Here is a 72,089-nt window from a genome sequence, read left to right as displayed (position 1 = left end):
GCTTGAGTATGCAAACACGAATAAAGATAAGAAATCATAAAGGGGGCAAACTCTTTCACATCATTGCTTTAAGAAAGAAGTATGGAGATAACAATGGCAAACAGGTGTAAGAAATCAGCTGAAGGGAGAGGAGCATTTTTCTAGAAAAAGTTAAACATTCACAAATAAACCCAGACTAAATTAACAGAAATATGACCTCCATGAGGTTATAATATTCCTCGTGGAGAGATTCAGATAAACCTCCTCACCCTTATTCTCAGTCGACTGTTCTGAGTAGAACGTAAACATGAACCTGAGCCAAAGGTTACCCAACCTAAGACCTCCACATTTTGACAGTCAATCTGAGGGTTGTGTTTACGTAGCCAAGTGTAACCCAGAACAACAGGGACCTGAGGTGATTAAATTTTCATAAAAAATAATTTCTCACAAGTTTACCCCCACTACAAGCCAGGCAGGTTACTGGAAACAGGAGATCTTGGGAGACAGAGTGGCTCAGCAGGGTTCTCCTCTCCTCTTCTGAGCCTGTCCTTACACCAGACAGGATCTCACTCAGTGTCCTTCTCCGCTGCAGTAGAGACAAAGGTTCAGCTAATGCTGTTGGTTCCTCTCCTCCTTGGACAAGCATGTGCATCCCAGCTGTATCAGTTAGGGATCTGGTGTTTGGGCCGGATCAGGAACAAACGCAGGTGCAGAGGGAGCGGGGCGAGGAGCAGGTCAAGGACTCACTGATATCAGAGCTCTCCGTTCTCTGCAATGTTCTGTGAGACGTTTATCTATCTGGGTGGCCAGGTCCTCCAGTTGCTTCAGGGTCTGAGGGTAGTCGTGGGTGAAAAGTTCATTCTTTATCATTTCATTAAGACCAGTAATAAAAAAGTTGATGAGAGCATCTTTATTGCAGGTATTCTCTGAAGATAACAGGTGAAAGTTGATAATATACTCAGCCACCGATCGTTCACCCTGTCTAAAAAAGTATGAGTATGGCTTCTTGGAAAATAGACCTACAGGCTCCAATCCTCAAGGTCCAGTGTCCTGCACCTTTTAGGTGTACCTGCACTTCACCTGAATCAAATGGTTGAATTAGTCCCTAGAGTGCAGCTAATTACCTGATTATTTGACTTAAGTGTGCTGAAGCAACTGCACATCTAAAAGGTGCAGTAAAACCAGATCGTGAGGAATGGAGTTGATGAACACTGCTTAAAGCAGAGGCAGAGTTCACATGTTAAACATGTAAGCTGCATGGGGAGTATAGCACATGCCAGTGATCTCTGGGCTGCTCTGGAATCCAGCTCTCCCACAGCTAAACTCTCTTCTGTTGCATTGTTTTATATAGAGCCCCCTGCTCAGGATGATAGCGTGCACATCTGCAGATTCTGAGGAGCAATTTAGACCAGAACATGTCCTGCTGCATTGGACCGAATCTAGATGGTAGCTGACACAATGGGACAGTGAAGGGCCTAATTATTGCCCCTATCATTTACATAATTACAATGTATTTTTCCAAGGCAGAGGCAGTATAGAAATTGTAAATTGTAGTGGACTCACTGTCTCTCCTTAGTGGAAGTCAGACTTAAATGGAGAGAGCCTGTAAGACTAGCTAGGCTCAGGCAAGAGGTCCCAGTCAGCCAGCCTCACAGGCTGCACATTCAATAGGATTTAAAAAGCCAACTATGTGCAGAAATAAGAGCTTTGCCCCTCAAATCATATGGAATTACAGTGCTGGATGCATATGGGGGGGAGCCAGTGGCAGGCACAAAAGCCTGCAGGAAGCAGCTATTTCTGTGTGTTTTATTAACCCAACCAAGCAATTTAATTCTTTTGTTCGGGGGAGTTCTACTTCATTGATTAACAAAAGCGGGGATATAATTTTTTCAGCCCCTTTTGAAAAGCCTGAAATGTCAAGCCTTTTAAAGGAGATTATTCTGCCTGTGTGTGATGAATAGAGCCCAGAGTAACCTTTTGTCTACAATTAAATATTCCAGCATAAATATAAAAGAAAATCAGAGATGGGGAAGATTGAGTCAGGAGAGATTGGAGAGGTAGATCCTCTGCCCGATAGTGGCAACAGCCTGGCTCTAATTAGATATGCTAGGCGGGCTGTGAGCAGTCACTCTCCACAGCACGCCGAGAGAGGAGGCAGCCTGAGAGAGGAGGACAGAGGAAAACTATCTGCTCATCTGTCTGTCCAGCGCCTTCCTCTGGGCATCCACCAGGTATTTCTGGAGACTTTGTTTTGTTTTGTTTTGCACTGTTATTTGTTTTGCCAGCATCTTAGCCAGGGGAGAGGAAGGGTTTAAAAGGCAATGCCTTCTGGGAACTGCATAAGTAGACAGAGCTGAATAAAGAAAAAAGTTGTGAGATTGTTTATGATTCTCAGGACTGATTAGGAATGACAATGGCATACTTTAGGGACAGTGATGTTTTTTTTTAATCTACTCAATAGGCAGACTGCAAGGCTGCTAGGAAGAGATGAAGAGGATGATATGAAGTTTTATTTTTTGCAGCGGTGCATTTGATTGTGTTCCTGGAGTCAGTTGGACTTGGCATTTATATAGTTCTCCTTTGAGACTGAGCTGTAGGTGGAAGTGTGGTGATCAGCATGCTTGTATGGAAAAGTGGGCATTCAGATGATATTTGTTAAAACATTTATTCGATAATATCAGAAAATAACTGCAGATGACCACAATCTCAGATATGGTTAAACTTTGTTTATTTTTTTTTTCGATAAAGTATTAGATTTTCTCATATATTATAACTGGATGTGTTAACTAATCTGCTGTCTAATATGTGCTGTGTCAGGTTTTGACCTCTGGTCAGTTAATTTTTTTCCCTAGCCAATCATTTTCCAGGATGAGTGCATTAGGGATTCATCTCTGACTGTAGCTGTGGGGCTACTTTTGGTCCTTCACATGACCTGTTCACACCCACTGAAAGTAGAAACATGGTTCATCTGTTCCTGAGAACAATTTATATAATGACTTTGTGTTTCTTTTCTGAGAGGTGGGGTTAATTCCCCATTCAGGAGCTTTCATTAGAAGTGAAAACTCTACAGAAAGAATAACTATAACTATCCATATCAATCAGCCTTATATTAGACAGTGATTTTCTTAAGAAGACAATGGATGAAAAGTTTTTTTTAATTTACATTTTTAATTTTACAACCTTGTAAACTTGTCATACATGGTAACAAAGTATTTTTAAAATCAAACTAATCAATACAAACATAAAAACAACATATTGTTTAATGCAAATATCCATTTGCTGCTTAATATGTTGTCTTTGTAGGTAAAATTAATTTTTTTATTTGCTCTTTGTGGTAACTGATGATGTAGATTTCTTTGACGAGATCATTTTTTATGAACGCAAGTGTCAGATGTTTTTTTTATTAAATAAGAGATGAAAAAAAATAGTTATTAGATATTCAACTAATCAATATATTTAGTCTTTTGTCTTATTCAGTTAAGGCATCAAAGCCAAGAACCCACCATTTTCTGCCTAAGAACAAATAGTTCATGAACAATAACATGAAGTCAAGGCATACAGGCTCTTGTGTCGACATAGAGATGGTCTTTTAATTTCTTAATTTTTCATTTGATTAAATTCAAAACAAGCATGGGTATCAAGGCTCTGCACAAGTTTCCACCTGTTCTGTTCAAGATGTGGTTAAAATTGGAGTGAGCAGGTTAGATTCCAGGGAAAACTAAAAATGGCATTTAAATCAGAAAAGTCCTCTACTTCACTGCAATTTCTCTAAAAGTTTGGACTCGTATTAGATTAAATGAGTAGTGAGTACAGATGTAATTTGTTAAAAGTTGCGCCTTTTAAAAATACATTAAAATCATAGCATCCTACTTTAGTAACTTCTAACATTTATGTTAATTTAAAAGAAAATGAAGACCAAACTACACAATTGCTTTCCTCTGATACCTGTGAACCAATGAAAGTCTGCTTCCATGTATGAGGAATTTAAAAAAATTCTTGACTTCACATTTTCATCAAGTTCCTCTAATTAAGCTTATTTAATGGTTAATCCAGTTAAGAGATTCTTAGTTGATTTTGCAAAATATGAAGTCACTCTTTTTTTACATTTTGAAGATAAATCAGTGACAACAGGCTGCCTTCTTACCAAGAAAAGGCACAACTGAAAATGATTGTACTGGAACTGTTGAAAATGTTATCTCTAACGTTTCCCATAGACGAGGTTCTTCTGAATGTAATCTCTAGACACTTTTAAAAATAGTTCTAAATTCAACTGTGTTGTTTTTTCAGCCTTTGTTGCAATTTTTTTTGAAGAATAGCTTTTATTTCTTATAAAGTCTTGCAATCCTTCTCTCTTTAAAGCAATTGTATTTTAAGATGTTAACAGTTCATCTTTAGATTCAGTTGAAACAGTGGGAAATCTATTTCAAACACACCTCTTTTAAGATGTCCAGTTATTTTTTCATATGATTGTATGTTCATATTGTTTAATGACTGTTGTAGTTTCGAATAGTAATTATATTTATTATCATAAGCATAGAGCATACTCTTTCAATGTGACCTTTTTGCAAACCAAAATATACTTATCAGAAGTTAGTAATAGAGCATGCAAACAGTAGTAAGTAAAACATCAAAAATATTACATAAAATAATCAATGAAATAATTGTTTTGCAGTTTAAATCTTCATTAACCATACCAAATCCACACTGCCTTTCAGTTTAATTAAAATATAAGTTTTAAAGACAATGAAGTTGACTAAAATGCTGTAAAGGTTTAGTTAATGTAATAAAACAAAAACAGTGGATGCAACAATGTGAGCCTGATCTACTAAACACAAAACATAGAACACATGATGGCAGTAAAAAATTGATTTCTCCTTAGTTCCTGTTTTACTTTGGAAAGTCCCGTTTCTTTTGCTGTGTGTTCTCTGTACTTCCTGTGTCCTCTTCCCTCTCTTTATAAGCTTTTCAGCCTCCTGTTTTGTATTTAGGCCCCATGTGTTTTCAATTTACAACATATCATCTCAAGCACTTTACAGAGACGACTAACCAAATCATACTGTACACACTGCATGAAAAGTGGGATTTTCGTCAATATACGGCACTGTAGATTGTCGTGGAACTTCAGGTTAGCGGCAGTTTACGGCAATTTGCAGGCTTCGACGAAAACTCCCGTAAATTGTCAGAAATTGACGTGGAATTTCTTAGGCAGTGTTCCCCCCATGCCTCCCCCCCATGGAATTCTAGGGGAGGCTTTAACATGTAAATGAACATGCTGTGAGCTATACAAATGCAAACCAGGGTTGCAGGGGGGGTTTTACCCCCCCTGCAACCCTGGGTAAGAAAATCTCTGATACAAAGAGATCAGGTATAGCCTCTTACATTTTAGCTTGAATTGATTTATTTAATTAAAGTATAGAGACCAAAACAGATCTTTAGCTGACAGAGCAATACATTTAGAGCAGTAATTATTTTTTTTTAAATTTGCATTTAAGATAAAAAATAAAATGTTGTCTGTCAATATGCTCAATTCACAATTACTTAAGTGGAAAAGTTTCAAGAAATGATTCTGAGATGATTCACTTTATAACATGGCGCATTATCCTGTTGGAAGTAGCCATCAGAAGATTGGTACACTGTGGTCATAAGGACATAGGTCAGCATGCTAAATTGGTATTAAGTGGCCCAAAGTGTGGCAATAAATATCCCCCAAATAGATGGTAGAAATAGATCAGGCTCAGTATAGCCTAATTATAGACTCTTACATTTTAGCTTGAATTGATTTATTTAATTAAAGTACGCTAGATTACTGTGTATGCAAATGTTATGTAAAAAAAAAATACACAAAATAATTTACTTCAAAAATTAGTTTTAATCAGAATCAGTTGGCTGTAATGGTTAATTTTTTTTTTTAGATTTCCACTTTTTTTTTTTTTTGTTATTGAATATATAAGAAAACAATAACAATCTCAAATAACAAGTCAATAACAAATATTTCAATACAAGAAGAATATCACAACTCCTGCTTTTGAAAAATAAAATTAAATGCACAGGCTGGAAAAAAGTATAAAATAAAATAAAATAAAATAAATAAAAATAAATAAAATAATAATAGTAGTTAAAGTAAATTAATCAGTGGGGACTACCAACTGAAATTCTTCAATTAACTCAAACAATTTAATTGCATTTAAATTCTGCATCTTTCTCAGACATCTTTTGAAAAGGGAAAGTTCATTTTTGAGAGCAGAGATTGAGAGGGAGCATTTTGCATAGCGACATTTATGGATATAATACTTTGTTACAATTATTAGAATATTAATTAAAAATTCCAAATTTTTTTTCTTTAATGGATAAACCGAATTAAATGTTTTGCCAGGAAATAAAATCTAAATTTATTGTTTTAGAAGACAGAAAGGTTCGAAGTTGATCCCATAAGTTTAATACTTCTTTACATTCATAAAAAAGATGTTTAGTTGTTTCCAATTGAGTTGTACAAAAGCCACAATTCTCAACATTAAACTTAAATCTCTCTCTTAAAAACTCATTTGAAGGATATATGTTATTTATTATTTTAAATTGTAATTCTTTATATTTAGGAGGAATTGGGAATTTCAAATAATTTGTCCTAATTTTGACTATCATAGATTTCTTAAAATTTTGTAAGAGAGCTGTGCTTTTTGTTCTTCCTGGGTACATATTATTTATAGAATATTGATTCAAAAACTTGTTGTTGCATTTATTATCTCTAATGTCCACCTGCTCAAATTCAATCTTATGGAGACAAACAATTGCAATTGCAAACAATTTATAGGTGCATTACCGCCACCTTCCAGAATGGAGCGACGCGAGCTCTTCTCGCGAGTCCTTCCGTATAACAATGACGTCGTATGTGATTGGAGGAGCCTGATGAGCCTTCGGCCCCATCGTCCAATCACGTGTGAGCTTTTGTGCACTACGACTTCTCGCGAGACCAGCATATTAGCAGACATGTTTGTGTTACTATACTCAGAAGAGCTTCATCTCCAGTTACCGTGTTTGTATTTTGTTGTTACGTGAACAATGGCTGCACGACGTCTCGCGTTCAACTCGCCTCCAACTGCTCTTAGTCCACAACTTTCGGCCAGCCCGCAGACTGACGAGAAGAAACTGCTGATTGCTATCAGCGGACTGTCTCGTCAGCTTGCCCAACATACTGCCGACATGAATGAGCGCCTCACTCAGCTGGAGAATTCGATGCACTCCAGGTTGTAGTCCATAGAGGACAAGATGGCGGCTCTGCAGTTAGGGTGGCCATTTCTATAGCACCAAAAAGGAGGACATTGTGCGGCATATCAATAAATTACTAAGGTGTACATAAGAATCGGGTAAAGTCACATTTATAGCACAATTCTTAGTAGTTTAAAGAGGATGCTTGTGTAGCTGAATAGAACAAAATATTAAAGAAATGTAAAAAAGAATTGGTTCCCAGCATTTGTATTTATTTAATACATTGTGGTGTTTAAAAAGTGACCATTTTTTTAACACAATTAATTTGCGCAGAACTGCTGCAATTGATCATAAAGCAGTTGTTTGGAAAAGAAGCTCGAGAAAGAGCTAGAGAATAGGACGATGCAAACTGCAAAAAGTGGCTGGAAAAGAGGAATTCATGACATGGCTGCAGCCTGTCGAGAGTAAAGATGATTTCACCATGTTCTCTATCTATCCATATCTATCTATATATCTATCTATCCATATCTATCTATCTATCTATCTATCTATCTATCTATCTATCTATCTATCTATCTATCTATCTATCTATCTATCTATCTATCTATCTATCTATCTATCTATCTATCTATCTATCTATCTATCTATCTATCTATCTATCTATCTATCTATATATATATATATATATATATATATATATATATATATATATATATATATATATATATATATATATATATATATATATATATATATATATATATAAACTTGAGTCATGGAACTGTGCTTACAGCTCCTTATTTCATGTAAACTAATAACTTGTGTACATGATACTTGTTGATGGCATTAAAATTATTTCTAATAGCATTAAAAGAGCATTAAATTAGAGCTCCTCATTCCTGTATAAAACCTGTGAACGCTTAATTTAATCTGACATATTAAAAAAATCCCCATCATCATCCAGCAGATGTTCAGTTTCTGCCCAAATATTTTCTTTCTGTTGCCGATTTTTGTAACAGGGATAACTAGGATCATACATAGTTTGTATGAACTCTGTTTATTCTCTGCTTCCAAACTCATCATCTCTTCATCCATTCCTGCAATAAGAATTTTCTTTTAAAGTTGTGAGATTCACTCTAGAATCTCACAACTTCTTCCTGGTCTGTTGAAGCACCAATAGTCTGCATCCAATTATTTAATTAATTGCTCTTAGTTTTTGGGAATATATACAAACTATGCTCTAATTTCTAGATACCGATCTGTTTTTACTATAATTTAATTTGACAAACCGGGTCTTCTCTACATTCTTTTTTCTGTTTGGTGCGATTGCAATAGCGGGTCTTGATCTGGACGGACCGGAGGGGAGCAAAAAATAGCTCAGCTCCGTATTTTGACGGTGAAGGACGGAGAAGACGTACGTGGGCGGTGACGAGCGGAGGATGTGGAACAGCTCTCATTGATTTACATGACAGACAAGTACTCCGTACGTGAGCGGGGCGGAGCGCTGACGGAGTATGTGGAATCTGGGGGTAAAGGAGGACAAATACATGTCCGGCTGGGTGCAGCGCCGGACGCCGGACAGTGCAATGAAAATCCGGACTGTCCGCCCTAAAGCCGGACATCTGGCCACCCTATCTGCAGTCGAGCAACTTTGCGGGATATACGAACTCGAGGAAGAGAAGACGGGTGCACAACGCCACGCTAGCGGTAAATATATGTTCGATTACTGGTAGCTATGCTAAAAGCAGCCTAGCTTAGCTAGGCAAGCTAAAGACAACCTAGCCTAGCTAGGTAAGCTAAAAGCAGCCTAGCCTAAAGCTTTATTAAAGTGTATTTTTTGTGATTCACAGGAAGCATTATGCCGTCTTAACAACTCGGAGACTAATTGCAGGCGCTATGAACCGGGGCAGGGGTAAGGTTTAAAGAATATGCTTTCATTCAGCGGTAAAAGGACATGGATACGGATGGATACCGACCATAGCTGTACTTTTTTTTTTTTTTCACAGACTACAGTCGCCTCACAATGAGGCGGTGACCTCCTATTTGCTCGGATTTGCACGATGTTGATAAAGACGACATTGTGTGTAAGTGACTTGTTTTAATGTTTTCTCCTTCCTTGTTACTGTGACTTGCGTTTGATTTTTTTTTTTTATTCATACCACTCTCATTTAATTGTTTTCCAGCTGCCTGTAAGACGTATTATGAGACGGTATGCAGGAGCTTCAGATACACGCTGCTAGCCAGCACGCTGCGTGCGGAGGCCGCCAGGCTATCTGCTCGGAGTCGGGCCAGAAGAAAGAGGGTAAGACTTTATTTGGTGACTATTTTTCAGGTGCATTGATAGATGTGTTGTGTCCATATGCAGTGCGCTGATTCATTGTTTTTTTTTCAGCTGCTGAAGGCGAGGCAGAGTGTGCTATCAGATGAGGAAGTGGAACTCTGTAAGTCCGCCACCGTCGACCTCATGTCCGACGAAGAAGATGGCGTCGTCGGCGGTGTCTCTGGATGGATTGTACGGTCGCCGCCATTTCGTAGGCCGGATCTCACTGAACTCTGTGTTAAGCTGCAGTCCCGGTTAGAAGCGATGCCGAAGTACAGGGCCACGCACAGTATGCGTCTGCACATCGGACCTGCCTCGGAGGGAATGCTGCCTGTTACCTCCAACCCCGAGGAAGCAAACGGACCGTTCACGGAGTTGTAATTTTTAGATACGCATGTGTTTGGATATGCGTTGTATATAGTTGTGTGTGTGTTTTAATAAAGCTCTTTCTTTGCATAAACAGCTTCCTGGCAAATCTTCATTTCCTGTATAAATTAATTCATGTCCTTGATGGTAACATAATAATTGTGTAGTAGTGTAGGATAACATAAATACACAGCATATGAATGAATAAATATATGAATGAATAAATATATGAATATATATATATGAATATATATATATATGAATGAATAAATATATATATATATATATATGAATAAATATATATATGTAAATATATATATGCCAACCAATCACGAGCGACTTTACTTGTTTAAAAAGAAGTGGTTCCGTCCAATACTCAGTAAGAAAATTAAAGCCTGGCGTGGCCACGTGTGGTTTTGCTGCCAATCACGAGCGATTTCATTTGTTTGAGAATAGTGGTTTCAGCCAATATTGAGTAGGTTATTCAAGCCAGACCTGGCCAGCCGCGCGGGTTTGCTGCATTCATATGCTAATTAGGGCCATTAGTACAGCTGATCGCTCTCCACATACGTCAGAGTCCGTTTCCGACAATTTGTGGCACGACAAACGCGGACAAGCACGGGTTGCAAATTGTCGGAAACTGACGAAAATCAGGCAGATCTGCGGGAGTTTACGGGGGTTTACGGGGACGAAAATCTCACTTTTCATGCAGTGACAGTCAGATTGATTCAAAGTTTTCTATCTAAAGAAAACCAGTTGATTAATTACATTGACTCGTTGATTTGAAGGCAATCCCTCACACCAAGCATGCTTGTAGCGACAGCGGAGAGGAAAAACTCCCTTTTAACAGGATGAAACCTCCAGCAGAACCAGGCTCAGTGTGAGCGGACATCTGCTGAGACCGAATGGGGTTTAAGGAGACGCTTGGTCTCTTTTTTCACTGATGAACTCTCAACAGTATCTATTACTTTCTGTTTCTCTGCACAGGAAACTGCAATCACCTTGTTGCAAAGAAAAAGAAAAATCAAGAATGTCACTCAGACCAATACCAGCTGATCTTAAGTGCCGTCCACTTTGTGACAGTACTTTGCGTTTATTTGCATATAACCCAGACAGCTCTAATCCGATCACTCAGGACAGATTTCGGGGCTATAGTGAAAGATCGTTGTTGATTAGTTTTGTAATTCCTGCCTGTGACCTTTTTTGAGCACCAGTGTGTTTCTGGATTAACGGTTACATTTTCTGGATTTGTTGATTTGAGATTTTGGACTCACTTCTATGTAGGCATTGGTTTGCTTTAGAAAATTATTTTCTACAATTTAAATCTTTACTTTCACCCCCTCTATGTTTGCACATCCCCCCCCCCCCTGCCTCATTATTGATTTATATTATCAATAATGTTAACTATTTAAGCTGCATAATCCAAAAATAATTTGAAAGAAAGACTCCTAATGCTATTGACTCCTCATTTAAAAAGATTTGTTTCATTTTTTTTAAATAATTTTTTGTTATATACTTTTGACAAGGACATTGGCTGTGACACTTTTAACTTCTCTACTTTTCACATTCAAGTTTAATGTTTTTTTTTCTCGGCTCAAATTCTTTCAGCTATTAGTTTTTTGCCATTTGAAAACAAACAAACACAAAACTTCACAAAAAAAGAATCACAAATATTTCTGCTGAAAAAAAGTACTTATCATTTTTCTTCTGATAACTGTATGTATTTCTCTGCCCTTATGAGTAATAAAACATGTCAAGGGCATGCATGGACTGTCACAGCTCAAACACATATACATAAATCTTATGTCGCCTCCATCCCAGCAGCCTGTTTCATCCCAGAGGGCTTTATCAGAGCAATGTGGAGGACTGATTGGAGGCGACAGCAGTAATGAGTGCAGGTCAGGAGGTCGCAGCCCTGTTATGATAAGTAAACTGTGAGGTCACACGTTAAACGGTAGGCGCCTCTGATGGCTGATGATACCTGATAAGAGCAGCTGAATAATGTTTTGTTATTTTAGAAGCTGGAATAAAAATTCATTCAAAAATGGAATATGATTTTTTGGAACGTTCTTCAGATGTTGAACTCTGGATGACCACAGACCACTACTTTATTTAATTTATTTAGGTAATTCTTATTATTTGTAATGCAGCATAATTCTTGAATGACAATTAATCTTGTTTCTTTTTTACTTTAGAAGTAGCCAGAATTTAAGCTGAAGATCACTTGAGGTCTTGCTTGTTTTAAACTGGTCCTTCATTCTGGTGTTTTCTAAAGCTTTTTACATGCATTTTAACTTAAAACTTGAAATTTTAACTTTAACTTGTAACCTGGTTATTTGACACACACATACACCATGAAAAAATACTCAGAAATCATTATCTTATATTCTTGTTGTTTCAAAATAACTCTCAGTGATAACGAGAAAGTCTAGCAGATTGCAAGTTATTATTCAGGCAGCATTTTAAAGATTAAACGTTTTCACATTTTGCTGCTTTAAAACCAAAACATGTTGTGTTTTATCAAGACCTTTGTTTGTAAGGAACCAATATGGCAAAGTGCCCATTGGTTAAGTTGAAATTAAAATGTTCACATCAGTCCACAAAAGTTTACCACAAACATAACTTTTGCTGCAGTTATAGTTGTACATGTTTGTAAATCTATTGGAGTATGTACCTGCCGCTTATTTTTTTTTCTAATTTTTCTTTGGATGAGAACTCCAGCATTGTTAGACCTGTTGGGGAAGTGGTGGCCTAGTGGTTAGGGCATAGAGCATGGAATCCTGAGGTTCTGAGTTTAAGCCCCACTCCCACAGACTGCCACTCTGGCTCTCTGAGCGAAACCCTTAACCCCACATTCCCTGGGCACTGCACAATGGCAGCCCACTGCTCCCCAAGGGGATGGGTTAAATGCAGAGATAAATTTCTCCAATGTGAGATCAATAAAGTTTAATTATAATAAATGTATTTATTATTCCATGAAAAGCATCAATGACGTTACATTTTAAGTCTGCTAAAAGCCCTCTGGTAAGCTTAATTAGATTCAGGTCCAGAATTTTCTCTTCAGACACATGAATGTAAATCACCTCACTGTAGCTCTGGCTGCATCAAAAGATTTTTGTCCTATTGGAAAATATCTCTACCTCCAGCCTGTTAAGGTAAAGCATTCCTACAGCATGATGTGGACACCACTGTGTTTCACTGTGGAGAGCGTTTGTTCTACAGTGCACAGTTCGAGTACAGTGCACACTCACTTTGCATCTAAGTAAGAGGTTGTTTTTTTTAACATCTGACCAGAACACCTTCTTTTACAGTATTGCTGAGTCCCCTACACAGCTGGAGTTTTATTAAATACCTTTAATTTCCTTTTTTCCAAATGGCTTTATGCTGCTGCTCTTCCATTAAAATTAGATTTGAGCAAATTAAGAACAATTGTCCTGCCAACATATCTTTGCACCTGAAATGCATTTTATTTTGAGAAATAAGAAATTTGAATATCAATGTGGTTTTAAGTTTTGTTATTCTTAAAAAATTGAAAATCTAAATGGTACATTTAATATACAGTTTGTTATCTTTATAAATAGATCGTACATTTTTTAGCTATGTCAAGAAATTGACCAACATTGCATTAAAGATTTGTGTTGACATGACAAAGGAAAAAAAAAACTTCAAGAATTTTCATGGTAAATACTTTTGCAAGTCAATAAATGAGCATTTCCCATTCATAAAAAAAAAAAACTATGTTATGTTTAACTGTTTCTGAAAAGTTAAAGAAACACAAGAAAGCTGTTCTTCACCTCCAAAGATTTGCAAGCAGTTGTGTGGAAAAGCAGCTGGTCACACAGCAGTAGATGGACAGAAATCTACAGAGACATAGAGCACATTTACAAATCTGGCATAATGCTGATTTCTACTTTTCCTAAAGAAGACTGCTTGGTTGGCAGAAAGGAAACAAGAATTATTCAATCAGCTCTCCCACCACATCCAGATTTGACTGCAGCCACATAAAGCTGACCACCTAATCCTTTTATCAAACCCTCCGATGGAGTACTCGTGTTGGAAATGCCTGCAGAGAGAAATAATATTAAGGTCATTTCTATCTGTGGTTTACTTTATCCTTTAAAAATAACCCTTGCTTTCCATTTTTTTATCTTGAGACAATAATTACTTCAAGATTGGGGATGGGAAACTGACTGCTTATTATAAATGCTTCCTGCCAACTGAGGAGAATCTCTGCCCTTATCTAAAACAACTATAATAAATGAAATAAGACATATATTAAAATACAGCATTTGTAGAAAGATTGTGTGCCTTGTTCAAACAGGTGAGAGGCAGAGTACGATGTGGGGAATGTGGTGATGACAGGTCCCAATAAAATTAAATGATAGGGTGCTTAGGGAGCTGCTTGGATTGCTTTACAGCTTTCTGTCTCAAGCTGCCTAGTTCTTGAAGAGAGCATTTCTATATCATCTATACCCTGTGTTGAATAAAATGTATTTCATCAATGTTAAATGTTTACTCTTTATTTCTAACTGGTGAGTTTGGAAATATGCTAAAGAAAAAAAAACTATTATTTTTACTAATCCTTTAGGACAGGGTTTGGGTTTGGACAAAACATTTATTTTACTAACGGCCGTTATGCCTCTTTTGCTCTAATTAGGGGTGCAAGTCATTTAGTTTCCGTCTGTAACATGGTAATTTAATACTTGACTTGTTCTCCAAGATGATAATGATTCACCATGTGTCAACTTGACCCTATTTTACACATAAGGTTTTAGACACATTTTCTATAAAGTTATTATAATCCACTGTTTTAACCTTTATTGTGAATACAGTAAATATTATCTACCACCAAGAGGTTGCCTATTTTACTGAATCTCAAGAAATGCTAATTTCAATTAAAAATTAAATGGAAATAGAAACATGTACCCCCTTTTATAGGTCAGTTTAAAAAGTAAAACACATATACAGTTTTGATATACACAGAATATTATACATGTTGATATTTATATTCTGTTGATTATTGTGTAAAGCTAAAGGAAACAAAAAATATTATTTCCCAGATATTTAGACTATCACATAAGATCTTTTTTTTTTTTATCCTGTTATTTTTGGCTCAACAATGGGTCAGACTGCTGACCTGACAGTTTTGGAGTAAGCTTGGGGTTTATTATGTATTAAAATAAATTGATGTAAAATTGAAAGGAGGGGGAAAAAAGTGCTTAAAAATGTGACTTACACAAAACTTCCCTGAAAATAATGCTACCATGGAAAGCATGTTGGCATTAAATATTATTAATGAACAGTTATTTTCCAGGCTCAAATTTTAATTGAACTTTAATGCGTCAAATTGAAGAAAAAAACTTTGAACAATACTTTTTTGTTAAATATTTGGCACACTTTAAAGCTATTAGGATTTTTGTGATCAGGGTTTAAACCAAAGCAGTTAGAAAAAGAAACCTGTTCTCTTAACCTGGAATATCATTGTTCTATAAAAACATGGTCTTTAAAGGCCTGCTTTTGTTGCTGTAAGGAGCCAATTAGATTGTGCATCCAACAAATCAAGATCTGCACCTAGTGCTAAAGACTAATGCCATGGGAAATGATTTGATATTCCAAACTGAATACACTACTATGCAGTTTTTGTATTTGTATTAGTCAAAACATAGAAAGGATATCAAGGACTTTTTTTTTTAAGGAAATCCACAAATGGCAGATACAAGCCCCATCAATTTTATTGTTCTGTATTGGGCTCCTGCACAATGATGAAAGATGGTGTTAGTAGCATCATATCGTGAGGAATTTTTCTGAGCATGGATGGAGAATCTGTTTTGTTTATGGAAAGACAATCCTAGGAAAGCAGGTCGAAAGCTTCAAAAAGTTAAGAGTGGGAAAGCTGGATAACAGCCTGAAAAATACAACCAGTGCTGCAATGGAAGGGTTTAGGATCATGTATATTCACACCTCACCCTCAGGACTCACTCTTCCTGCATGGTTTGAGCTGTTTCCCTGCCTCTACACAGAGGACATAAATAAAGGGGTTATTAAAAGCCCTCTTCAGCTCTTAAGAGCAGCTGAAGAGGGATTACTATCATTTAATTTAGTTGTGCTGTGCAAAGGCACAACCAAAACATGCAGGGCAGTAAAACCTAAAAAGCAGGACTGAAAACCCCTGGTTTAGGTAAAGGGCTAAATGGCCCAGTCAAAGTCCAGACTTTATTCCATTTTGAAATCTCTGGAGAAACATTCAAGTTTATATTCACACTCTCCATTTGGTCTGATGGATTTTGAGGCATTTTGTAAAAAAATAGGTTCAATAGGACTATGATTCCGTAGGAACAGTACTGCCACGTGTTAATTTGCCACTGGGCAATTTAACCATTAATCTGCATTCTGATGTGTAAATGTGTATGATTTGTGTGTTCATGTGAATGTGGCTTTAGTTTTAAGTGGTTTTAAGATTCAGTCGATTTATAAACGGAAAAAAAAGAACGCATCTGTAGTTTAATCAAAATGTAAAAGTATAGAATCATAAGAAATTGACTGCAAATGTTCAGAATTTTTATTTTTGAAAGAGTTTATTTGTGTATTATTATTTTTGTTTGTAAGTATATATCACTTTCATTTGTTGCCTTTGTGTCTCATATAAAACCCAAATAGATTACATCAAAGTTCTCTGTAAGGTGGCAAAATGTTGAAAGCATTAGGGAGTATGAAAACTTTTTAAAGGTAACGCGGGGGATGTTTGTCCTTAAAGTCGCTGTGTTGCTGCATTTACTGTCAAATGGGACATCACTTAATATCCCTGGAATCTGCAGCAGTTAGAAAAATCTTCTTGGGTTCAAAGATCATCATACTTGGTGAACAAAATCAATGAAAGAAACAAACAAAAAACAAAAAAGGGCATCTCAGCAGGTGTATATGTATAATGTTTAAACTAATTTTTTATTATCTTACTATTGTTGTTTATTGTTTATCATACCATGATGCTCTTCTAAATTTTTATTTTTTTATTCTGCATTATTATTTTCTTATGTTTGCTTGTCCATGTGCAGCACTCTCCTCCTATGTGTAAAAACATTTCTTGGCAATGAAACATTTCTGATGACCCTCATTAGAGAGTATGGTTGTGTAACAATAAGTTGTGCTTTGCATGAATCAAAATTTGCTCTAGAAATAAAGAACAAAGGGTGTTTTGAATTAACCTTAGGAGGCACTTTGACAGAAAAACAGTTTTCCTTCTGCCCAAACCTCAGATATGGCTTCTGATTCCACTGCGCTGATGGAGTAGCTCATCTTTTGACTTCGACGCAGAAGTGCAGTTAGTGGACGCAGAATTTAACTTCCCTTTTCCCATTAGACTTTCAGCCAGAGTGACCACACAGGGACCCAGACCATTTCTCCATTTCTGTACACTGTCAGGTAGAATGATGTGATAATGGGATAACAAGTCATAGTTCGCGCTGCACTCCGATGTGCGTGTGTGGGCGCATTTTTATCTGGCAGCCTGTAATCCTCCTCCTGAGGAAAATAAGTGCAGAGTGAGTGTAGGATGGAGAGTCCCAGCTCATATAGTATGTCCTGAACGCTATCAGGGTAATATGAATAGGAGGAGTGAGTGTGTGTGTTTCTTACTTAATAGTGTGAATAGTTCATCTTATCCTAATATTTTATCAGGTGTTTGATTGTTGGATCAAATCAGGTGAATATTGAAATGACAAAACATTTGTGTGATGAAGGCAGAGAGCTCTCAGCATCAGATACATTACAGATACACTATAGTTTGTTTCAATCAAGGTGAGCAACCTAGAGGAGATGTAAGGTAGCAAGACAAGTACAGTGAAAGAAAGGGCTGGATAAAGGAAGCAGGCTCTTCTTTCAGAGTTCTCCATGTCAGCCGTGTAAGAAAGCCGCCAAACCAATAATTTTGTCAAGTTCTTTTTTTAGCCAAGCGGCTGAAGCGTCTTTGGATTGCAACATGTATAAAGGCAGCCCATATAAAGCCATTCACAGCAGTGAATGAGCACGCCATCTGTGAAGCTTTCTTATTTCCTCTTCTCTTTTCTTCTCCTCCTTTTTCAAGCCTTGTAATCAAATTTGAGCAAAATCAAATGGCGGGAGGATAGAAGGAGAGCTGTGGGGAGGGAGGGTTCAATGAAAGTACCTTTTGTTGGTCTGAAACGAGCAAGTAATTTACAAAATGCCCTCCCTTTGTGCAGGGGGCTAAAGGAAGAAAGAAATCAGTAGCTTTTAGAAGCTAGGCCTTGCGCTGCGACGGGCAAGATAATGAAAGCCGCCTTGTGTTTGTGGGCTAGAGAGCATCTCAAAGGCAGACCGGGCCCCGGCTCAGGGTTAGCTCGACTGCTAGAAAAAAAAAAAAAAAACACAAAACAAAACCAAAAGGAAGGAAAAAAAGTGATTCTCAGTATGTGTGTGAGTTTGTGTGTTTTGTAAAGAGCAGCCAAACAAGACTACTCTTAGCAGACACTCTGAGGAACAGACAGAGTTGTGGATGCTGAGGAGAGAAGAGTAGCAGATCATCCTTTGCTGCCAGCAACACTTTTGATTCCCTCTTACCTGTTGTCCTGCTGCAGATGCAATTGCAGTGCAACCCCTGTGCTGAGGAGTCTAAAGCTGAGATGAAGATGAGGAGGAGGCGGAGGAGAAAGCATTCACAAGGGATCATTGTGCTGCAAGGATTACAAAGTACACAGGATTCAAACTGACTGGTTGTGGGATGACGAGCATCCTTTTCTTGCATGGATTTGCTTAAAGCATTATTTTAGAACATCAGGATGGATTGCTCTCATCCATGATTTCAGGTTAGTAGCAAGTATTTTTTAAAGCACATGAAATCTGTTACTATTTATTAAATATCAACTTCAACTTGCTAAATGATGAAGAGGTGGTTGATAATGCTTCAAAAGCTGTGAGTGTAAAGTGTCCTTATGTGTGGCCTGCAGATTAGTTCCTGATTTCCAGCGATTGGACTCATACCTGAAGTGTTGCCCTGTTGTAAAGAAACACTGGTAAGTTCTGACAGAACAGGTTCTCTGCTTGTCTCACACATTGTCAAACTGCCCTGTAGCAGCTGCAGCTGAAGTATCTCTACCTCTCCTACCTTTCTCACTCTACCATGGGTTTGCATGCAAATTTCTGTAAAACCTGTGTGAGATTTTTAACATTCTGTTATATCCTGGTTTAATTGATTGTACATTCATGTAACTTGCTTATAAAAAAAAAAGAAAAAAGAAAAATATTTTTATTTAAAGTGGCTTTAAAAATTGCCATTAGAGGCACTTACCATTAAAGTTAAATAACTTTTAGTCATGCAAACATCTGCAGCGTGATTTTTAGAAATGTAATAATTAACAATGCTCTAAATAAAAGCGCTAGAAGCTACATTACTTATCCCTACTGTAGTTAATCATCTCAGCCATATAATTTAACTTAGTTTTGAAGAACCTAGTAAAACTTTAAATGTGAGGGTGTATTATAAGCTTCCAATATTTGGAGTTATTTTCATTTCCTTTTGGACTGTCACTGCTATCAACTTACTACTTAACAAGCTTTGTGTGGAACAGTTGGGTGTGATCCTGACATGGGCTCTGTTGCCTCTTCTTGGTTCTGCTTTAAACATAAGCAGATTAAACAATAAAAAGTTATTCAAAGTCTGTCACAGAACATGGAATCCATACATTTCCACAGGGGTTCATCTGACCTTGCATAAGGTATAAAATATAACTGCAATATAAATTTCGTCATTCTTTCCCGGATGAGTGGAAAAATATGTTGGGATCAGTGGAAAGCAGCGTAGTTACATATGTCTGAGACATGGTGAAACTTTGGTTTTAAAACCGTAAAAACAGGTAAAGCTCTTAAATGTGTCTGCATGTGGTTTTTAGTTGCACTCTAAACTTTGATGTGACAGGATATTGTGTCCTATAGCTCTTTATCACTGAAGCAGCAAAAGTTATCTTTGCAAATGGTAATTGTTTTAGCTGAAAACTGCAAATGAATAAACAGGCTGCATTACAAAACCTCCTGGTTTATAATGTTAGCACAACAAAACAAAACATGAGGAGTTTTCTGTCCATTGTTATAAAAAACAATTGTCAAATGTTTTTATTTCAACATTTAATTTCTACATTTTTAATCAATGTAGAAATGGTCAGATTAAATTTGTCGATACCCATTCTTAATTAACAAATACAGGATGCAAATTTTAGAACTTTGCATTTTGTAGAATTTCAAGCCTTTTTGGGAAACCCTGCATGGTTTTAGGGCACAAAGTTCCCATCCACCTCAGGCTGGATTGAAGAGAACATTTTGAGGAAAGAATTGGGGGTGATGAAACAAAATCTCTCTTCATTCTTTATTATTTTGACACACAGTTAACCTATATGTGTCTCTGTGATGTTTGGACAAAAATGTATTGAATTAACGAATTTCAAAAACCTTTTGTTTTTAACCTACTGTTAAAGATTTCCAACAGTAATTTAATTAATATACTAATATAATTAGATTTTTGCTTAGCCGAGTTTCAAATTTTCGCTCTTACTTTACTTTTGAATGAAATAAACAAACAAGCAAGCAACATCCAAATAAGCAGATCTCTCTGTTGGCACATTAGAATGTCAAAATTTGCACTAGAACAATAACACGGCTTAAAAGTAATTGAAAACAGAATGAGTAAATAAGCTATCTCCTTCCTGCAACGCTTTAGCAGACAGTCCCAGTCTGTCGAAAGGGTCACAGTCACTTAGTCACATGACATGCATCATTGCTTTGATTGTTGCCAACAAATCACTGAATTCCAGACTCAGGAAATTAAAGCATTGAAGATAAGATTTAAATGCTTTAGCTCTTTATTAATAATTCCAGCAGACTAAATTCAAATTTAACATAACATTTTTTTAACCTTTCTTTGGTCTTTAGGCATCAAAACATTAATAATTCTCCAGTATTTCGAAGATACTTTTAAATCCTACCTAAAAGGCATACATTTAAAAACCACTTTCTGCTTGCTGTAGCGGTTCTTGCATAAACTACACCTCAGTCAAGCTCATACTTCTCTCCCAACCAATCAAAATGTGCAGGAAGACATCAAAGATTACTGGGACGGATAAAATGCTGTTTAGTCCCACACAGTGAGTATAACCTTTTTCTTTATTCTAAAAAAGAAACAGAAAGTTTCTGCTTGACAACAGGCATTTAAACATTAACTCTACAAAAGCTGAACACTTGCTTAAAAAAAGTTTTATATATTTTTTAAAAATCTATTGCATGTGGACCTCCTTTCTAATACTCCATCAGGCCGCTGCACATATAGTCCTTATCAAAAAAACATTCCTTGCTTTATTTGGGGGCCTATTTGGCCTTTTACTTCAGGTTTGAGCTAGATTGATATGAATTATTCCTTCCTGTTCATTAGTTTTAAGTTTTGTTTTCATTGAAAGAGTACTGATTGAGCTTCATGATAATCACAGTATGACAACATGGAGTGAAAACACAATTTTTTGATATAGCAGTAATGAACAGAACAGATAAAACTCCTGCAAAGGCTGAGGTTTTGATGAATATTAAAGTGTAAAAAAAGATCTTTGTTCAGCAATGACTGCAGTCCCAGTGGGCAGGATGCTGAGTTATACATAGCACCTAAACCTGTCTGTACAGAACATTATCAGATAGAAACCCTGTGTTTTTTTTTCCAATTTGATATTTAAAAAATACTGAGGGGTATAACTGAGGGGAATGATCCCCTTTTTGTTGTCTAAAATAAAATATTGCTTACTAATTACATTATTGCTTACAAGTCATAAAATATTCCTCCTTAAAGTCAATGGTGCTTTTTAAAATCTATAAACCAAAAGAATCATGAATTATTTTTACATCCATCTGCTTCATTTCCTTCCCTCCTTCCATAGATAATGTCATTTTAAAGACCACTGGAGAAGCCTCTCTATTAAACTTCATGGGTTATTACTCACAGCTAGGTTAGCCATGTGTTGTGACCCGTACAGCTCCCTGAGGACCCCCTCTAATAACTTCTAATGGGCTGTTAAAGTAGTGGGCGGAGCATGAGCTGCTTAGAACTGGATGGTCTGGTTCCACCATCCAATTATAGCTCATTGAGCAGGAGTGGCTGACGGTTGAGTTCGTCTGTAATCTGTGAGCACAATGTAGCCGCACCTGTGTGTGCGTCTGTGTGTGTCTTGCTCCTCTTCCTTCCAGCCAGCTGTGTGTCGACAGTCATTAGCCGCAGCAGCTAGTCATTAAGCCTGTCATTTTCTCTGTCTGTTAGTTGACCCCTCTGATTTGGACAGTGTCTGTACTTAACCTGTGAACTCGATTTTTCTGCCTGGCTCCTCATGAGGAGGCTGTGTTTGTGGAAAAGGCTGTGCTGGAACAGCTGTGCTGCTCAGACTGTTTTTGTCAAATACAGCTTACAGGCTTCACTGCTCTATGTGAGCTTATAAATGTAAATAGATTTGACAAAAATGTTTGACCAAAGAAACATAAAAGAAATGTTGATACTTTTTATGTAAGTGTAAATATATATTTTTAAGCTTACTTAAATAAACAGCCATTATGATGTTGAGAAATGTTCAGCTTGGTTTCGATGTGAGGTAGTGGAGGCAAATTTTCAATGCTGAGTCCTTGCCTTTGTATTGTGCAACGTGATGGCGTAAAAGGATGAAGCAGCCCCTCCAGGGAGATAGTGAACCTGGAAAAGCTCTCTTTTATTTTAATTCCTGATTGTTTTATGCACAACAGGTTTATAACATCAAGCTTGATTTGATTTGCTGAGCATGAGAAAAGTCACAAATGCTATCTGCTTCTCATTGTCAACACTTCTGCATGAAGGAAGGCATGATCCTACCATGTGCTTGGTGGTGTTTTTTTCCACTTCTACTTTACTGCTCATCCTATAGCAGAGGTGGGTAGTAACTAGATACATTTATTCTGTTATATTTAATTAAATAACATTGAAAAGAATTTAACTTTTAGGAGTTTTTTTGCTGTACCGTACTTTCTTAATTTTACCTGTAAAGTATCACTACTGCTTGAGTAAAGTTTCTCTCTATTCTGCCCACTGTGAGTAATTTGAGCTCTACTTACAGTAAACTAAATATTTTCTGTCCTAAAATATATACATTACTAATTATAAGGATCAGTTACTTAAGTTTTATGTAAAAAAAAAAAAAAAAAAAAAAAAAAAAACTCGGAAAGGTGTTTCGTCTGCATGAATTTCTTTCTTTGTAATCTTGTTATTATTTATTAGTATTTTTTATTCTTTGAAGTCTTTTAAATAACAGAACTGGAGAATAGCATTTATCTGACAATGTCAATAATAAAAATTATAATAGAACTCTATTAATCTCACACTGGAGAAATGTACCTCTACATTTAACCCATCCGCTTGGGAAGCAGTGGACTGCCATTGTGTGTTGCCTGGTGAGCAATGTGGGGTTAAGGGTCTTGCTCAGGGACCCAGAGTGCAGGCTGTGGGGATCGAACCGGGTACTTGAAACCGCACTGCTCTAACCACTGGACAAAGAAGTCTGCACAACTAAGCAGAAAGACACTGCTGGGAGTTGAACCCAGAATCTGTCGAGACAGGCACTTTGACCAACTAGGCCACAGCGCCCCCTACAATTATCATCCACAATCTGGTAGTTTCCTGGACATTTTCACATGTTCAGACTTGAGCTCTGATAGCTGGATTCAGAGTCCAGAGTGATAATCCATTACACCATAGAACCCCTTTTCTAAACATGAAATAGAATGTTGTGATCCTACATTTACTCAGTGGGTAGCCATTTTATGCAATACTGTTTCACTTACTTGAGTTGTTCCTTGGATGACAACTTTTGCTTTTATTTGAGGGAAGAATTATAAGGTAAAGGGGGGGTTTAGGTACTCTACCTGCCTTTGTCCTGTAGATTTAATAAATATTCCACCACAGCATCACATCTTCCAAAGGAGATTTTCTCAGTTATTTGCTTATGGTGTAATGCTTAGGAAATATTAAGCAGCAGCTTACAACAACAAACAATAACTTCCAACTTCCTTTGGTGTTCAATATCTAGTTTATTATACAACAGTAGATTAGAAGTCCTGCTCACACTACTTCAATGCGACGAGTTTGGGCTTACTGTTTCTGTTTGGCATGGAGATCATAGATTGCTTGCGTCAGCTGATTTTTGGGATTGTTTTCCTTGTACCTTTAGAAGTGATGCAGTCAGCTAACAGCACTGGTGCCAAAAGCTTTACCATACAGCAGCCATGTGTGACCATAATAGTTAGGTCTGTTAGGGCTCTCATTACATTGGGAAAGACCTGAGAAAAAGTCTTTCTTCTCATTGCTTTTTAAACAGGACAAACAGTTAAATCTGCTTATCCTCTTCTGAGTTCTTACCTTTTTGATATCCTTACTTTGAAAACCTGCTACTCTTTGAAATTTTACCAGGTGTATACCTTTCCTCTCATTTAAACACCCTTCTGACTCCTCAAGTAGTGGGATTAACCTTCCACTACTTTGTCTTAGCTGCAGCTCCGTTGGAGCCCTCCTGAAACCCTGCGAGCAGCAATACAAGCTGAAATTAGGCTGCTTTCTGTCCCAAAGCTGGCACATTAATACAGCCCTCACCTTGGCCTGCAGGAGCTCTGTTAGACGTTCAGCTAATCCAAAACCCAGCAGAGTCAGTCAGACCTCTTCTTTCCTTTGTCTTCTTCTGATAAGCTAATAGGGATATATAGAGGTTAGGTGAAGTTTGGGTTTCCATGGACTTGAGCCTCAGACACATACAGTGGTGACCAATGAATATCTCAGTAAATACAGTCTGGCTAAAGAAACAGATTCACAGGGGTATTGTCTTAAGAGGATGAAGTAATGAGAGGCTTACAGAGTTGTATCAGTGGACAAAGATGGGACGTCTCAAATGGTAATACCTGTTATCTTGATGTGACACATCAGCTTGGCCCTTGAGCACATGAGGCAGAGCTAATATTCTCTTTTGTCTTGTCCTGATAAGCTAATGAGTGTTACAGTGAAGGGTCATGGGAGTTTAAGAGCTGCATTAGTGGACAAACCATTAAATCTCCTAGTTAGGTTAGGGCAGCTTTAGCTTCAGGTGTTGAAACCAGGGGTTGTTTCATGATGATAAGAAGATGAGTTGAGAAGAGAGGCTGAGGTTAAAATCAGACCTCTTATATAGAAGCATTTATACCCACAGGTCTTTGTTATACCTGCCAAAGTTATTATGATCCAATCCAAATCCCAAGGTTTTTTTTTTTTTTTAAATACAGGTAGTTTGAACAGAGGCGCATTGAGGCACATTCTTTGAACTTTCTAAATCAGAAATTACTTCAGATCTGTTCTTTTTGCTTTTTGCTCCTATACTATTTACATTTCATACACAAAGTTGGATCAATCCATTTATTTGTTAATAGTGCTGATTTGCAGGGATTGGTGAACTAGAGGTTTGGCATTGTCACAGTCCATCACAGGGCGTATATTATTAATATTTAGCATTTTGTTAATATCCTCAGTCTTTCTACGTAGTTTTTAATTATGGTGTATTACCCCACTCTAACCCAAATAATTTAAATGTACAACATTATGTTTAATTTTATTATAGGAATTTGGCCTCTCTCTGCTTCTTATGTCTATCTTTGATGTAATCTTCTCCACACTCTGCTTGATGTTGCTTAAAATTTAAATATTCTATGATCTAATTTTAGACTTTATCTCTTCTTGAGGAACTTGCATTATAAGAGAACCTATAATAGTATTACTTTTAAAAATGAGAAAATGTAAATTATATTATAAGATTCAGTTATCAGACATACAGTTTTCATGTGTAAAGTTCTATTTTTGGCTTTGCTGTAATCACCGGATACACACATGTCAGACCGCACTTTTGCAACATTTCTTTGAAGTTGTAATCCTGCCAGCAAGATCAAGACGTCCATGCACATGTCCTCATCAATGCAGCCTTAGGAGAAAGGCAGGCAAGGAAGTTTGGATATCTTGCTTTTATACCACCATGACATCTCAGGAATTATGTTGTGGTGGGACTCCTCCTTTACTTGAAGGTTTCATGAAAATAAATAATTGCTGTGCATTCTCTGAACTTTTTATATTCTCTGTTGCAAGTCCTTTTTGTCTCCCCCTATGGCAGGACCCAACAGTTGGATTTTTCTCGAGTGAGTGAATTTTACCAGTAATGCAAAGTTTTTCAAGATTCTGTAGTTATAATTTTGGAAAAACCTAATTAGTTGCTAGAAAGTATACCAATGTTTGTGTGTGTATTTATGCACAGCTCTGTACATCCTGTTGAGGCAATTTATCTGTCCTACAGTACATCTAAGTATCTGCCAGCAGAACAGTACCATACAGAGAGGTTTCACTGCACCTTGATTTGCAATACCAATGGCATATTACTAGCCTGGCCAGCCTGACTGAATTACACAGAGCAGGATTCAGTATGGTACACTGCTGCTGACTCTGGCCAGATCTGCCCGGAGCAATCCTAGTGACTGAGGTGAGATTTTAAGAACATACTCGGGTTTTTTAGGCAAAGCTTTCAGTTTTTGCATCACATCCGTATTTATCTGATTGGTTCTAACCTGATGAGGCTGACTCTCTACATTACCACCATGAAATTAACCTGTACCAGCCTTTTACCAGACTAATATACCATGCATATTACCAGACCAATATACTGTGTATATAAATCTGGTAAAAAGCAGACAGACATCCTCTACCACTGATGGTAAATGGCCTGTACTTATATAGCGCCTTTTCAAGGCAGGAGACTTGACCAAAGCGATTTACACTACATTCAGTCATTCACCCATTCTCGCGCACACTGATGGTGACTACATTGTAGCCACAGCTGCTCTGGGGCTCATTGACCGAAGCGAGGCTGCCATACACTGGTGCCACCGGGCTCTCTAACCACCATCAGTAGACAATGCAGGTGAGGTGTCTTGCCCAAGGACACAATGACACTGAAGGCTAGACACGGGGTTTAGGCCATCAACCCATCGATTTCAGGGCAAACTCCTGCACCTGACGCCACTGCAGTTGTTAAAAAGGTTCAGTAAGCCCCAAAATGACATTAGATTTTTCATCTATTCAAAAATACTTTTTAATTGTTTAACATATAATCACTGCCTGCTTTAGATAACCTGACTATGAGTGAAAAGAAAAAGAAGAACAATCAATATTCGCGAAACATGGCTTCATGACTTTGTTTTGTTTACAAATGATACCACACTTGTGAAGTATTTAATCCCTAATAGAGACCAAAAGTGATCCCATTGTTTCATACTATGATAAAACATGAGTTTGCTTTTTTGGAAAACTTTGTTTCAATTATCCAGCAACATTTAATAACAGACAAGATACATGGATTACAAAAAAATAAAACAATTTTTAAATTAGAAATTAATCAGTTATGAATTCAGCCTGGATTTATGGATAACAAAAGTGATAAATGTTTTTGCTTTAGTGACATTAAGCATATATGATAGCTGCCAATTTTACTTTTCAAAGTAGATACATTATTGTCCAACTCTTTTCGCCATGTTAGAAGACCTGTGTCCATAAGTAGACTTTTGCAACAGCAACAGATTTAACTTTTCTCCAGTCACTCCATCAGATTTATCTTTTTTTTTGTTTTTGTTTTTTTTTCTTAGCTGTTTCTTTTCTGCATACTTTGGGTTACTATATAGCTACCTTACCTTAACTCAATGCCATCTAAAACAGAGCCAGACTTTTCTATTGGGGAAGAGAAATTATGATTCCAAGTTGCCCAGTTACCCAGAACATTATGATAAAGATATTAATTGACTGTAAGAGATATCCTTTAATGAAATGATATGGTGTCTTCACTTACATATAAGAAGGGTGCAGACCTTCCCAGTTGTTCTACTTTTGTATTATTAGATTTATTAAGATGTTTTTTCAGATATACGGTATATGAGATGGGCTTTTGTCTTCCTTTTGGTCAGTAGTGGTTTTTATCTTGCAACTCTACCTTAATGGCATCCTGCCCAGGTTGAACATTGACTTTAACTGAGGCCTTTATCTAAATTATCTAAGAAAAGCTCATTCCGTAGGTCATAAAAGAACCCAGGACCATATCTAGTTTGTTCAGTTCTCTGAAGACTCATTATGTTTCTATGTTGTTTCAGTTTTCAAATAATATGAATTTTAATGCTGGAGTCAATGGTTTACAATGGCTCTAACTTTTTTCACTGTTCAATGTCAATATTTTTTTTTTAATTGATCAATGCATAATGTGTTACTTTTGAGATTTTTAGTTAATTTAGCACAATTAGATAATAGATTATAGACTATATTTAAAGGATTTCTTGCTTCCAAGTCTTGCAGCAAATGGATGTAGAAGAGAAATCTGAATGAAAAAATACTTCTTCAAAGCACTGTACATTCAGTAGAGAAGTAAACAGAAATATTACCAAAAACAGAGTTTAAGAGGATGACCTGCCAAAATGGCAAAAAAAAAAAAAACCTTTTTCTTCATGGATTTTTAAAGATTATTTTTCAGCATGGCTTCTTCATGCAACCACCATTAAAGAGATACATTAAAAAAAAAACATACGTGTTGGCCTTTTAGGATTTTTTTTCTCTCCAAGAAATTGTGTTCCTAATGACATACCAGCTGAGGGGCTGAAAAGACCCATACCTACTATTGATTGGAAGGTGTGTGTGAGTGTAAGGGTACAACTCACTTGAATTGATGTTAGTATGTGTCCCTCTGTGTGTATGTGTATATAAATGGCTCTTCTGGCTTCAAGGCCTTGCAGCTATGTTACACACGAACATGGACATGCACACACATGCAGAGTCACACACACTGACTAGCATCCTGTTCCGCTTTTAGAGCCATTACTGTCAAACAGCTGTTAGCATGTCAGGAGTACAAGTGTTGATGGAACACAGCAAAAGAGGACGAGCCGCTCTGGGATAAACGGTCAGGGCCAATAAATAGATAGATGGATAGATAATTGGATGTAGAGGACAGTGGGAGGGGGATGAGCAGTGGGTGGATGAATGGCACCACGGGAGGAGGGAAAAAGGATGGGTGAAGGCCTAGGTTAGAGGCCTCTCTAAGTGAAGACAGATTGGTGCGGGTGTCGAAGAGGAACAGCCGTTTATTTGGCAGTCAATTATCAGATAGACCCGGTGGCCTTGCAGTCCAACAGCTGCTGCACTCACACTGTATGTATCTTAGTTTAAACCGCTGGATCGGTATCAAAAGATGGAAAACTGGAAATACTGGGTAAGACTTTGGAGAAAAGTAGCTTGCACAGAATTTCAGTTTTTCAGTTTGTGTGACAGTGCTCACAAATATTCTTTGTGCTGGTTTTTTTGCTAAAAAAAAAGAAAAAAGCAGTGGCTTCAGTTTTTTTTTTTTTTTTTTGGACAATGGTAAGAAAAGTTTTTATTGTCTTTGCCAAAGTCATCTTTAATAGGAAAATCTAATTTTTCCTATTTTGATGAATTACTAAAAGAAAATAGAAAGGCATTGATTACTAGTTTTGCATTTTCTTAACACAACAAAAAGATAAACCAGTAAAACGTTAATCTCACTTACAACCCTAACTTTGTGGAGATGTTAAGATCATTATACATTTGTATTTCACCCAAAGGAATACATTTGATCACATTAAGGGGGGGAATTTAGGAAACTATGAGAAATCACTCTGAGATTATTCACTTGCAATGAAAGATTTATTATTGTTAAGGCTCTTTTACTGCTGGTGCTATTAAATCCGAACAAAATCTGCTTGGTCTTCAAAGACATTTGGAGAAGAATTGCTTTGTTGCAGGAAAAAGAACAGTAGAATAAAGAAAGCACAATTTTAGCAGCCGAAGAAACCTTGATCAACCAATTATGCACAACATAATAGAGAAATTACCATAAACATTGATCTATCTCTTTGACCACAGTGGACTGCATGTTCTGTAAGTTCCCCTGCTTCAGTGCTTTTGATTGAAATCACTAAATTACTTCCTTAGTAGATGACCATGGTCTGCAGAATGTTGATAAATATTGTTTCAAAGTAGTGTTAAAAGCAGAGTGATATCCAAATCAGTGTAGGACAGTAGACTTGACCCTCTCAAGAACTTTGTAGTGTGTGTGTTTGTGTGTATATATATATATATATATATATATATATATTTTTTATTTTTTTTTTTTTTCCTCACAAGTCAATAAAAAGGAAATGTAGCCACAACAGTGAATGCATAAGTACTGTAAAAGGGAATTTAAAAATTTTCAGATTGTCTGGCTATTTGATAATGCATAATTAGCAGAGCAAAAGGTAGCAAAAGCACCACGTATGTGTTTTAAGGAACAGCTTGCAGTCTCATTAACCATTGTTCTTTTTTCCTATGGCTGTATTATTTTCTTTTAGGTATCTGGTTTTACAATTCCAGAGAAATTTAACAAATCAAAGTCAAGTCTAACATCAGGAAACCTGTCAATCAATGTCTGAAATTGCAATTATTCTACTGTGTCTTCACCATGGGAACATAAGCAACCTGGCTGGTTTCTATTGAAACCTGACTCTATGGCATCATGTTTTCAATGCAAAAAATACCCCTCCCTGTGCAGTTAATTATTACAGCTAGAAATTGACAAGGAGTAGCTACATGGTGAGTTGCACCTCATTCTGTTATTAATTCTAGCTTTTAACTAATCTTATTTTTAACTTCATCTTTTTATGGACTCTGTAATAATTTAATAATCATAATTCCAATCCTAACTTCTGTGGAAAACCAGGGTGCTTTAAAATCCACCCTGTTACATTGTGTCATAAAGTGTCCACAGATGACGTGAGCTAAACTGAACTGAATCAAATGGTCCCGTTAGAGTCCAAATAGTGTCCAGTTCATATGGCGAAGTGTGAATAGGCAGTCAAACTCTGGTGCAGATCAAAGAAGCATACTCTGATCTACCTAAAAACATTGGTTACAGTTTATGCCACGGTGAACTTAATGCAGCAACTGCACAACACAGGACATTTTGAGAAAACAACATGCATGCATGAGGAGCTGATGGGAAAAGACTCATGGTCACAAGTTGACAATGAGTTAAAAACTCTGATAGAAATATAACATATGGAAGCTTTTTACAAGAACAATCAAGAGTTGGAGCTTATTAGTGGAAATGTCTGAGACTGTGGAATTCAGTCCTACTGTTTAGCAGTACCCCACAGTGGCACTTTCCACTGAGACATAGTGAACCTAAAATGACTTTTAAATCCAATCAAATTCAATTCAAACATTAAAATAATATACCATACATATTTTTAATATGGCAATAATTCAAGATGAATAGTAAATTATGTACGTATAACAAACATCAGAGGTTTCGATAGGGTTGGAAATAAAAGTAGTTTTTTTTTGAGTTCTCTAATTGCTTTACATCTTTTAAACATATAGAGAGGTTGGTATAAGAGCTGCAAAAGAAATATAGGGGCATCTCTGTATGAAGTGTTGCAAACTTGAACATTTCCTGATAAAATAGTTCAGCAATTGTTTTGGGAATTTTATCATCACAAGTTTAAACGTATTACTGTTTTTATGAGTTGTTTTCATCACTTACAAGGATATGATGGAATCAAATTTCCCTTGTAATTAAAGCCAAATAATGTTTCCGTATACCTGCTCCTGATGGGGAATTTTTTGAACAGATGTCAGTGAGTGAAGCGGCCTTGCAGACAATGTCGGAGGAGTTGGGTTTTCATTGGCTGCTGTGGGACTCGATGATGAAGCCTCATGTGTGCTATTCAACATTTAGCCTTGAGCTGAGAAACTACACAAAAATGGAGTTTAAAAAAACACCCCAACACACACATAAACAGAAACACACACAAATTGACATGATTGCTCCCGACTGGAAGAGATACATGAATAGATGTGTTGTCCAAACCTTTAATTTCTCCATCAGTGACAGCCGGGATGAATCCAATTTAAGCAAAAAACGGCATTGAGTTCTGAGAAACTGGTAGTAAAAACATTGACGACAGAGTGACATTTAGACACATTCAGACAAATAAAAATCATATGTGGCTCAAATGGAACATAAACATTAAGAGATATGGCATAATGTCAACTTAAAATGTTTGGAACAATGAGACCTACCAGAGTGTTATAGAAGGGACTGTCTGACACATCACAGCAAAACCCTCTAAAAGAAAACTTCTGGTCTTATAAATGCTGTGTGTGAGCCATATATAAAAACTTGTCACTGTCAAAAAAGGAAGAAAAATATTCATATTATCCAACATATATTTAGGAAACTTATTTATTGCCAAAGTAGTAATTATTATTTCACATAGTGATTTGGAACACAATGCACACAAAAACAGGAAATTGTGGGACACTGTTCGCATTATTTGCTGGATACTTTAGAAATGTGTATAAGAAATTTTCACATTGAGCTGGAAATTAGGGAGAAACCCATAAAAAAAAACCAGGTAGACTCTGTCCATGGTGCTGAAAACAAGGCATCTCAAACCAGAACATATTTTTTGAAGCTCAATGTATGTTAGAGATATAAACTCAGTGAAAAAACACAAAAACCAAATATATTTTTATTTATCATTTATTTATTTAAAATTAATAAAAAATAGAAAAGAATAACTCATCAACATCCACATCTAACTTGTCATTGTGTTGCCATAGTAGCAAAGAGGGACAACATTGTTATTACTATTATTCTGGATAATATTATCGTTGCCTGACTGTGAGACCACCATTTTGAAAAACTGGGTAGAAAGAATATCTTAATTTAAAAAAAAATGTTTGTGGAAATTTTTAAAACAAACATTGAACCCTCAAATTTATCAGTATCAAATAATGAAAATTGAAAGAAAATAGAAAAAAACATTCCAAGAAAAAACTGTTTATTATTTAGTTAAGCAAAGACCAATAACATGCAAATTTAATAATACTGTTCATTCATATGAGCCCTAAGTGGCCTCATGCTGATTAAACATGCTAGTCTTTCAGCCATTCTTTGGCCTTTAAAGATTCATTTCTAAAATCCTAATGAAAGTTTTTTTCCAAAAAGAGCACAATCAAAATGTTTTCAATATTAACTCTCTTTATACAACATCAGTTAGCTGCACAGAACATAATTATTAATACAATAGTAATTCATACATACTCGTCAGAGTGTAATACCAGGAAGACAAAGGCTGGTATTTTACACTTTTAGGCTGACAGGTAAAATCATCTAAGTCTAAACACGTTAAACTACATAGCATTTAAAAGATCCTCTTTGTTCTGTATAAAGTAAATGAGTCAAGCTCTTATTAAAAAAAACATTATAGAAAATATCTATTTCATTATTTTGGTCACATCCGCTTTGTCTGTATCTTATTTCAATTCACTAAATCCTCTGAAATACTCAGAGCCTGCCTTGGTATGGGAGTATATTTGCTTTCTAGTGGTATTGTGAGTAACTGTGTGTTTGTTAGGGGCTGCACTGTCAGTGCCCTCTGCAGTAAAACCAAAGGGATTTAGGAAATGAGTGAGCCATACCAGAGGAAAAACCTAGAGTGGAAGAGCGGGAGAACAAGAGGATCAGTTTCAATATCTTCAGCACACAGAGGGACTTATCACACTCTCACAACAGAGAAGTATTATAGTAAGAAACCACAGAGGATACTATACAAACATGGTAATGTTTTATTATGGGGGAATGAACTTTTCTTTTGAAGCTGTTTTTAATTTTCTATCTTAAAAGGTGCATGATATTAGAGAAAACATAAATGAGCAGCACCTTGATATCCATTTCCATTGTTAAAAAGAAATACATCAAAGACAGTTTTTAGTCCTGAAAGCTAACAGGATTAGCATGGGAAAGTCTTTTAACCATTTAGTTTAACCATCAATTCTAAACATTTTGCTTTTTGCACAGGGCTTGTTTTTTATGTGCATAAAAAAAAACAAAAAAAAAAACAAAAATTAAAATAGTGTTAAATCATTATGTATAAATTTTCATATAATAGCTTTTCAAAATATGTAAAACCATACAACTAAATTGCTTTTTCTGCTGCTGCTGCTTGTTCCTAAAATGTGTAGTTGGTTAATTCACATTGATTCTGCACAGTTCACCTTTGGTGGAGGAAAATCTTTGGTGTATTTTAATTTTGCTAAGACTGAGAGCAGCAAAAAGCTGCAGTTCTCTGCAGTAGAAGCTTTTTCGTTGGTTGAATTGTCTGATAATCTGGTAATTCTTTAAAATATTCAAAGTCTTAGGTAATTTTAGTAAAAGATGCACAAACAGTGGTAGAAAACCATATAACTGAAATGTTTTTAGTGTATTTTAGTTTAATATTTTGTTTTTCCACTTGTTTCTGTTAGAAATTCTCTTCTTAACAGCTTCATCCAACAGTTTAAACCTCTGTTGCTGTATTTAACTATCAATACACATGAAGCAAAATAAAACAAAAAACCAAATGTATACAATAATATAGAGCATTATGTGAAATAATGACAGATTTAGAATTCATGAATATTTCCATGTGAGTTAATTATTTTAATTATTCATCTAAATGTAATCTAAAATAAATCAAAAAATATTTTCTTATAATTCATTTTATTTCATGTATGAGTTTGGCTCTTCTTCTGTTCACTTGCAGCAGTTTGGCTTTGGGCTTCTTAGGTTAGTCGTGTTATGGAGGTAGCCAGAGCTCCAATAGATGGCATCACAACACTAGGCTTGAGTCGTTTTTCTCTCCGCTCTGCTCTCTGCTGCTTTAAGGTGGTGGAATACAGCTCACAGACCATGAACCGAGCTGGAATATCCAACATATTTATGGAACAAACACAACCAGCATGTAAATAAAAATAAAATTAGAAAATTAGATTTAGGTGTAAATAAATATGCAAAATATGACTCATATTTATCTATTTTAAATTGAGAGAGAAAACAAATTTCCAGGCTTACAACACAGAAACTAAAAAGATAAAAAAAAAAAAATCTACTTATACAGGGTTTTCTACATAAAAATATAAAGCATCCATAACACATTTTATACCATATTTGTTAACAAAATTATCTATTCAATATTTTCATCAATGTGCTTATTTTATTGTTTTATTTGGACTTGGACTCTTGATGTTGGTTTGTACACACTTTAGTTTTCTTGGTGAAGAAATCAGTGTCACTTGACAAATAACATTTTAAAACAACCACAATGCAATGTTTTATCAGGAATTGTTTGATAATGATACAATAGAAATTAGCACCTTCTTGAGCTCAGGTAAAAAAGTGTTTGAAGGGGAAAAAGAAGTAGACATGAGAGCAGCCACCTTTAAATCTGTGGCTCTTCACTAAAGAAATGTGTGTTTCAGCTGGCTGTAATATGTTTCTGTGTGTGTGAATCCCCCGCTGCTCTGTTTCATGCAGACACTTCACACAGGAGAAAAGATAGTCAGCTTGGGTAATGGATCGTTTTTCGACAGCAAAATGTCTAAGAAAAGGGGCTCCTGAAATGACAAATGATTGTGGTCTAAAACATGTGGAGACACATGCGGAGAAGAAATGTATTCATTAGAAATTATGCCTAGATGGCGGGGAGAGCTGTTCTGGCTCGAAGTGCAGTTGAGGATTTGTGAGGAGAATTTGTATTATGAGTTTACAGAAATATAGACTTGTATTTTTACAGATATCTCACTCCTTATTCCACTATGTTCTGTTTTATCCACTATCCAATTTCATCCCTAACATTCTTACTAAAATAGATAAAATAATAACATTTTGGGCGGAAAAACTTCCTAAAAGATGGGGACATACTGTATCACATTTAGCTTTATTGCCCAACATTAGTAGTGGAAATGTACCAAAATACCCTTGAGATGTATTCTCTTTTAAATAATTTGTCTGTGTGATGTTGGTATCACATAGCTGCACTGTAGTATTTAAAAGGTGAAAGGCTCCCTGCAGGATTTAGTCTTTTTTCTCAGATAGAGGTATCATATCAGAATGACAGGCACTCCATTAAATGTCCTTTAATGTCATTTAAATCTCCAACTGTTGTGTGCAGGCTGATAATCTCCCTCTTTGTGATCTGTGGACTAATGAGACCTCTCTGCTGCTGCCTCTCTGTGCTAAAGTCTCCATTCTAATTTCTTAGGGTTGAAACACAAAGAATTGGCTGCAATGTGGCCTCAGTGGAGATCCACGCTGACCGTGATTTGATTGAATAAAGAAAGAAAGAAAGAGAGTGGTGTTGGGTGGGGGATAGTAGCAAAAAAAAAATAGAAGCAGATTGAGAAATAGCTGCGGTACGAAGTATTTTCAAGGCAGTATTGATGAAAGGCTGTCATTTTAGGCAATTAAATAGATGGAGGAAAGGACAGAGGCTTAATTTTCCACTAACAGGTCACACCTTTGCATACATGTAAAGAAAAAATAATAATATGCCAATATTCGCTCTGCTCTACACCTCCACAGCAGTGTCATATCTGTGATTAGAAGAGAAAGGGAAATCTGAAATAATGCATGATGCTAGATGAGAGGAGGCAGACCTTTAGAGTAGAACGGTGACATCCGCTATCTACCAAACATCGCTGCTCATCCCAAAGGTTAAAGCACTGCTTCGGCTTCGAGGGACAGATACAAAGATGAATATACAGAGCATGTTGAAGCGTTCTCCCTTTGGAGATAAAACAAAAACAATTCTACTCTCCAAATTTATTCAAAGTAGAGAACAGGACAGCTTGGGTTGTTCTGTTCGTCTGAATTTGGATCCTTAAATGGAAGTGGGTGAATAAGTAAACCTTATTAGTTTCAATGTATGTTTATTTGAAACCCTAACAAAAAGTAATAAGAAATAAATAAATACAGGATTTCTTAAATACTAATAATAATTTTTTACAGAGATCACTGTCAGCAATCAGCTGTGTAATAATAGAAAAAGTTACGAATTGGAAAAGCAATTAGTCCTCATATTAGGGACATTATATCAAAATGTGGAGGTTCTTTTCTAATACTATAATCACAGGACTCTATAATTAAAATTATTTGAAACATGCAGCAGAGCTTATAATCATCAAACACATGAGTATGGTTTTAAAACAGGAGTCGTCTATGGAAACCAGAGTAACAATCTACTTTTTTATGACAGTTAATTTACTTTTATATAGAATAAAAATGTTTGTTGCAGGTATTCTTGTTTATGAAGAAAAAAAATGTTTTTATAACCACTACAGAGGCCTATATTTGTGCATTGGCCACACAATATTTTATAATTTTCTTATTAAATTGCACAGAAATAGAGTCACTGCTTCTAGATTTACCAACTGTTTCAGAATACAAAGCTTCATTCCAACTTTCATTTGGATTCAGAACTAACTATACATTACAAATTGTTTCTCTGGGGTTGTTTTAAACCATGAAACTGAGTAATGTGTTCCTTCAGTTATCCTTATGCCATTTTACTTATTAAATTGGAGTCCACAGAAAATACTACATATAAAATAATTTAGTTTATTTTAATTTGATAGACTAAAGCTCCCATACACTAATTATTACTTTACCATAGCATTTGCAGGTGAATCTTTAATGTAGGTAGAAAGAGGATTCTTTGAAACATTTCTCATTTCTTTTAATAGTTGTCTTATTTTTTTAATTTTTATTTATTTATTTTTTTAACATATTTTGTTATATTACCTTTTACCTATTACCATGCTTTTTCTGTAGCTGCTCCAAAGATGTTGAGCCGGCATTACAAGTTAGACGGCTTGGCGCTCTGAGAGTTTAAAAAACTGTTCAAAACAGCCACTTTTGTTAAAGTTTTTTATGCTTCAAGAGTGATTGGCTTTTTATTTTTTAATTCACTTTTATCTCTTCTATTTATTTTTTTCATTTATCTCAGTTTTGTAGGATGTATTTTAAAGTTTTTTTGTTTTAACCTTTCTGTCCTCTATAAGTTTTAGACTTAGATTTAGGCTTTCTGACAGTGAATAAGGAGCAGCTTAACAGTAAAATGAACATTTCATTTCCATAAAGTGCAGCAGTGATCAAAATGTAAACAGTGTTGGAGACACATGGTGAAAGAGGCGTTTTATTTGTAATATCTAGAGCATTTTGAAATTTGATTCTTCTTAATGTGATTCATAAATAAAGACGGCATGATGTGGTAAATAGAACATGTCTTTGGGGATTAAGAATGTGAAAATCAATATTCTGTTTCCACTATTGCTATGTGTTTATTTATTTTAATTTAGTGGTTAACTGATATGCTGCTAAATAAATGTATGTGCTTTATTTGTACTCCCTGGAATATATTGAGAAAATATTGTTATATAGTTACACTTTCTCATCCCATCATCCAACATGCTTAGTTGAGAGAATTTTTTTTTTTAGTACAGACAGCATTAGGTAGAGGAAGTTTCATGATATCATAATTAAAGGTAGACCAACGTAAGAGCTGGATGATATTTTAAACCAAAATTAGCATTTTTTTTCCTATATTGGCTGATATGTTTAGGCTGAGATTAAACAAAGTACACGCATTGCAGCTTTCTCCATTTAGTATCCATTGCTAATATGTCTTGCAGACTTGATGAAAAACAAATGATCCGTAACAACAATGGCATTGAAAACACTTGTATTGGTCGATCTCTAGTTGTAACTCTGACACTAACAATATTTGAGTCATGTGTGCTCATATGTGCGGGATACAAAGCGTTTGAGATATACTTTGCTCGTGCAACAGAATCAGTTGTTATATGCCCCAAAAATCTGCCTTGCTTATCAGGTGATTAAGTGTGAACTACCCTATGCAAAGGAAAGGGATTTCAGAGGAGTAGTGTTTATGGCATTGTGTATTTCTTCACCACTAAAACGAAAGGCAGATATATAGCAGTGCCACTGTGGTATACCTGATTTGTTTCATTGTAGATTGCCACTATCATTTTCATCATTTACATAACAGGTGTCACAGCTTAATTTCTTTAATAGATAAAAAGCAGTTTGCTTAATGATTTTATGACGTTATGGAATTAAATGAGGTGGAATCAGATTTGTATTTTTTGGTGTTAAATGGTTTCTTATTTCCATCTGTTCGATCAGGATGTACAAGAAAACCCCCTATGAAGTCTGTTCTGTAAAAGCACAGAATAACTCACAGCTTTACAGACTACAGAAGAGTGCACTCATACACATTTAATGTATTACTCACAGATCAAATGCAGGCTTTTCCCACTTTGTTGCTTCCCTAGAGAATGTGAGTTTATGTGTCATTAACCCCACCACCGCTGTTGCTTGTCTGCTGGCATTAACCCCATTATCCTCTCTTCTCTCCCTCCTGTTTCTCTTCTCCTCTCCTCTCCTCCCTCATTCCAGCTGTGGTAACAAAGTTCAATGGGAGCAGTTTTCGTCTCTCTCATGTGCTTATTTTTCTCTCATTTACCGTCTCCCTCCATCTCACTACAGTCGGCAGTGGCAGAGGTTAGAAAAGCTTACTCTGTCTCTCCCTCCAGCCCCTCCTCCCTCCTTCCCTCACCAGGTCCCAGAGGTGCTTTCTGCTTAACAAGGCTGGATATCTGTTTCCTAAAATCAATCGTCTGCCTTAAACGAACATCCCTGACCATCTGCTTCAGGGCCTTATGCACACACACATTTCACTGCTATACTGCCCTAGAGTTATAATCTCAAAATTTGTCAAGAGCCCCCAAGTGCCAATCCTAGGGTTCTCCTGAGGCCCCTCAGGCTGCCTGGCCAGGGCCCTAGTCATTGGCCCTGTTCCCTCCCCGCTGTCTTCTCCTTCTACTCCCCTCTCTGTTGCTTCTCTATTTGATTAATCTCTAAATCTGTGTGACACATGGACGGGGCTCTGAGACTCTACCAGGGAGCCGTTTATGTGTGTGTGTGAATATTTGTAAGGAAAGTGAAATGCGCAGCTAATCTCTTTAGCAAGCTGTTAGCGGTTGCATTGTGTTTGGCTGGTAACAGCAAACTGAACTGTGATGATCTCACATCTCTGAAAATGGGTTCTCTCTCACCTGGGTTGACCTTTTGACCTCCCAGGTCAGCTATGATCAACTTTGACTGCATTTTTTATTCAGTACAAAACTTGATCTGATATTTGTACTTCTGTGAGACAGTTTTATTTTCATTAGTAACTTTTAATTCAGAGAAATAGCAACTGAATTTTCAAAAGAAACAGTCAATAAATCCTAACAGTGATTTTCTTTAAAGACCACCAGAATGCACCCCTCTTAGTTAGTGAGATCTTTCTTATGTAAATGGATTTTCTTTGTTAAAGGAAAATCTGAAAATCTCTTCTTTGGATTTTATGAAAACAAATGTCAGCCTGGTGCCTATCTTGACAGCTGGAGATAGGAAACAACCGTCCTCAACAATTCTGACAAGGAATGGGAGGGAAAAGAAAAGGATGAATGAATGGGATTGTGTGCCGTGGATCATTATGAAATTACAAACTCAAAATCCTGCCCAGAGATCCTGGTCCATAGGAGATTAAGTCAAACTACATTCAGAATCTCTCTAATTGTCACAGATCTATCAGCCTTATCTTTTTCGTCTTCTTCTGCCGGACTGCCATGCAGTCTCTGATTTATCACTGTTTCTTAATGAACTTTTAAGGGATACCTCTAAAATAAAATAACTACAGTTCCAAAATATCACGTTATGATAACAGAAAAATTAAAAAACTTCTCCAAAAAGGTTTGTACTTTTATCAACCGTAGCACCATATCAGCAACTGCAAAACTCCATATCTCTATATTGTTATATTATTTCTGTACCTCCACTCCGTAACCCCCCATAACTACAACCCCCCCACCCATCCCGCGCCGGCAAAACACAGCCCCACACCCACATCAATTCTCGTTCAGCAATTGTAATCAAAGTCACAAGACAATCCTGTCAATCAAACACAGCACTCAATGGGATTTGCTCTGAGATCTCTGCCTGTCAGTCAGCGCTGATATGAAACGGTACTGTCAGAACAGTGCTCTGTTTTTCTTTAGTGTTTTACAAATTTCTGCATTATATTAAACATGTATAGTACTTTTTTTCAGATATGTATCGCCTGAACTTAAGAAGTCAAGGTTATGTGGAAATTATCAAACAGAGATAATTTAAAATTGAATGTGTGATAGTAAATTAAAAGTTTCCTCATTTTTTTTTAAAACATCCACACAAGTCCTTGATTTAAACTTTCCATTTAACCAATTTAATTCCCTCAGGAGTTCTCAAGCCCCTTTCACAAAACACTTCTCCTAATTGTTAATAATTCTGGTGATATGTTTATGTAAGGCCGTACATGCTCATTTTAACTTAGCGGTGGTGAGTCTGACATAGTGGAAAAATTGCAAATTTTCTTTTGGAAAGTAAGCATGTATGAGCAATGCAAACAGCAACTTTTAAACAGAGAGTACACAAGGAGAAATGGCCTCATGCATGCTCTCGCATGTTAGCGGTTAAATAGGCATTCCCTCCTGGGAGTGGGTAGAGAGTTGTGCATGTGCATTTCTTTTTTTAAAGTGGAGAGAGCGGGTATTTTAAAACATGTGTGAAAATCCTCCACTATACCTATAAGACATCACTTTGCCATCTCCATGGGGTGATTGCTGCCATGACTTCCTTTTGTTTTTACCAAGCCTTTCCTAACAAGGTAAGCCACAGCTCTACGTCAGGTAACTCTTAGAGGTGAAAGCTGGCTTCTTAGTTTGAGGGAGTGAATTGATGATCTTTCATTGCTTGTGATACCATGAAATGCCATAAAATTCTTGTAGCTTGAAGCATGACAATCACACAGTTTTTTTTTTTTTTGCATTGTACTTAAGAAATTTGAAGTGGGTACGATGCATGAGGGGAGACACATGTAGACTTCCTGGAAATGTTGCACTTTCTACTTATAAAATATGAAATTTTCTTCATAGCAGAAACTTTGTTTTTACAGACAAAAAAGGAAAGAAAACAAAAAAAATTATTCTGTTCTTGCAAGGTTTTATGCAGTGCCATTAAAAAAAGGCCCTGAAGTAATTTCTAACAGAAGGCATAAAAACATAAGAAACATAGCCGAGATAAAGTATTAGCTCAACCAACAACAGGGTACCGTAAGTCTGTGCTTATTAATTCAAGAGACACTGAATTGGGAAATGTATAACAGATTTTGTTTTTTATCAGAGTTAATGCTGAATGAAATCTTCTGTAAAAGACATATCAAAACTCTGTTTTTCTGCACAGCCGTTTGTAGGTAGTTTATTATTATTAGTTCATTAATAGATATTGGACGGTTGCTATTACTGTATACCCCATGGCTCTGAACAAAAAGAGGGAGAATTTAGATCAACAAAAAAAATGTTAACAAGAGGATACAGTAGTATAAAACAAAATATATAGAGAAGGAAATATTGAAAATTGTTTTTTTTAGACTGAGGAGGTTGGGACAGAAGGTAATCTGCTAGATCTAAAAGAAAAAAAAATCCCATTTAGAAAGACAGAGGGGATCTGGTGGACTGTCTATGAAGATAGAACAATTATCTACCTTTATTAAGAGCTCAGTAAAAGATTTAAAAGAATTGCTTATATAGATATCAATCAATTTCTTCCCTCCTGCTACTAAATTACAAGGGAGCGAAAAACCTGGGATACTGAAAAGAGTTAAATTTTCTGATAAACCAATCAATGTAAACATCTTTATGGGGTTTAATGTTATTGGCCAGACTAAGAGATCTGGAAATACTAAATAAAATTTTAATCAAAATATTAAGCCAAAGTTTTGATTAAAACATGTATTTCTGGATTTCACATTTATTAAACCTTTGATTAAAATTACATGTAGCTAAATTTAGAAATAAATGTAAATTATCTGAATGGCCGATATTCAATGCTACCCATAACACTGTCTTCGTAAATGGTCAATGTCCTATACTTGTATAGCTCTTTTTCAAGTCAGGAGACTTGACCAAATTGTTTTACACTCCATTCAGTCATTCACCCATTCACACACACACTGATGGTGGCAAACTACATTGTAGCCACAGCTGCCCTGGGGCTCACTGACAGTTTTAGTTTGAGCATCAATTAATCCAGTTAGATTAGATTATTACCATATTTTTATCAATGCATTCCAAATAAATTTTAGCATTATCGTAGCTCAGTTTTTAAAGACAGGATGATTTATAGGACAAAACTATGTTATTTTTGAGGGGCTTCTTCTGCATTTGACTTTTTTATTGCGGGCCTATTTGACAACCAAAGACATCAGTTTATTTCATTTGTGCTCATAAAAATCTTTCGAATCTGTTAATTAATTATTTATTTCTTGACCAGAAAATTGGTTGGAGTGATTTTCGAAGCTATCAAAAAGTAAAAATCTGTTATTACAATATGTTTCTCCTCTTTAAAGTGCATTAGGACTTCCGGTTTGATTGCAGGGGGATGCTTTATATAAATCAGCCAAAGAGGGCACAAACAAACGTGCACCCCCCCCACGCACAGACACAGTAACATTTTAGAGAGTGGATATGAGGTCTAATAGGGTTAATTGTGATGTGAAACCATCACTGCAGTCAACTTCACAGCCAATCACTTAAAACCTCTCTGTGCCACACACACACATGTAGACACCCATATATTTACACAGGCCCCCGTGGGATCTGGCCTTGCCCAGATGGCTTTTTTCCCAGTGGCTGTGTGCTTTAGTCTGTGTGTGTTTCAGTGTGAAGCATGAGGATCGAACCCTGGCGGGCCACAAGGGTCTTTGTGGTGAACACGGCACATCTTCTCCGTCTAATTAATTTACTATTATATAGCACCTGTTTCTGGCTTGATAGAGATGAGGGCACACACACCCACACACACACACACACACCCACACACACAATTTTAGCATACAGAGAGGTGGATGGGGAGGTAGGGCTTAGATGCAGGGATGGACGGAGTGTAGAGAATAAATGCGACAGAAACAGAGAAGGCGTGAAGGAAGGAAACAGGGTGAAGAAAGGGATGGAGGGAGGCAGGAGGAGTAGTGAGTGGTGATGAAGAGGAGGTGGAGGAAGGGAAACAGTAATAAATGGGTTTTAAACTGATTATATTAAGCCCATCCTTTGATCATATTTAAGGCCTTAAAATGGAAACATGTTTTCTGTCTGGAGAGGGATTGTAGCAGCGAAGGGGGTAGCTCATTAAATTTTATTCTTAGAAAAGAAATTACATAACGTGGTAATTTGCATCGCGGTGACACTATCAATGTAAATATCCTCTCATATGATGTTTCAGTTTGTACATGAATTTTCTTTAGTTAATAAACTTTAACTCATTGAATGCTGTGTAACCACATCGTAATTGAAGTGTAAGCCCAATTATTTTGCAGTCCTGAAAGACTCATCCAGGTTCCAAATCCTTGTAACAATCAGTACAGTGCTTTACATGACCTCCCTCTCTCTGAATCACACTGGTGATATGATTTCTTAGTAAGGACGTGCTGGGTTAGGGCGAGCCACTAATGTCTGCTGTTCCTTAAGTATCTATCGGGGACAAAATGTCCAAGCAAACCATTTCTGACCCACCTGGGGTCAAGCGCGTTCACGAGTCTACGGAAACCGCGGCAGACCAAACCAGATGAAAGTGCGCATTCAGCTTGGCAAAGAACTCATGCTCTTCCTCAACACTGAAGTCCTCAGACATTTTTCTTTCGTTGTTTCTTTCTTTGCACAGGTAAACAGCACATTTCTTCTTCTACGCTTGCATTATCGGCAGAGCAGACGCTGAATGCGCGCTTTCATCTGGTTTGGTCTCGTGAACGCGCTTTTAGGAAATCCTATACACTACTGTTTATGCTCTAAAAACATTCTAAATGGCTTCGTTTTCGAGTAAATTATGGATACTACCCTCTCAGGACACTTGGAATACATTGGACGAGCAGTATGGAGAAATATTGACACGTTTTTTGTGGACTTTTATGGACCTTTCTGCCTCGGGCGCTATGGACCTCCATTATTTGAATGTCAGCAGACGGCAAGAAGCCTCCCAGATCTCCAGATGCATTTGACATATCAAAAAAGTACTCCAGAGTGTTGTTCAGCATGGGGGTGAGTAGAAAATGAAGGCTGATCATGTTTTGGGTGTACTATTCCTTTAAGGTTGGTCTTAACATAAATGGCTTCCTTTACACCGCTTTCAAACCACCTGTCTTCTTTGTCCAAAATGTGAACATTCTGCTCCTCAAAAGAATGTCCTTTGTCCATGAGGTGTAGATGGACAGCCGAGTCTTGTCTGGAGGAGGTAGCCCATCTGTGTTGGGCCATGTGTCTGTGGAGAGGTTGTTTGGTTTCTCCAATATAAAGATAAGAGCATTCCTCACTGCATGCACTGTATGCAGTTCAATGCCATCTCTTCATCCAATGCCGTGCATCATTGGATGAAGAGATCCAATAAAGACTGTTTGGGACTCCTTTTCTGTGTGCTTTTGAGTTAGTGGAGCTTTAAATCTGATATTCACAGAGTGAAACTTACACAGAACCAAAAAGTACAGAGTGGCAGATCATGACCTAAATGTCAAACTAAAAACCAAATGTCCTTCTTTTAGATATAGTGGAGTTTGCTCTTTTGCTGGGTGGATCATCAAAATAAGTGGTCGTCCATTGTCAATCATTCTGGTGATATATTTAAGTTAGGTCGTCCTACATCCTCATCCCCATTTTCACTTACTGGTAGTGAGTCTGATGTAGTGGAAAAATTGCAAATCTTCTTTTGCCCACTATCTGCCACTATCTATCTGTCCATCAAACATCTCAATTTTGGGGTATCCATGCATAAGAAATATGAAAACATTAAGAATATGTTTAAAAGTTCCCTTTTCATCCATATTTCAATCCATTTTCTCATCTGTGTGCGAAAGGGGAGGTAATTCTCAGCAGGAAGGTATTTCTCGGCATAACATTGTGGTTAGTCTGACGTAAGGATAAAATTGCGAATCTTCTTTGGGAAAGTAAGCTTGTATGAGTTATACAAACAGTAACTTTTAAAAAGAGCGTGAACAAGGAAAAATTGGATTGCGCATGCTCTTGCACGTGTTTAATAGGCGTTCCCTGTCAGGAGCGGGTACAGGGTTGTGCATTTGCACTTTTTTAAAAAAAAAGGTGGAGAGGGTGGGTCTTTTAAAAAATTTGTAAAACTCCTCCACTATACCTTTAACATTTTCATTTGGTCACCGTTTGACTACCCCACTAAAAGCCTGACTGATATTACTGCTCTCTATGTGTTAATGTGTCACTCAGGCATTGTAATTGTAAAATAATGGTAATTTGCAGAGTGGATATTTGCTCACCAGTAAATATTACAATTTTGTTTCCATTCACTGTAAACTGCACTCTTCTCTTGTTGAATGAGTCATAAGCGTTACGTTTATTTTGTGCTTTCTTCATTGTTCTGCTAAAACAGTTTTCTTGCAAATAGAATATTAGCTTCCCTAATGTATGAGAGCACCGACCCATTCGTTCACAAGGTATGGCTCTTTATAATGTTGTATGCAAGGTTATTTGACAAAAGGACCTGTTTTCCACTGTCCAAACAAAATATGAAGAAGTTGTAGACAGAAAAAATTTCTTATTTAAAAAGAAACTGAGATCACTGTTTTTTCATACAAGCCAGTATTTTTTATTTTTTTTTTACCATTCAAGTGTTGTGCAACTTTAACTTGTAGACTCAACTGAAATAAGTGACTACAGTATGTACACAAAGAAGGAAAACATGGTTGAAAACCACAGTCAATGAGACGATGTAATGATATACTTAAGCATTGATTTTGTCTTTGAGAGCAAAGTTTATGTTGAAGAATTTGGAATGTGATCAAATTAGCTTTTAACTGATTTAGAGAAATTGGAATGTTTTTAAACCAATGCACTATGCAATTCCAAGAGGTGAATAAAACACTATTTGGCAAATAATGTTTAATAACCATTTGCCTTTTCAGAAATTAATAATCTTTGTTTAATTGATTCCTTTGAGTGAGCTAGCAGCTTGCAGACATGAGAATAAATTAATTTTGGTCTTAATTTGTTAATCAAAATGTAATGCGCATATGAGAAAACACATAAATGTTGTATGAGTATTTAAACCCTTAGTGAAATAAAGTTGTAGTCTAGTTATATAAACAACAGCTCAGATATGTAAGCATAGCCTTCCATGCGGTCCATCTTGTTAACTTTTTCTTTATTCAACGGTAAACACATGAAAATATCAAAAATCATCAAAAAGACATACTGTTTATCTGGAAAATCTGTCCCTAAGTCTGCCCAACCTATGAACATCTACTGATTTACACACAAAAGGCTTGAGTTTCCTTCAGTATTTAGTGTTAGTAGCTTAGCATTACAGGCCCACGGTAAGGGAGATCGTTTTTTCCAGCCATGTACACATCAGGGTAGCTCTTCCTTTGTTCTTCAGGCTCCCACCTCAAGTCAGCATCTGAAAGTTGCATCTAAACGATTGCAAACGATAAGTAATTGAAAGTGAGGGATTGAAAATCCGCACTTCTATGAAACTATTATGAAGTGATTGTATAGTACTGTAAATACATTTTTCTGACTCCAAACTACAGGTACAGCTGATGGAATTTTAAATAGTACTTATAAACTTTACAGTAAACTTTACAATATTTCCATGATTTTTAATTTGCTGAACTAGCCTACTCATAACAAAGTCTTGACCAGGGAATCAAACTCCCCCCATTATGCTGGGCATACACTGTACTATATTTTCAATCATTGTACTTAGCCACAGCTTTGACTGTATGATGAAACCACGGAGTTTAAAAGTTCACAGCTCACGATGTATATTCTTAGACTATATGGCTCGATGCTCTAATGCAAACTAATTGCTCACATTCTTTGTCCAAAAAAAACCACGTCTGACTCAGCGCTGAGGGATGCCGCTTGTCAGATTCATCAATTTGGAAGAAAGAGAAGAACTCCCTTGTTTTCAAATGCACAGTGCACAAGATTATGGTAAATCGCTTGCAAGTACCTGGTTCAATCCCCACAGCCTGCACTCTGGGTCCCCTTAGCAAGACCCTTAACCCCACACTGCTCCCTGGGCACCGGACAGTGGAAACCCACTGCTCCCCAAGGGATGGGTCAAATGCAGTGGAGAATTTCTCCAGTGTGAGATTATTATTATTAGATTTCAAATGTTGGATTTTCCCTCGACCTTATGATTCCTGATCCGGAGGTGGTCAAGAGAGGCTAATCGCCCCTCGTTACCCCCTGTATACTACACAATGCAGGATGCATGATGAGGCTGAAAGTCGGCCCGATATAAAACATTCTTGCACAAATGGAGAATCGACCCAAAAATGGCAAGAACTCATGCAATGTATGCCCACCTTACTTAAAACCTTAAAGCACACATGTTCTCTTTGATGCTGATATTTTACTAAAGATGCACAATGCTGTTGCCAAGCATGTTGTTCTAGCTAAAAAAAAATCAACATTTTATTATTAATTTTACAATTAGGTTGCCATATTTGACTATTTGTATCATGTTTATGGGAATATTTTGTGTGTTAATGACCATATAACCATGTGGGGCTGAACCTTTAGAACTTCATATATAATTCAGGATTGTGGCCAAGTGATCAAATTATTATCTAAGTTAGTCAGAAAATAAATGCAGCTCCCTACCTTTTCACCCATGTAGGTATCTTGCAGGTAAGACTTTATCGACTGATAATCAGTGCAGAAAGAGTTCCTGCTTTGTGTGACAAATAAACAAATAACATTTATAGGTAACAGGTGCATCACTTTATTGCTCTCTGTACTATTTCAAAGTAGTGACATGCATATATGCATAGAAAGTGACTCTTATGCCATTATTTAAATTGACATGTGCAAAAGTGGTTGTGACCTGGAGTAGTTGGAGTTGAACTGAGATGGTTTGGTACATAATTACTTTAGATGCATAGAAAGGAAATAGATTGAGTATCAGTTACTCAGTACATGCAAGATATACTATGAAAACTAGGATAAAAAGTTTAGTGGGTTTAAACAAGATTCCCAACCCTTAGCTACATAATCACGCCTGGATATAGTCTCGACTTGTTTTTTTTTTTCCTCGCTTGGGCTCGGTCTTGAATGCCTCCATCTTGGTCTTTATCCCTGGCCTTTACATATTAAATTAAGGCTGTTGCAAGACTTTGGAGTTTTGTAAAAAAAAAAACTGAAACATAAGGATACTAAACATAACTCACTTTTATCTTGACCTGAAGATGCACATCGTACTGCATGTGAATTAAAACCATCAGTAATCAGCACTGCTGGATCCCACAATCTCAGACACCATTATTACTCATGATGACTGTAAAATCTTAGTGTGAGAGTAATTACAGTACCATGCATTTCGTTGTTTACTGCCACTTTTGAACCATTGCTTTAAAAAGCACACATTCACCTGCTGTCTTGCTTTCACTGAGAAAGAGAAAACCTGCTGCAATTTTCAAAACATGTCCATGGTTTTGAAAACTATTAAATTTGATTTTCAAAAGTATGAAAAGTTTAATGAAAAGGGAGAAAAATTTATACTCCATGAGCTATTTGTCCACCTCCAAGATTCATTGGGTCGACCTATTTTTTTTACTATACATTTCATCACAGACACAAAAATAAAGTAACTGCCTAATTTACTTCAACCTTTGGGCAAATGTGACAATGTGCTGTTGACTATTAAGAGTTGAATTACTTATTTCACCAAGTTGGAGGGATTCAGCACATCAGTCAACAAACTGAATCAAAGCAAATACACCACACCCAATTTAAACAGTCAATAGAAAAAAAATATTAAAAAACAAAAAAACGAAAAATTAAATTAAAAGCCAAACACCAACTGAACACTCCAATTCTATCAGTATCATTGGCAGTTTCTGATATGGATCACATGTGCGATCCCGTACCCAACTTGCCCGTAGTATTCTGGTTTACTCTGAAGGGTGTTTGTGGTACAGACCAAGCTCTACAGTATTACCGCCCTTCATGCAAAACATAGTGAACCAACTGATTAAGGGGAATGAGGATCATTTAATGAAGCCTACAACATATATTCAGTTTTACCTTCATTATTTTAAGGTTGTAATCTCCCGAAAATATAATATCTCTACATGGCTCCTGTAATCCAGTGTCCCAGTGTCATAGTTATAAATGTGACTACAGTCTGTTCAGCCTTTTCCGTACCCTACTGGCCATTGGATTTTTAGAAACAGACATGGGTTCTATTGGCTGTGACAGTTAGATGGACGTATCCATCATTTATAAATATTTTGAGCAGACTGAGAAATAATCCACATCATTTGATCTAATTGGAAAATCTTTCTTAATCAATACCAATTAAAAAATCAACTGATGCACCCAAGATGTGTATTTTTAGAAGCAGTAAACTTTGTGGTTTCCATGGTTATGAGGACAAAAAATATATTTTTATAAATAGGCAAACATGTTTCAGTTGTGCTTTAATTTATGTCGTAGCAAAAAAATCACTTTGTGGGGCGGAAGGCATTGGAATAAACAGGTTTGCTTTTTGTATAGCGGGCTCTAAATCAGATATTATTCATTTATATAAGGAGTAATTACTTATTTCAGGGTTGGTAATCATGTAAAAATATATAAGAACTACTTCTTATAAAAAGATTTTTTAACAAACTCTTTCACATGAAAATTATATTTTTCAATATTACCAAGATCTATTACACTTGTTTTCTAAAATTCATTGTATAATTTTTGCACAATAGCTACGTTTACATGGACACAAGCAATTGGATTGAAGGCCAAATAAGATCAAAAAAGTTTCCTGTTAACAAGTCAAACTGAAAATTGTAAAATAAATTTCTAAAGAAATTTCATTTCCTTCCAGTATAATGAGACGTTGGTCTATAGTCGAAAAAAACATTAACAGACATGACTGAAGAACAAAAGAAAAAGAAATGTGAGGGGCATTTATTTATTAATTTTAACATTAATTTATTCTAACAATTTTTTGTGTAATAGTAAGAATTAATTCTGGTAGTTGTGAAAAATTCACAAATATATAGACAGCATGTGTATGTTCATTGTGCATTCCAAAACAGCTCTAAAAATGTATTACACATTATTAATAGGTTTAACTGTTGCAACTGTCTGTCTGTCTGTCTGTGCATGTATGTAAATATATGTTTCATTGTCTCACTTTTTCTACTTCCAATTTTATGATCAATGGGTGTCTACGAGTTGGTGTATATGAGTGTGTGCCTGTGATTACAGTCACACACTCTTACCTTGGTGTGAACAATAAAAAGCCATGAATAGAAGCTGCTCACGTGGTTTACTATAATAGTCTTACAGAACCAGACACCTTCCATGACCGTATTTCAGAGACTGACTGTGTGTGAATGTGTGTATGTTCAAGACATATAGGAACAATGAATGTGTCTGGTTGTTGTATAATTATAGACATAATCTTACTATCCTGATGGTTTAATTTACCATATCTGGAGGCAGGATATAATGACATAAAAAGTATAGGTTCTAAAATATTAAGCATAGTATATGCTTACATTGGTCGGTGCAGTTCTAATGTCACTTATCTCACATAAGAATGTTTGAAACGTGCCATTACAGTGTATTGTAATAGCGAACAATATGATATTTTGGCATCAGAATGAATCTCAAGAAATATCAAAGATGGTATCAATATATCATCTCACTCCATCCTTTAAAGGTGACACACAAAATAAACTATGGTTCTATATAAAAAAGAATCAGAACATGTGTCTCTTTCAAAGCAGCATTTCACAAGTATATAACGTTTTTTTCCTTTCCTTTCCTTTCCTTTCCTTTCCTTTTTTCCTTTTTCCTTTCCCATTTAACTATTAGTTAAATGCTTAACTAATAGTTATTTGCCTGTTAACTCATTGGGACTAACAGCCCATTAACTGTTGGCAGTGAACACCAATTTTTCATCATAGGTAAATTGTTTGTTTGTAGTTAGTAACGATTTTTTTTTTCCTACCAATATCAAATACTTTTTTACTTATAAAAATTTGCCATTTGGAAGATTAACTTTATACCTACTGTATCACCAATTTTTGTGATATAAAGGAATATTTTAAGGAGGGTTGGTCAATAGCAAACTACTGGTTAGTGTTTTTATCAATATTAGAACCAAAATTACTACCAAGAATACTGAAGGCTTAAGTTTAGTTAAATCTTCCTGGTTCTAAAAAGGATATAACTTTTTATTTAGTTTATATATAATTTAGAGGTGGGAAATTCTTTAAGATAAATAGATTGCAATATCATTTTACTCAATAATGGTGATATGACTTTTCCAATATATACTCCTGAAGTAGCAAGCAGGTATCATGAAGCCAAGCTTGGCATTGCCAGGGCTGTTGCAGGGGCAAAAATTTCAGACTGTCGCTGACCGCAAACCGATTCTGGCAAACTGTCTAGCGCCCCAGGAGGGGCAAGCAGTGCTTTGCTAACACTGTTTTCAGTTGGAGGGGGGAGCTGCTGACCTTGAAAGATGATATTGTTGGATGGTGGAAGAAATACTTTGAGGATCTCGAACCTCGGCTTCAGGAGGAGCAGTATGGATCTGTTCTGGCAATAAAACTGTGGGCTAGCTCTACACCAGGCATCCCCAAACTCGGTCCTCGAGGGCCGCTGTCCTGCAGGCTTTAGAGGTTTCCCTGCTTTAAAACAGCTGATTATAATGATTGCAGTAGAGCAAAAGCCTGTTAATTAGCTTTCAATTAAAATCAGCTGTGCTGGAGCAAGAAAACCTCTAAAACCTGCAGGACAGCGGCCCTCGAGGACCGAGTTTGGGGATGCCTGCTCTACACTCTCTGCAGGGTTCATGAGGGTCCTTGGGAGTTTGCCCAACCAGTCCACATGTGTTTTATGGACCTGGAGAAGGCATGCAACCATGTCCCTCGTGGGGATTTCTAGATGCAGCCAAGGGCCAGAGGGGATCTGGTCTGGAGACCAGCGGATTTCGTTCTTGCTTTTGGAGGATGACTTGGTTCTGCTGGCCCCCTCCTGCCAAGACCTACAGCATGTACAGCATGCCGTGAGACGGATTGCTGCTGAGTGTGCATCCTGGATGAGAATCAGCTCCTCCATGACTGAGGCCATGTTTCTTGAGTGGAAAAAGTTGGCCTTTCCCCTTTAGGTTGGAAGAGATTTTCTGCCTCAAGTGGAGTTTATGTATCCTGGGGTCCTGTCCACGAGTGAGGGGAGAATAAAGTGGGAGATGGATAGACGGATCGGTGTGGCTGCTGCTGTAATATATGTGCAGACACTGCTTCAGTCTGTTGTTGTCGTTTTACCAGTCGGTCTACGTGCCTACTCTGACCAATGGTCATAAAATCTGGAGCATGCCTGAAAGAGCGAGATTCCAGATAGAAGCGGCTGAAATTAGCTTTCTCTGCAGTGTGCCTTGCCAATTCCTTAGACCAGGGGTGCCCAACCAGTCGATCGTGATCTACCAGTCGATCGCGGGCGGAGTTTCAGTCAATCGCGAGAAGTTTTACAATGTAGACCTATTTATGGCTATGACAAAAAAAAAAAAGTAAAAAAAAAAATACCAATCAAATCATTGATCACAAGAGGCCAACATCTATTTTCATAATACTAAAATAAAAAGTAAAAAGTATGCAGGGAACCTTTTTTTATGCATGCTGATTGCTGGGCATGGTTTGCCACGGTTGCTAGGTTGTTACCAGGGACTCTAAAGTGCGAAGAGGAATTTGCAGAGATAATAAGATAATGACATCTATCAAAACTGATGGGTCTCCAGCTATGGTTGGGCGCACTGCTGGATTCGTTGCTCTGTTCAAGCTGACTGAAACTTTCCTGGATTTTTTGGATCAACCACTGAATCATTTAGCAACAGCTGTGCGGCAGTATTTTAAATCTGAAGCATGTCATGGATGTTGCGATGAAGATCGCTTGCTCTGTTCAGGCCGGGAGTTTTTAGAGGCATTTATTCCCTGCCCAGCTCGAGGAGGCAGGTGAAGACCACACTGATCTGCTGCTGCACACCGACGTCAGGTGGCTAAAGCCTTGGCAGATTCTTCGAAAGATTTTTGGAACTGTGTTGTTCTTCGATTCTATATAGAACAGAAGAGGCGCGTAAACTTGTTCTGTATATTTATTTCCAAACTTCCACAGAACCTTTCAGTAGCAAGCTACATTCAGAACTGCCCTCTCGCACTAGCCTCCAACCCATGACGCCACGCGCCCCATTGCATGCTGGGTATTGGAGTTCAAGAGCTTTCCGGCTCATAACATCACAGGAACTTTTGCCCGAAATTAAAGAAACAGTCAACAACCCATTCTGCTGTATGTTACATCTTCACATCCACATAGTTTGTACTTAGTATTTTCCTATTTTTATCTGTTTTCCTGTTGAATTTTAATCCATCTGCCAGTTTCTCTGCCAATGCCAATGCCCAGTGAAGTTTATCATTCTGAAATAGTGGCCTTCCCTTCTCCTTCCTGCTTTGAAGTGATCTTAGACTTACACAGATTTTATTTGTCATTTTGTTTACACAAGTGTAAAACAAAAAGGAAATTTAGTTTTGAACAGCTCTCTGGACAATTCAGCCTTGAAAAGTAGTAAAAAAAAAAAAAGCAAGAAATATATATATATATCTATCTATATATATATAGATAGATATATATAGATAGAGAGATAGATAGATATATCTATATAGATAGATAGATATATCTATATAGATATAAAAACAGTGATATAAACATATGACTGTAAATTTACAGTTCTAACGTTTTTTGGGTTTCTCTCTACTGGACTGTGTGTGTGTGTATCAATTGGTGTATTTAGATTTTTTGACTGCACAGCATTTGTCTGGAGATCTTGACTGCTCTTTTCTATAGTTTTGGTGAGTGTGAGTGACTGAGTGAGTAACTGATATGGTGTGAAGTTCTTACGAGATCGTTAAGTTCTGTTTTTGCAACCTATTTTTTGACACAATTGATCATTTCCCCATTTTTTTAACTTACTATTTATTCTCCACCTGTGCAAATTAAAAACAAATACTGCCCATCCCTTGTGTTTGGCTTGGTAGATCTCAGCATGCCATCAACTTCCAAAGTAGATCTTGGTTTAAAAAAGGTTGGGCACCCCTGCCTTAGAGATTGGGTCAGAAGTTCGGTTTTTCGGGGAAAAGGTCACACTAGTCATTTCTCCTCTATATCAATAGAAGTAAGCTGAGGGGGCTCATACAAATTTTCGGATGCCTTCCTTGGGAGGTGTTCAAGAAATGTCTCACTAGGAGGAGGCCCAGGGGATGACCAAGGATACCCTGAAGGGATCATGTCTCCCGGCTGGCCTACAAGTACCTCAGTCTTCCCCCAGCAGAGCTGGAGGAGCTGTCTAAGGAGAGGGAGTCTGGGAGTCTCTGCTGAGACTGTTGCCCCCACAAACCGGTCTCAGATGATAGGGAAGACCACTGTTACTGTAAAATACAGACATAACAATATGATTACAGTCTGTGATTACAGCATTTATTACTTACAGACATTCCAGCTTTTATATTATTTTATGTATTTATTTTTTTTTAGATCAAACATTTTGTTGGTATTCTTGGTATTTACTGTTAGGCTTTTATTTTGTTAATATATATAAAATATATTGGGTCAACAAAATTTAGAAATGTATTGTAAGTTTTTGCTATATCATCCATCCCTAATATTATTGTGATAATGATATATATGCTGTCTTTTAAACAAGTATCCTTTATCAGTTAAGATAAGTGTGCCACTAAAAGTGTGAGAGATAAAACCCACCCTTCCAAAATACTTTATTCTTCAGATATCTGCAGCTCTTTCTTCCTTGGTTTGCATCTCTTCACTCGCTTCCTCATTGTCTGGAAGGGATTACAAAGGGGAATAAGGGAATAAGTGGAAGATGCAAGAGGGAGGGGGGGGGGTTGTTATATTTCAGCCAAGTATTTAACAGACAGTTAATGTACAGAGGGATAATACCACATGTCCACAGACAGCCTCTTTATGTCCACTGTGTTCTTACCAGCTTGTCTGCAGCTTGGCAATGTTTACACACTCTAATAACAAGTGGCGTCTTTCAGGGACTTTCGGTTTATTTACCATTGAAGCACCATTCCAGCTTTAGCCTAATCCCCTCCTCCACCACAGCTTTCCATCCCCATACAAAACATAAGATTTCAATTTTTCCACTGTAATTGCTTGGTGTTTAATTCCATGGATCCCATCAAGCCAAGATTGGAGTTCTGGCCAGATTTTTGGAGAGGGGAGACCATCCAGGGACCGTTGGGCAGTTAAGATTCTGGGGCATTTAAGATGCAGATTTTGGAGGCTTGGATATGAAACTGGCCTGAAGTAAAGTACTTTTGAAGTGGTCTGCGTGGCTATGATAAAAAGTAAAAAATTAAAATGTCTCAGCTTTTGAACCACTGTGGATGAAGCCAGGACATCATCCGTTGTGGCTGCTCAGATTGCAGGCATAATCTTTTGTAAGGCATGGTGGGGCCATGATAGAGATTTGTGAGAAGCAGAAATTGAAAAATATTCAGATTGATGCTACTTTAATTGCTGGGCTGTTGTGTGGCCATGTGGTCGCAAACTAAATTTAATTAGTACTATGGATGCTTTATTTTAATTCCATTTTTTATGAGCTATAGTTAAATGGCCAGACATTAGTTTTACATATGAGAACTGTACAGTATTTTTCTTCTGTTGCATGCTTTCCTCTACTGAATACTCATACCCATTATAGAAAAATAAAGTTAAATTCTATTCTATTCTATTTCATTTACCGTCCAATGGAAACAGACTCATTCTACAAACCATACTACATGATGGAGCAACACTTTTGCTATATAATATCAATGCTATATTATAAAAATAATATACTAAAGCAAAGCAGAGTAAAGCAAATTATGCAATGATGACATAATGTAGTTGCACCGTGGCCATGGTGCAGTGCAGGTGCAGATCTTTCCTGAGGCTGTCTGGCTCAACAAAATTCTTCTGCAAGAAGGAGGTTTGTTGCAGCTAATTAGTTAATTCCAATCTAATACAATTTTATTTCTTAAGCACTTTAAGCAACCACAGCTGACCAAAGTGCTGTAAAAAATGAAAATAAATAAATAAACAAATAAAACATAAAACAGTAAAGATAAAAAACAACTAAAACATTGGTAAAAAATGAGATTCACACAATCAAATCAATAAAGTAAAGTCAAGTAAAGTAAAACATAAAAGGAATAAAAGACAAAAAAGATAAAAAAAAAAGACAAAATTAAATAAAGCTCACTGTCTTTCTAGGTATTAAAAGCTAAAGAGAAAAAGTGGGTTTTGACAAGAGATTTAATAACAGTCAGAGAAGAGGCCTGTCTGATGTGCTGAGGTAGGTCATCCCAAAGCTTTGAAGCTGCAACTGTGTTCAAGTTATTGAATAATGATACATTAATTGAATAATTGAATTATATTAATTTAATGTATTAATATTTGATTAATACTCAAACCAAACAGGAAAAGTCAGGCACATACAATACAAAGTTCTGGAGAATTTTAGAATAGAATAGACCTACCTACCCACGGTAACTTGAACAGTGTTGGTAAAATTACAGAGGGGATATTGGAGGATGAAAAAGGATATTTATGGGCAAAGATAACAAGTTTTACCCAAGAATTCCCAGACTGTGAACCCATGTGAATTTATTCTCTCCCTAGCTTTGCAGCTAGGGCTGAAGCTGGGCCAGGCTGGCCAAAGCCTTTAATTTAGCGTGAGTGACACCCCACAGCTCGACTGAACCTCATTAGGTTTACATAGTTGCTGTCACATATACACATGTGGACAAAACTGTTGGTAGAATGTTTTTTAATGAAAGAAATACCACTAGTCACAGAAATAACTTGGAACGGAAATAAATATTCTATGAAAATGAACAAATCAAAGTCAGGCATGGTTTTCAACCATGCTTTAACAGCATGATTTGAAACAATAAACTGATGAAACAGGCCTGGACAAAATTATGGTACCCTTAACCATTTTTTTTTTTTTTTTTTTTGCACAACCTTTGGAGGTAATCACTGCAATCAAGCCAAATATTAAAATTAAAGATTCCTAGACTTTCAATTAGACTTCTGCGCCTCTCAGCTGATATTTTGGCCCATTCCTAATTTGCAAACTGTTCCATTTGTCTCAGGTTTGAAGGATGCCTTTTCCATACAGCAGGTTATAGTTCCTTCTAAGGATGCTCAATTGGATTTAGGTCAGGGCTCATAGAAGGCCACTTCAGAATAATCCAAGATTTTCCTCTTAGCCATTCTTGGGTGTTCTTAGCTGTGTGTTTTGGGTCATCATCATGTTGTAAGACAAAAGACCTGCCACTGAGACCAAGCGTTCTGACACTGGAAAGCAAATTTCTGTCTAGAATCCCTTAATAGTCTTGAGAATTCCTCGTACCCTGCAGAAATCTAAGACTAGATGAAGCAAAGCCGGCCTAGAACATAGCAAAGCGTCCTCCATGTAGGCAGTTTTCTTTCTTTATTTAATTTTTCTATCTGTGAAAATAGAGCTGATGTGCCTCGTCCAAAAGTTTAGTTTTTGCATCGCCTGGCTTAATGGCTTGTGAACATGTAGTTGGTAAATTCTAGTCTGACTGTCTTAATGATTCTTGATTGGACACTGATGGTTGTTAAGCTTGAAATTCATTTTGAATCTTATAGAAGTCTTTCTGGGCTATATTTTTTCCATTTAAATTATCTTTCTCTTTGATTTGTTTCTTTTTCTTTTTTCTTTTTAATATTTTGAGACTGTTATGGTTCTCCCCTTTTGGGACTGAGTTTTTAGTTTTCAGTTATTAGTTAATCTGTTTTGTTGATCTGTTGTTTATTTTCCATTCTGCATGTGCTTGTTTCCTTTCCCCTTGGCTTCGTTCTAGTTATTTCCACTCACACCTGCTCTGTATTCAGCTCATTAACCCATTCTTTGTTCTCTTCCCCTTATATACTCCTCCTCTGCAGTCACTCAGTGCTGGTTTCTTGTTGTTAGTTGCTTCCTCGTCTCTGGCTTCCCACGTGAGTTTTTCCTGATGTTTTCTGTTTCATTTTTTTGGTTCTTTGTATTTTGCATTTTTGGATGCCTGCTTCAGTTTTTTTTTATTAAATTAACAAGAACTCATCTCTGCTTCACTGATCTCTCTGCATTTGGGTCCTCAAGCAACCTCACCCCCATTGTTGACAGGGACAAGCCTTTATTTACGTTTCTCTGGTCTATGTTGAGTGTGGTACATATCATATCACAAAACCGACGATTTTCGGTTTTATTATATCCCAGTAACGTCTTCCTTTTGACAACGAGTTGAACGCACAAACTGAACTGTTCATAATGTATTCTTTATGGTACGCCAGCATTCATAACATGTAGGTGAATCACTGTCCCCCAGACATCCGCGGTTATAATTTTTATATTATATTTTTTAAAAACAAAGCGGAGTGTGTATGACGTCATCCGTCTGTCGGACTGGTGTTGTGACAGGCAGCACTGGCCTCAGGTGGCTACGCTCTACCCCTTCTATTCATTCAGCTAGCTAATCTGAATCGTTTAATTCCATTTTGAGAGCGAGATCATCTGTGGTAGTAGCACTAGACATCTTCCAGGCATGTAAGCAGCAGTTCAGCGGACAGGATGAATGAATGGTAGCTGGCCCGTGCGGATGACGTTACACACACTCCGCTTTGTTTAAAAAAAATAAAATATATAACCGCGGATGTCTGCGGGACAGTGATTCACCTACATGTTATGAATGCCGGCATTACATAAAGAACAAATTATGAACAGTTTAGTTTGTGCCTTCAACTCGTTGCCCAAAAGAAGACCTTACTTGGATATAACAAAACCGAATGACAAATGACGCAAAACTCACATGGGTGAGTAAAACATGATGTAATAACGTAAAATCAAGGGGTCATTGTAAAAAACAACAAAAAAAACGGTGTTCCCCTTTAAAACTAACAGAGCTCGGGGTTTGGGGGTGGATGCTCGGGTGCCTACTGGCTTATTCCTGGCGGCTTCTCCAAGGGGCCTGGCCAGCCAGGGCCTGGCTTTGCTTCCCGCCGGGGGGTAGGGCGCCCCTGGGGCCTCGGATCCCTGGGGCCCATGGCCAGATTAACTTTGGGGTTGCTGGCTGCCGGCGGAGCCCGCGGACCATATCGGGGCTGTCTCTCCTCCTCCCTAGGTGGGGGTCAGAATTCCTGGGTTGACCCCTCCTTGGCACCTTCGCTCTTGGGGTCCCTTTGGGTGTCTAGGGCTTTGCGTCTCCCGGCGCTGGACTAGTTGCTCTGGGGGGACTCCTCTTCGGCCCTTCACAACCAATACTGAGCATTTTTTCTTTGGATAAACTTTACATGCACAAGTGCACTTTCACAGACAACTACAGGTGCTTGGTTCCAGGTACTTAGAGATTCACTTTCATACAGAAAACCCATATTCTTACCTTCAGGTAACACAGAATACATGTCAGATTAAATAATACAACGTATACTTCAGCGATAGTATCTAGGTGTTACTTTATTGTATGTCTCATACCATATCCGTTGGATGTGCTGTAGACAGGACACTGTTTAAAAAAACTAACAGCGCTAGCTATTTAGTGATTAGTAAATTATATTAATTGTTCTGCAACAGCAAAAAAATATCAATATCATTATTTTACTGTAAAATTACCTCTGTCTTTGTCCTGTTTTTCTTCTTCGTTTTTCCTCCCCTGGGCACCAGACACTTTTTGACGCTTTGACACGGTGAGATTATAGATGCAACAAAGAATGAAAACGAAGTGGTAGATAAAGGAATTCAGAGTTCTTATTTTATGAAGGTACAGGCAAATGCAAAAGGCACCCCCTGGTGGTTTGCCCCCTTAGCATTTGCCTATACTGCCTAAGCCACAAGCAGACCCTGTCACCAACTGACTGCAACCTTGATGGAATAAGAGGGATAAGATAGATGAATTTATGGATTGTTACATTGGAGATTGTGTCATAGTGATGTTTGGCAAAATAAGTAGTTCCCCCCTTAAAGCCAGAGGATGACATCAGTGACTATTCACCGCTTCAGCATTGGACTCAGAAAAGTCCTGAAGTATTATACTGTAGACAAAAATACACAAAATTACAATGAAAGGGAGACACCCTCGAAGTTTTGATGTGCTGATGAAAGAAAATGAAGATGTGAGCAGAACAGACACCAGAGGCTGCAGACTCACTGTATTGATCGAGATCATGTTCAAGTTTGAGCTATAGATTTAAGTCACAGCATTGGGCAAAATTTGGTGCTGCTTGGTGGAGGTCTCTCCAAGTGCTTTACTACTTTATTACTCTCTTCGTTCTCAGGCTGTTGTCTTGTTTTCTGTCCCACATGTCAGTACTGAGCTGGGTAAAAAGGCCTTTGCTTACTCTTCTCCCTTTACATGGAATTTGCTGCAAAATAACTTGAAACTTAGTAAATTGGTTCCTTAGAATACTTTTAAGCTGAAAATGAGATGTTTTGAGTTGGACTCCCTCACATGTCAATGTTTTAATTGAAATTTTATTGTAAGTGCATATTTGGCTTTTATGTGTGTGTCTTTGTACGTATGTAATAATGTGATGTAATTTTGATGCCTATCTTGGCCAGGTCTCCCTTGCAAAAGAGATTTTTAATCTCAATGGGCATTACCTGGTTAAATAAAGGATGAATAAATAAAAAAAATTAGTCAGATTCAAGTTTATCTGTAGCCATACTAAATGGGGGATACCAACACTTTTTTCCATGTGTTTAGATGTGTTTATCAATATTGTTCCAATGAGAATGTTTAGAATCTTCCAAAATGTTTTCTTTTTGATGAAATGACCTTGTATTTTACTTCTATCTTCCAAAAATCATCTTGTGTCTATCCGTAAGAAAATCCTCCCAATAGCAGGATAATACCATCACCAGTCTTTTACAGTGTTTTTATTGCCACCACATAATGGCTGCAATGTTGCTGTAAAAGATAGGTTTTTATCTTAACTGACCAGAGCTAATATTATATGGTTGCCATATCTCTTGATAAAGTTTATGTTCTTGACTAAAGGTTTTTGTTTCAACTGATTGTTGACTTGAGCTGTGCATCTCTGTAGCTCCTCCAGACTTTGGTTAAAGCTCTAATATCTTGGCCCAAAAATTTAGTTGGGAAAGCATGTGTGGTGAATAGTTTGGTAGTTGTGCCAGATTTGTCCCTTTTCAGATTCAAATTAACCAAGCTCTTAAATGATTGAATTTGAAGAATTTGCTTTATAAGTATATATTATTCATACTGTCACCCCTGAATGTTTTTATTTGGTTGGCATGTTGCTGCTTATTTATTTATGATCCACTGAAGAATGACAAAACCTTTAAGAAATTCATACAGAAGATCAATTTACTTTTGTGCAGGCCAGGTTAACCTATTTATTCTGCCTTTAATTACCACGGCAACAAGGATATATTATACTTATTATTTTGATTTTACATAATTGCTTATCATCTCTATAATAACTAATACTTATTTCTATGAAATAATGTGTACTTTACCTTATAAATATCAGCATCACACCATCTGTCATCCCTCTTAAATTATATTTCAAGTAGAATTTTGCCAATTTTCTGTTGATTTACTACAATGTAGAAATAATGCACATTCACCCTTTGCCTTTTTCATCTCATCCACTGTACAAACAAGACCATCATCTTCAAGTGGACAAAAAGGCTTTGATTCCCCTTTTAATTTGGCTTCCGCTGGAAGCTGGGACGCCTTCCAGAATCCTGTCTCTCACACCATCTCTCCTCTTGTCTCTTGCACACCTGTTAGCAAACCACAGATGTGCACTTGCAGTGCAATATCTATGTTCGAACAACAGCTCCATCTCCATCATCAAACCCAGGATGAGCTAAAACAATCAGGCAGCATTTATACTGAGAGCAGGCCAGCTGCACTGCCCATTACCTCCATTCACACTCAAACGTACTCACACACACTCTTGTAGCTTACAGACGCACAATGGAAGTGGATATGAATAAAATGAATATGACCACTAGAGAGTTGTTACACTTTATTTCACATCACTCATTAAGGCTTGCACATTTATCTTCGACTGAACATCATTAAGCTGCTTTGATCACATCTTAACAAACGACGCATGGTCCTCAAACAATAGCATGATTTTGTTAAAGCCATGCTATCTGTCATATGCTTCTTTAAAGCACAATTTATAGCTAATGATAATCATGAGTGATGATTGTTGAGTGGGAGTGGGGCCTTTACCTATGTATATCTATTTATATAATGAAATGTTACAGATATTTTGTCTCTGTAACACAGAATGTAATGATTGAGAATTGCTGCCATTAGTATTCATTTAGTCTCAAGTTGTGGCATCATATTCATTTCTAAGTCCAGGCTCTGATCTGTGTCTGTTGAAAGACAAGTTAAGCTGCACCATCAACTTATCTTTGTAGAAGCAATGCTAACTTTTACCTTAATATTTCCCATTTTAGTCACAGTGATTGTAAAATACATACCGGTAAGTGTTAATGGGATGATTGAGGTGTTTCTCATTAAACTCTATTTTCTCTGGCCGGAAAATAATAATTGCAACCAACCCGTTGGAAGTCTCATGGCTCTGTTCTTATTCTAACAGTAAGATGAGCTTGATGGCAGCCCAGTGTAAATGCATAGGCATTAACAGCGACTCACTTCTCACTGCACTTCTCACTGGTACTCATACAATATCTCTGGATTTTAAAGGTTTGTGACATGGTGGTGCCACCAAAAAAAAAATATAAAAAAATAAATAAATAAATAAATAAATAAAGGAATCCTTTGAATTAAGTGGAAAGTGAGGAAAAACCTGAACTGGATTGGGACAGGGTTCACACAAGAATGAAATAAACAGGGTGTTCACTCTGTGGCAAGACCTCCTGCAAAAGAAGGATTCAAAACTGGTACCACTTTACAACGTGGTGAGGCTTAATTTCTCTGTAAAGGCAAGACTCAAATAACGCATCCTAGTCTGAATGACTAAAATATGATGATAATTGGTCGTTTGTTGTCATGAAAGGAAGCCCAACCCAAATCATTAACTTATCAATTTTGCAGTATGTGGTGACAGCGGGCAGCTGGTGACATTGAGCCAAAAGCAAAGCTAATAAAGGTCTTAGTTTATGAACCGGGAGACATCTCTTTCTCTCAAAAAAAAAATTTATTAAAAAAGTTATATTATGATCTGGAGCTGTAATATCCTAGTTGACAGAAAGCAAGCAGTCATAAGCTTCGCACCTGCAAACATCTTTGTGTGCAAAGATCCTCAGCAGAGCAAGATGCAGGTTTGTTGAAAAGTTTGCGAATCGGTGTGCTGAGTCAGGTAGTTATTTGAAACCAATGAATATATACAAATATTTTAGTTGATAAAACTTTTTTTTTAAACCCAGATAATGATGGAGCAGTGAAGGCTGTCCAAAGACTTGCAGGATGTTGCTAATTGCTAATTGCTAATCAGCAGTTATAGTAATTTCAAGTTCACATTTGAAGAGTTGTGAAAAGTTGGTGAAGATTCTCAGTCATCCAGGTCTTAGTCATTCCAACAAGTTAAAAGATAAAAATAAAAAAACCACTGAAATTTGTTTTACAAGTTTGAAGACATTTTGCTTCCCATCCAGGAACCTTTCTCAATTCAAAATGTCTGGAGTAGGGTTTGAGTGCCAGGCTTATAGAGTGGCATAAACAAAAGCCATGTAATGGCTTAGAAAACATGCAAATTTATATGGAAAAAGAAACGTCCACCCCTTAGTAATGGGGAGTTGTTGACATCGTTGTTGGCCTGCAAGACCCGATACTGGCCTATCCCTCTGATAAGGGAGTCATTAGGGTCATTGTTGGCTTGAATGACCAGGCAAGATGTTTTGGTCCCCTGCGTATAGATGAGGTTTGAGATGATAGTGGGAAGGAAACTCTGAGTTACAGTTTTTTTTAGAGCTGGTACCTGAGACCACCCCCTCTGTTTAAGGTTGTTTTTTTTCTCTTAATATAAATGGCTTCCTTCACACCCCTTTCAAACCATCTGTGTTCTTTGTCCAAAATGTGAACAAACTTGGAAAACAAAGTCCAGTGGTTTGTTTTTTCACTTTTTTAACTTTGTTGAAAGTTGTGAAAAGTATTTTTTGATCTTGAGTAGTGAGGCAGCCATAAAAAATGCAATAGAAAAACAAACAACCAGTCTTTATTCATTTCTTATATTTCTTTGTTGCTTTTGAATGCCTTGCTCTAACATGTTATAGCAGAATGTTATGTGCACTAATTCCACTCTTATATACTGTGTTTTGTCCTACAGTGTAGTAAAGTGCCAGCCAGTCTTCCTAACCCATGTGTTCTCTACTCTGATTCATATATTTGTCAAAAGTTGAGAGAAATACAAATTAAGAGAACATAGGTGTTGCACATACTTTCTTGTTTTGGGTCTATACAATACTTTAAAAACAACAACAACAAAGAAAAAAATACTTTTTTTGTAGACAGATCCTTATCTTGGGATACACAAAGATTCAATTCTCAGCCATTTCATTTTACAAGGTTACAAAACTTAATTGACAACATGCACAATGATTTACAAGCACTGCATACACACAGTATGACTGGAATATGTGCCTGTTAAAAATTATTATAAAGTTATTTTATTACTATAGAATATCCTTTTTGTTTCTTTATGTTTTTGTGCTCTCAAATTAAACTAAAACCTAGGCCTTACAAGCGCAAACTGTTCCGTTGCCCATGAACTTGTGTACGCTGCTGGAAGCTTTTCTTAATATTACTCTGCTCAGGTTTTGCAGATGAGCCTTTAGCAAAACCTTCTGTCATGGATCTGCTATGGAGTTAAGATAAATGTGGTGAATTTCATTGATCATCTTCTGACAATTCAGTACTTTGCTGGGAAACAGTTTCTGCTTACTTTCACACACTTAAACTATCCTGACATTTTTTAGATAAGGTTCACTGTTCCATGGCAACAGCTCAGAAGAGGAAGGTACTTTCGGATAAACTTTTCACATATTGCAGGTGTTAAACTAAATTCTTGCCCTAAACTTTGTATCCTAGGGATTTTTCTCCACTTGGACTTACTTGAGCAAGGCAGACAAAAAGAAGCAAACGAAGAAAAGTACTGTTTGTTACAGGCAAAACAAACTATAGCCAGATCCTGAAAAATCTATTGCTGGACTTCAACTGAAAGACTCGCTATCTATGCTTTTCTCTATGCTATTTTGCCCTTAAGGAACTATTAACTAACCTATATAATTAGGTGTAAATATGTCTTTTAAAAGATATGGGAAGACTTCCTGCTATTTTTTTTTACAATATAGGAGATTATTTCTAGTTACAGCTTTAAAACTTTCTTTTGTGGTACACACAAAAAAGTTCCAAGGTTGTGTACAGTGGTTTGTAGTGGTGGCCTCTGTAACACTGTCTACTTTATCAATTTCCCGGGGGTCTTAACCTTTTGGTATGGAGATGACCTTCTGGTCTGAAAGGTTAATAAACTATCCCAACTCAGTAATTGACAAGCACACAGAGTCACACCAAACAGACATTATGCTCCCTAGCTGTTTTTTTTTTCTTTTCATTTTTTCTCTTATTTTTCTCTGTCCTTGGATTCCTTCATTTTCCTTTATCTCTGCTCAGCCCACCCCTGTTTCATACTAAAGGAGGTGGAAAACTGTGTGTGTATGTGTGTGTGTTGGTGTGTGTCTGCCTGTTGTGTATCATTTGTCATGCGAAGCCATGGTGAAACTATCAGTGTTATCTGCTAACTTTACCACCTGTGTTAAATTGAAGGCAGTGATGTGGAAGAGGTGTCTACCCTCCTTTTCTCTCTCATGCTATTGCTCCCTCACTCCATTTCCATTACCTCCCCCTTCCTCTTTTTGTCTGCTCCTCTCATCCAATCACACACACACGTTTCACAGAGATCCCCTGTGTACCATCCTCAGCAATCAGTAAGTTGTGGAGTTTTAGTTGCCCATTAAGAAAAGGTGTATCTCAAGCCTAGTTGTGACATATCCAACCTAGTAACAAACAACTTCTTTGTTTTAGACTGTATTCCTGGATCCAGCTGCTGATCCAGTCTGTGAATATTCACACCCTTTAAAATTTCTAATAATGTGTTATGTTATAGCCACAAAAATCAATTATATTTTGATTTCATGTAGGGGACTATTTCAAAGTAGCTCACAAAGATTCAGTGACAGGAAAATTATGGACAGTTTTTAAAATATTTATTAGAAATCAATCCCCAAATTAATAAACAGCAGTGCATTCATTCTCTTTTACTCTGATAGCTCAACAAATAAAACCTGGTGTCAACCTGTTTAATTTAATCAAATTAAAAAGTTATTTATTGATCCATAAGCCACTGTTCATTGACAGAGTCCACTTGAAGAGAGTTCAAAGTTTAAAGATGCACACCTTAAGTGGCAAAAATCTTCAAATATATTAAATAACCTTTATTTCTCATTGCACTCTGACATTACAATTAAATACCTTGGGTGTCAGGCTCAGAACAAAAGGACCTACAGTAGTACTCGCATTAGACACAGCATTCGTGTCTAATGCAGGAACCTCTGCAGGGGGAGAACACAGGTTAGGTACCACGTCAATATGACAGAGAATGATTATGAATGTGTGAGACACTAACCTGGTCTTAAAGTTCAGTCCTTGCAACTGGCTGATTCCAGCCAGTTGGCTGCCAAAAAGATGCAGTGGGTGCAGCCCAGAGAGTCCCAGACACTGTAGTCCCAGAGGTCGGAGAACAGACAGAAGCTCAGAACCGAGCAGGACGAAGGAAGGCAGGATAATCCAGAGATAATCCAAAGCCAGAGTCAAGGAGATGCTCAGGAGTAGGAGCCGGGAAATCAGAAGTCCAAAGAGGCACTGAAGGGAAACCCAGGATGGGGTCAGGAATCAGCTCCAGGTTCGGTATCCAGTAGGAGTATGAGAACAGGTCAGGCAAACGGATCAGAACAGGGATAGGCAGGCTCAGACGTCCAGATTCGGTAAACAGGAAAACTCAGATACGATAGAGAACTCTCAAAAAAAGGCTAAAATAATCTGGCACTGATGACTGATTGAAGGCTATTTAAAAAGAGGCTGAAGAAGGTGGAGAAAATTAACGCTAATGAGATCTGGGCGGAGATAAGCAGGTGAATGGAATGAGTCATCAGATCATGACAGAGGGGGCATTAAAGGTCTTTCTTAGCAAGCCAGAGTGTCAGCCTAAGTTAGGAACTGATGATCTTGTGCCCTCTCTAGGATGTGAATTCCCTCCTCTCCGAACACTTGGCCACCACTCCCTATAGTTTTAGTAGTTCTCTTTACTTTGGTCAAGAGACGCTACATCATTAAAAACTTGTTAAAGGATTAAATACATTATAAGAGTTGGAGGACTGACAGATGCTTGGATGTATACTGTCTGTCATAGCTGAATTTATCTGTTATAATCAACTCAAAATAAACAGGTTTATATCAGGCTATATTGTTACACTGCCCTCAATTTTAAAGGTGACCAATGCACACTGTGGTTTGGATTTATGGTGTTAAAACTCTAACATGTTTATTAGTAATCCTGGATGAACCTGCTATGTAGCAGAATCGGCAGATTTTACATTTAACCACTTTGTTCGTTTTTCATCAGTGTGATAATGTATTTACTTTTCCAACAAGCTCACAGCGATCTGTTTCAGCTAGAGGTAGAGTGAGTGTAGTATTACTAATTTCTCAGAACCTCTAAATGTGGTAGAACTTCCTAAATGGTGGTTTTAGAGCTTATCAGATACAATAAAATCAAAATTCTCAAACAAGAAGTGTAAACCTGGAATTTTCCCACATCTGTATTATGTCTGTGATCAACAGTGAAATACAAGCCTGAAAATCCCACAGCTCTGTTTTCTGCAGAATGGATCAGTAGCGGAGCAGAAAGACTTGATGCGTTTCTGTTTGTGTTGGGTTTGCTGTGATAAAGCATGTACCATGACTTTAAAGAAATCTATCTCCCCCAGTAGATTTCACCCCTCACTTCATTTCCTTAATGAATAAAACACCACCACTCCCCTCTTTCTTTGTGTGTAAACCAGAGCTGTGTTCCACACACATACACATATGTCTTTCTAGCTTCACAAGCACTTTTTTTGAGTTTTTACTTTCCAATAATTTCTGAAGTCGAAACCTGACACTTATCCAAAGCCTCGTCAGTAACAGCACACACCAAGCACTAAACCATTTTGGAAATAAATACACTAAAGACAACCCCACAAACTCACTGTCTATGTGGATATTTTATTTCTAATCATGTGAGTTAATAATTGAGTTTGTATTGTGTATTAAAGCCATAAGCATTACATTAATATCTGTTTTTGCTTCTGTTTTTTTCCTCTGGGATTACTTTTATATTTAGGTTGAAGATTCAAAGTATTATTTCATGGCTCCATGTACAACATTGGATACAGACAACAATCGAAAATTAAAAAGCTGCACTAATGATTGCACCAAAATGACACCACCGGATATTGGTAAAAAATTCTTGCAGGATTTGAAGATATAATGTTTGAGCAAAGGACATCTGTGATATCTGAAGGCCCTTACACTGACATTTTGGTAATCATTTAAGTTAATATCTGACATCATGCATTTAAATATGTTATAAAACATGTACACCCAATAACTAACAAGAAATTGAAGGCTGACATTTCTTTGCCATCTCAGTGTTATTTTGTGGTCAGTAATAAGAATAAATCATCCAAACGAAAGCACAAAGAAGACAAAAAATATATATTTTAATTTTAGATAAGAAATGAGAAAAATGAAAAAGGAACTTTTTGACATGTTATGCCTAAGTGGTTTTATGAGCTTCACAGGTGACTGGTAGTTTCTGTTTTAATAAAAATGTTTTAAAAAAAACAGCCTATGTGCATTGTTTACCTACAGGTTACATTACAAACAGGATACATTGTAAAAGGAGCTTGTAGAAAAACTTTTGGCTATACTGTATTGGGTTTTAAAAATGTATGACAAAGAGCTATTTTTACTCCAAAGTAGGAACTCGTTAATATTAGAGTGGTTTTAATGTTATGGCTTGATATAAATTCCAGCTGCCCTAGAGAACTAGAAGGGAAGGAAAGAGGGTGAAATCTATTGAAGTGCTTCTGTAAAATAGACTTTGTTCAGGTAGTCACTTTGTTTTCATGCTAGTAATATTTACTCAGGGAAGGAGATCTCTTTTCCTTTTCTTCCCTGCTCTCTTCTTCCTCTTTCTCTTCATGGTTTATCTTTTGGCTCTGGGATTAGCCGCCAGAGAAAATGCAGGGTAAAATTAGCCTCAGGCTGTCCTCACAGGCCGCGACCATTGATTTTCTGCCACAAATGGGTAAAGAAAACCCTGATGCTTAAAGTTCTTCATACCACCAGAGGTGTTCTTTTTTATTACCTTGGTTTTTGTTTGTTGCACATCTCTCTGTTTATATATTTGGAAGTGTAGAGATAATTTTTTTATCCTGCAATAGCAAAAATATAGCAAACATACTGGTAATTTTATGTAAGTTTTAAGACCACCAGTTGTCCTCTATAAAGGTAACATTAAACAAAAGCACTAAAAACAGTCAGTTATGATAAAGACATGTTATCAGTTATTATAAAAACACAATGAAAGGTCTGTTTATCTACATTTATACAGGTGATTCGTATTCCTCCTTCTTTTGAAGATGCAAAAAAGTTTGCATGCTTTAATACACAAAAGCATTTTAAAGATCAGGACCAATGAAAACTAACATTCAGTATCTCTCTGAACACAACATCCTCATATTGGAAGCATCATAATGTGGGAATATTTTTATTTAGCAGAGAAAGGAAAGGCTGGCAAGCTAGCCTGAGTTACTCCATTAGAGCCTTAATCAGCCTGGACAGGAATAGGTTGAGTCTGATTTTAAATGTGGGATCAGGGCTAGACTAACGAGGTCAGGGAAAAAAATTTTTAATCAATCCAATAAGTACGAATGTGAAATATTTTTTTTTTTTAAAGCTGCAAGTTATGGAGGATTTAAAGACACATCTAATAATAAGAGCATATTTAAAACAGAACACCATTGCTGCCTCATCATGACTTTAATGGCTACATTACAACTCCTGTCTGTTATTGGTTTCAGTTTTTCCAGTCTAAAAAGTTGTGTATGGAAAACACTGGCTGGTCAGTATGGCTTAGTACAGGGTAAACATGGAAGAACCCTACAAGAGGCTGGAAAATACCATATAGACTAGTTTAGATCAAAGTACATTAGTGTTAAAATGATTCAGTAAAAGTCCAGATCTTTCATAATCTGAGAAGAAATTCTGAAGACTGCTCTTATTCAACATGGCTGAATTTAAGTTATTCTGCATATCAAAGTGTATATATAGATATCCATATAACAGAATCCATAAAAAAGACATTACCTGAAATACTGACTTAAGGCTTGAAAAAATATTGATTAAAGCCACATATCTTATCTCACTTCCTAAATGATAGCCTTCAAGATCTCTCACAAAAAGTCCCAATAAAGAATGTTGAGGTTTTTAGTTGAAACATCACAAAATATCAAAAGGTTTTATCACTTTTTGGGGCCCTATACATATAATGAATATTCTGTTGATCCATGGGTATGTTGTTTAGTAGTTTTTTGAATATGAATCTGGTTAGAAAGGTGCTACACAAGTACAATCAACAGTATTTACAATCAACTAATGATTTTGTTCACAGTTCATCATGCTTTTCCTACATTTTTGTCATCTGCGTCTCATTATCAGAGATGAGTTTATATGTTGTCCTGATTCTAAGAAACATATAACTGGCTGTTTACTGTTAAGCTTCCTGGAATTGTAATTATATATGAGGTTTTAACTAATAAAACTGAAAACATCAACACCAAAATCTACTGACAGTTGGACTATTAGCTGCAGAGCATCTGTTTCACTTCCAAATAGGTTTTAGATGAAGGCAAAAAAAGAAAAAAACACAACTTTTTCTTTGTTAGCTGCTAATTAGAAATGGAGGTCTTTCCAGATAAACAAATTAGCTTTGTGTATAAAA

The sequence above is a fragment of the Cyprinodon tularosa genome, unplaced genomic scaffold (genome assembly GCF_016077235.1).
Source record: "Cyprinodon tularosa strain WSP-4 unplaced genomic scaffold, ASM1607723v1 ctg35, whole genome shotgun sequence".
NCBI classification, from domain to species: domain Eukaryota; kingdom Metazoa; phylum Chordata; class Actinopteri; order Cyprinodontiformes; family Cyprinodontidae; genus Cyprinodon; species Cyprinodon tularosa.
Note: the sequence above shows the minus strand (reverse complement) of the source record.